This window comes from Scyliorhinus torazame, chromosome 15, assembly GCF_047496885.1.
Source record: "Scyliorhinus torazame isolate Kashiwa2021f chromosome 15, sScyTor2.1, whole genome shotgun sequence".
Lineage (NCBI taxonomy): Eukaryota > Metazoa > Chordata > Chondrichthyes > Carcharhiniformes > Scyliorhinidae > Scyliorhinus > Scyliorhinus torazame.
In genome coordinates this window covers 74853157-74925245 of record NC_092721.1, presented here as the reverse complement: position 1 = coordinate 74925245, position 72089 = coordinate 74853157, and the positions used below count along the sequence as shown (strand labels likewise).

General features: G+C 49.1%; 1 long non-coding RNA gene across 1 annotated transcript; it reads left to right on the top strand.

Moving 5' to 3' along the window:
- The first annotated feature begins 30713 nt into the window (after positions 1–30713).
- LOC140391405 (uncharacterized) lies at positions 30714–57115 on the top strand. Its single transcript, XR_011935048.1, has 2 exons — positions 30714–31032; positions 56549–57115. It is a non-coding gene; the product is annotated as an uncharacterized lncRNA (long non-coding RNA).
- The last annotated feature ends 14974 nt before the right edge of the window (positions 57116–72089 follow it).

Here is a 72089-nt window from a genome sequence, read left to right as displayed (position 1 = left end):
GGGGTGTCATGTACGTTGAGCGCAAGTGTGTGTGTGAGGGGTGGTCTTACCTCAGCCCCAGGTGAGTCTGCCCCCTTCCTACTGGGCCGCCATCAACATCCCCCCGGGCAGAGGACGGGACCGTACGCTGCAGTGTCACAGCCGCATGCAGGGATGGTCCGGGTGGATGGTGGTACTGTGGCCATGGGTCAGACATAGTCCAACGATGTGGAGCCAGGAGCTCATCGCAGGGCGGGTTGTCATCATCCTCCATGGCCTGCAATAGACACGCGTCCACCGGCAACTGTGTGAGCCCGGCCGTTGTGCCGCAGGTGGATCGGCAATGGGGGGGGTGGTGTGCATGCGGGTGGGGTGGGTGGGGTTGGGGAGGGGGGTGAGGGTGCTGGGTGGGTGGATGGGTGGGGGGTGTGGGTGGTCAGCTGTTGCCATGGTGTGCGGTCTATGGCCATACTACCTGATTCCCACGCCCATCTAGTCAGTGAAGCGGGCGGCTATCAGCCTGTCCCGTGCCCGCTGGGCCAGCCGGTAACGGTGGACAGCCACCCGCCTGTGTCTAGCCCGTCTGCCCTAACCATTGCCCCCATCCCCCTCATCTGGGGAGGACTGCGCCTCTTCCTGCTTCTCCACCACTCCGCCCTCCTCTGCCTGCAGCATATCGCTCCTCTGCTGGGCTATGTTGTGCAGGGCGCAGCACACCACAATGATGCGGCCGACCCTATCTGACCGATACTGGAGGGCGTCCCCAGAGAGGTCCAGGCACCTGAAACGCATCTTCAGCACGCCAAAGCACCTCTCGATCACTCCCCTTGTCGCTACATGGGCATCATTGTAGCGGTTCTCCGCCTCATTGCGTGGCCCCCGTACAGGCGTCATCAGCCACGATCGCAATGGGTAGCCCCTGTCGCCCAGCAACCAGCCCCTCAGCCGGGGATGGCGTCCCTCGTACATGCCGGTGATGGATGACCGCGACAACACGTATGGGTCATGTACACTGCCCGGGTAACGGGCGCAGACGTGCAGGATCATCATGTGGTGGTCGCAGACCACCTGTACGTTCATCGAATAGGCCCCCTTCCTATTGGTGAACACGGCCCTGTTATCTGCAGGTGGCCGCACGGCGACGTACATCCCATCAATCGCGCCCTGGACCATGGGGAACCCGGCCACGGCAGAGAAGCCCACGGCCCGGGCATCTTGGCTGGCCCGGTCCACAGGGAAGCAGATGTAGCGGTGCGCCATGGCATATAGGGCGTCTGTCACTGCCCCGATGCACCGATGTCTGCGATATGCCGGACAGGTCCCCACACGGTGCCTGGAATGACCCCGTTGCATAAATGTTCAGGGCCACCGTCACCTTGACGGACACGGGGAGAGGGTGTCCACCGCCAGTGCCACGCGGTGACAGGTGTGCCAGCAGGTGGCAGATGTGTGCCACGGTTTCCCGCCTCATCCGGAGTCTCCTCCTGCATTCCCGGTCCGTGAGGTCCTGGAAAGACTGCCGGGGCCGGTACACACGGGGCGCCCTCGGGTGCCTCCGTTGTCGTGGGGCCGCGAAGTCCTCCTCCTCCTCCTCGTCCTGTCAGTCAGGTGTCCCTCCAGCCTGGGCGCCTCTGCGGCAGCCTGCGCCGCCTCTCTGGCATGCTCCTCCTCCTCCTCCTCCTCATCCAGGGCAACATAGACACGGCGGCCAACATCGCTGGATGATCGGAAAACATGACGGCCTGGTTGGGGGGGTGGGGTGGGGGGAACGAGGACATGTCATCATTGCCCATACCCCCTCCTCCCCACAGCCAGGTGGCATGGACCGCATGGGTCTAACTGTTGGAGGCTGGCACCTGGCCAGGTGGGCCAACTCACTTGCCCTCGCACCCCCCCCCCTCCCCGGCACAGACCCCCCATCCCCCTCCCCGGCATGGACCCCCCATCCCCCTCCCCGGCACGGACCCCATCCTCCTCCCCGGCACGGACCCCCCCATCCCCCTCCCCGGCACGGACCCCATCCTCCTCCTCCCCGGCACAGACCCCGTCCCCCCATCCCCCTCCCCGGCACGGACCCCCCCATCCCCCTCCACGGCACGGACCCCATCCTCCTCCTCCCCAGCATGGACCCCCCCATCCCCCCTCCCCGGCACGGACCCCATCCTCCTCCCCGGCACAGACCCCGTCCCCCCATCCCCCTCCCCGACACGGACCCCCCCATCCCCCTCCCTGACACGGACCCCATCCTCCTCCTCCCCGGCACGGACCCCCCCTTCCCCCCTCCCCGGCACGGACCCCATCCTCCTCCCCGGCATGGGCCCCGTCCCCCCATCCCCCTCCCCGGCACGGACCCCCCCATCCCCCTCCCCAGCACGGACCCCATCCCCCTCCCCGGCACGAACCCCGTCCCCCCATCCCCCTCCCCGGCACGGACCCCGTCCCCCCATCCCCCTCCCCGGCACGGACCCCGTCCCCCCATCCCCCTCCCCGGCACGGACCCCATTCTCCTCCCCGGCACGGTCCCCCCATCCCCCTCCCCGGCACTGAACCCCCTCCCGGCACTCCCCCGGAGTCCAGCCCACTCTAACCACCCCCACCCCCGCCGCACACACACACACACAACCCTAGACACACCTCTCCCCACACATTCAAACTGCGGCCACGCCATCGCCTGCCCAGCGGCCAACCCCCCAGGCCGTCACTCACCTCCACGCTGGTCGGCGTGAACCTGGAGCACAGGTTGGCGCCGATTAAAAGGAGGTTTGATTTACGTCGACATGAACGGTCATCACGTCGACGGGACTTCGGCCCATCCGGACGGGAGAATATCGGCAGGCCCAAAATCGGCTGCCTTGCGCCCACCCGTGCCATTCTCCGACGTCTGCGGCGCCATTAACGCCCCGCCGACTTTTCTCCCTTCGGAGACTTCGGCGGGCGGCGGGGGCGGGATTCACAGCGGCCAGCGGCCATTCTCCGACCCGCTGGGGGGTCGGAGAATGACTCCCTTGAAGCGCATCTTGAGGACACTGGTGCACTGCTCAATGATGCTCTTGGTTGCTGCATGGGCATCGTTATAATGGGTCTCCATGTCAGTTCGGGACCTCCGGACAGGCACCGTTTGCCAAGACCTCAGCGCATCACACTTGTTGTCCAAGAGTCAACGCCTCAGCTGAGAGAGCACTTTGATGGTACCAGGAACCGATGAGTGCGCCATATATTTGCGTCATGCATGCTGCCTGCATATCGGGTGCAGACATACATGATGTGTAGCTGGTGGTCACACACCTTGTCTGCGTGGTTTCCTCCCACAAGCCCCGAAAGACGTGCTTGTTAAGTGAATTGGACATTCTGAATCCTCCCTCAGGGTACTCGAACAGGCGCTGGAGTGTGGCGACTCGGGGATTTTCACAGTAACTTCATTGCAGTGTTAATGTAAGCCTACTTGTGACAATAATAAAGATTATTATTATGTAATTTGGTAATACATTTGGTCAAACAATGAACCATATCATGCATTCTCATTTACTGTGCATGAAACACTCATTCCGGTGTCGCAGTGGTTAGCACTGCTGCCTCAAGCGCCAGGTTTCGATTCCGACCTTGGTTGACTGTGTGGAGTTTGCACGTTCTCCCCATGTCTGCGAGGATTTCCTCTGGGTGTTCCGGTTTGCTCCTACAGTCCAAAGATGTGCAGATTAGATGGGGTTGTGGAAATGCGATGGAGAAGTGGACTCAGATGGTGTCCTTTTTCAAAGGGACGATGCAGACTCGATGGGCTGAATGGCCTCATTCTGCACTGTAGGGATTCTATGATTCCAGTAAATGGAAGAGAGATCTTGATGCTCTGATATTCAACCATACAGTTAACTTATTTTCAAGCAGAATATTTTCGCATGGGCAGCACGGTAGCATTGTGGATAGCACAAATGCTTCACAGCTCCAGGGTCCCAGGTTCGATTCCGGCTTGGGTCACTGTCTGTGTGGGGTCTGCACATCCTCCCCGTGTGTGCGTGGGTTTCCTCCGGGTGCTCCGGTTTCCTCCCACAGTACAAAGATGTGCGGGTTAGGTGGATTGGCCATGCTAAATTGCCCATAGTGTCCAAAATTGCCCTTAGTGTAGGGTGGGGTTACTGGGTTATGGGGATAGGGTGGAGGTGTGGACCTTGGGTAGGGTGCTCTTTCCAAGAGCCGGTGCAGACTCGATGGGCCGAATGGCCTCCTTCTGCACTGTAAATTCTATGATAATTGCCTTTCTACTCCAGTTACACAACCAGGGGATATATACCAGCAAATACATTCAACCAGTAGGAACGACTTGTTATTTATGATTGTAGTTTTACTGTACAATTATTTCCACTTGTCTGTCATATGAGAGTGAACAACTGGGTTGGCTTGATTAAGTTGCAGGACTCTTAATTATCCAAATAGTCCTGACAAAAACAAAAATACCTTCCTGTGAGAAAACCGTGTAATGTCGATGCCATCTTTGGTCATCAAAGTATCCATGTTATAGAAGAGGAAGAAATGACCCAGAATGTAATGGATGGACAGCAGGAGAATTTTACTTTCCTAGATATAACCATGGCTTTTGAAGTGTAACCTTGCAAACAGATATAATGCCCGGCTGGTTCTCAGACCCGGATGGGCCAAGCGGCCTGCCCAAAACAACGGCTTCCCGCCGGCGCCATCCACACCTGGTCGCTGCCGGCGGGAACAGTGCGGTAACGCTGGGGATGCGGCCTGTGGGGGGGCGAGGGGGGTTCTTTCCCCAGGGTAGGACTCAATAGGGGTCTGGCTCGCGATCGATGCCCATCGATCGGCGGGCCGGCCTCTCTGAAGGAGGACCTCCTTTCCTCCGCGCCCCGCAAGATCTATCCGACATTTTCTTGCGGGGCGGCCTCGGAGAGGGCGGCAGCCACGCATACGCAGGGTGACGGCAGTTAGGCGTCGGATGACACGGTGCCGCTTTTATGCGGCGCCAATGCCCGGCGCGCGTTGACGACGCTGCTTTAGCGACACGCCCCCCGAGTTTCTCGCGGCCCCAATCCTAGGCCATTGTCGGGCCCTGAATCGCTCGAGACCGGGGCCGTTTTGCGCCGTCGTGAACCTCGACGGCGTTCACGACGGCGTGGGCACTTAGTCGTGGGAGCGGAGAATCGCGCCCCTTGTGTTCTTTTGAATATTGCAGCAGGGTTGCCAATATCAAAAAATGTTCTTATGATGACTGTGAAAAGAATAGGATAAAGAAATGTAATCTTACCTCATGACGCCTAGAAGTACTTTCTTGCTGCTCAATCTGGCTCAAGAAACACTCCACAAAGATGGTAGATTTCTACTTCCGCAAGTCAAGCGGCTTTTTCTGCTCGCATATATTGAACATCCTGATGCTCACAAGGATCAGCATCCTCCTCAAAGAACACCACTGCTTTACTGTCAACGAGCACTTTTGTTGACGGAAGAGTTAAATAAAAATCATGCACTCATCAGAAATCCTATAGTCCGTACAGGAATATATTGCACACCCTACTGACAACAATCTCACCTCTAAATGGCATCCCTCCTGGTTCACTGCAAACATTACTAACCACAACTTGGTAACTGACCTGAGTGATGAAGTCCCAGCTTCGAACCTTCCACGAAAAATCTGGAAAACCCTCAACCACTTGAGGACGGATTAGGGGAAATGTGGTTACTTTCTCCACAGGTGGAACGTGAGGAACAGCTCAAATTGTGACTGTAGCCATCCAAATCAGACCATTGCCAAACACTGATCCTCTGCTCTGAGAGACGTATTTCTGGCAGCCTCACTGTATCAGCTGAAGCTGTTGAATGGATTGTTAACCTCAATATCAAATTATAACTGCTTTCCAGCCAAATAAATAATAAAAAAGGGAAAGGATGCACATGTTTAGCAATAGCTGACCTCGGGCAGCACGGTGGCGCAGTGGGTTAGCACTGCGGCATCACGGTGCCGAGGTCCCAGGTTCGATCCCGGCTCTGGGTCACTGTCCGTGTGGAGTTTGCACATTCTCCCCATGTTAGCGTGGGTTTTGCTCCTACAACCCAAAAGATGTGCAGGCTAGATGGATTGGCTGTGCTAAATTGCCCCTTAATTGGAAAAAAAAATGAATTGGGTACTCTAAATTTAAAAAACAAAGGAATGGCTGACCTGAGGTTCATTAACATTGGCAAATAATTTGTTTGCCAGTGCTCATTGAAGAGATCACACACCATTTTGATGTCTAGTGCTTCAATTCGTAAAGGTACGGTGGCCCAGTGGTTACATTACTGAACAAGCAATCCATTGGCCTAAAGACAGGAGTTAAAATCCCAGCATGACAACTGGAGAAGTTAAGTTTGGCTAATTAAATTAATTTTGAATTTAAAAAATCTAATATCAATGAAGTAACCATGAAGACACCACATTTGCAAAAATCTATCGGATACACTAATTTCCTTATCCAGTCTGAATTGTATGCATCTTCAGACCCACAGCAATATGGCTAACAATTAATTGGCTTCTGCAATGGCCTAGCCAGCCATTCAGCAATATTAAACAACTAGAAAAAAAAAAATTGAACAAGATTGAAGCTCATTGGACTACCTGGCATTGACCGGAATAAAACAAAGGCACACCCTGCCCATTCAAGCTTGCCAATCTCACATCTAGGAACCTGGGCCAAAATTGGGAGAGTTATCTAGAATCTGGTCAAACAACAGCCTGACATGGTCATATTGACAGAATCATACTTTTGTGAGGGCCACGAAGAATCCAGCACGAGTTTCAAGGATACAAAGAAATAACATTTATTTACAATAACACATGTATATATAAGCAACCTCGCTTGCTGCTTACTCCTTCCTTCTGGTTCCAAACTGGCCAGCTTTATTTATACAGGGAGTCTGCTAATGATTTCTCCGACCCCCTCATTGGGGGAGCTCATACTCCCACAGGATTGTGGGATTGTCATTAGTCCCCAGCCAATGGTAAGCAGGCAGGTTATAATATCCCTCCCCCCAAAGTCCAAGGAATTCACCGAAGACCCTGGCGAAGGAGGTCACCATTTGCACGAGGCGCTGGATCGGGCGGCGTGTAACGAGACGGAGACCGGCGCTTCCGTGATGAACGGCTTAACGGTTGTACATCCACGGCCCGTGGGCCCGAGGATTTCCCCTCTGATGCGTCCTGTGTCTCCATCTCGGAGTCAGAGTCTGCTGCCTCTGTCATCTCGGCGTCTCTATTTCCACACGGTTCTGTAACGACCTGCGCAGGCTTTGAGTGAGGCACCAGAGGAAGATTGTGAGGACTACTTTCCATTGTCTCTAGTCTCTGCGGCTGTAGAAATGAGCTCCGGGGGCGGTGAATCTTTGGAAGGGATAGTCTTCTGGACCGAACGTGGTCTATATGTTTGCGCTGGAGACGACCCTGGGCTTGCACCTGGTAAGATATAGGGCCCGTTTGGCGAAACATTACGCCAGGGACCCACCGGGCACCACCAGCAAAATTGCGAACGAACATTGGGTCACCGGGCGCAAACTGCCGAATCGGCCGATGCCGCGAAAAACCCTGTCCCTGCCGTTCTTGTGTGCGGCGTACTTTTGCGCCAATGTCCGGGAAAACCATACTAAGGCGGGTGTGAAGTCTCTGGCCCATTAGGAGTTCTGCGGGAGTGACCCCAGTCACCGCATGGTGGGTGGTCCTATACGTAAGCAGAAAGCGAGCCAGTCTCGTGTCCATTGACCCGGAAGACTGCTTCTTTAAGCCTCGTTTGAATGTCTGCACTGCGCGCTCCGCCAATCCATTTGAAGCCGGGTGGTAAGGGGCAGTGCGGATATGGCATATGCCGTTCATCTTCATGAACCTTGCAAACTCCTCACTGGTGAATGGAGTGCCGTTATCCGTGACCAGCACCTCGGGGAGGCCATGCGTACTAAAAGATAAACGCATCTTCTCAATTGTTGCACAGGACGTTGTGCCTAGCATCTTATGCACCTCTAGCCATTTAGACTGGGCGTCGATTAATAAAAGGAACATGGATCCTTGAAAAGGGCCGGCGAAATCCGCATGCAAGCGCACCCAAGGCCGCCCTGGCCATTCCCAGTGATGTAGGGGCGCGGCCGGCGGAAGCTTCTGATGCTCCTGACAAATGGAGCAGTTTTGGGCCACCTTCTCAATGTCGGCGTCGAGGCCTGGCCACCAAACATAACTCCGGGCCAACATTTTCATTTTGGTCACACCTGGATGCCCATTGTGCAAGTCTCTTAGTATCAGCTCCTGTCCTTTGTCTGGGATAATCACACGCGTCCCCCACAAGAGGATGCCGTCTTCCACGCTGAATTCTGACAGCTTGGCAGAAAATGCCCGCAACTCACCTGGGAGCTGTCTATGCTGCCCACCATACAGGACTATGTGTCGAACCTTTGACAGGATTGGCTCCGTCTGGGTCCACTCACGGATCTGTGATGCCGTGACAGGCAAGGTGTCCATAAAATTTAGGGTGGCAACCACCTCACCGGTCGTGGGGGTTGACATGGGGCCAGTCGATAAAGGCAATCGGCTCAGTGCGTCGGCATTCGCTATCTGCGTTCCTGGTTTGTGCTCCAGAGAATACTCGAATGCAGCAAGCAACAAAGCCCAGCGCTGGATCCGTGCGGAAGCAATGGGCGGTATTGGCTTCTCCTCTCTGAAAAGTCCCAGCAGAGGCTTATGATCAGTCATGATAGTGAAGTGGCGGCCATACACGTACTGGTGGAAACGTTTCACCGCAAAGACCACTGCCAGGCCCTCCTTCTGGATATGCGCGTACATTTTTTCCGATGCAGTCAATGTGCGGGAGGCGAAAGCTATCGGCCGCTCAGCCCCGTTCTCCATCATGTGGGACAGGACGGCCCCAATACCATACGGGGATGCATCACATGTGACGAGCAAAGGCTTTCCAGGATCATAGTGGGTTAGTAACCCAGACGACGACAATTGTCGCTTTAACCGCCGGAAAGCGGTTTCTTGCGGCTGACCCCAAACCCAGGTGTGATTTTTCTTTCGCAGAAGGTGCAATGGGGCCAGCATAGTTGCCAGATTGGGGAGGAACTTCCTGTAATAGTTTACGAGGCCGAGAAAAGAACGAAGATGCGAAGTGTCTTTCGGGGCGGGGGCCTGTTGAATCGCGCACACCTTCTCTGCGATGGGGTGCAAACCTTCGCGGTCCACCCGATAACCCAGTTAGACTACTTCCTTTGCCTGAAATACGCACTTTGTGCGACGTAAACGGACTCCAGCCTCCGAAAAGCGTCTCAGGACAGCCTCCAGATTTTCCAAATGTTCCTGCTCCGACGTCCCTGTGATCAAAGCGTCATCTAAGTAGACAGCGACACGCGGTAAACCTCTCAAAATGTCCTCCATAACGCGTTGAAAAATAGCGCAGGCAGAGGATACTCCAAAAGGCAAACATGTATGTTCATGCAGGCCCCGGTGTGTATTAATCGTTACCTATGGTCGGGAGGCATGGTCCAGCTCCAACTGTAGGTAGGCATGACTCATATCTAATTTTGTGAACGAGAATCCACCTGCAAATTTTGCGTTGAGATCCTCTATGCGAGGCATTGGATATCAGTCGAGTCGGGAAGCCATATTCACTGTAAGTTTATAGTCGCCACACAAGCGAACTGTGGCATCTGGCTTCATTACAGGTACAATTGGTGCTGCCCACTCAGCGAAACGGACGGGCCTGATAATACCCAAAGTTTCTAAACGAGTGAGCTCCCCTTCTACCTTCTCCAGCAAAGTGTGAGGCACCGGGCGTGCCCGGAAATAGCGCGGCGTGGCTCCTGGTTCGACTTGGATACGGGCTACAGCCTTTTTATTTTCCCCAAACCGGGCTGGAATACATCTGGGTATCGTCCTAGCACCTCAGTCAACCCTCCAGAAACTGTTTGGAGGATGTGCTGCCACTGCAAGCGCAAATGGCACAACCAGTCCTGACCCAACAGGCTGGGCCCATGGCCGCGCACCACGATAAGTGGGAAACGCCCCTCCTGGTGTCCATAAACAACAGGGGTCATCGTAGTTCCTGCAATGTCCAATGGTTCCCCCGTGTAGGTGGCCAACCTGGCCTGTGAGTCAGTTAATGTAAGGGTCTGTATACTCTGCTTGATGCGATCGAATGTCCTCTGGGAGATCACGGAGACCGCTGCGCCAGTGTCCAACTCCATCTCAAGCGGGTGACCATTGACCCGTACTGTCACCTTAATGGGGGCCACACGGGGAGCTGCCACACAATGCAGCTGCAGGCAGTCGTCCTCCGTCTCCACGTCCTCAGGAGTAATCGCCGCAGGTTCATCCACGTGGAAGGTACGGCCCCTGGGCTGGTCCCAGTTTCGGTCGGAACGACGGTACCTCTGGCACCCCCAGGAACAGCATCCGCGATGGGGTCGGCGCCTACAAGTCTGACACGGACATGGCTCCTCATCCATTGGTTCTGGAGAAGGCTCCCTTCGGGGAGGAATGTCCGACGGCCACTGGTGTCGATGCGGACGTCGCCTCACCCAAGGTACCGCAAGAGTGCGGGGGGACGTTTTCGGACGGAAGGGGTTGCGCCCCAAGGCATGCACTTCCATTCCCTGTAGCTCCTGCACTCCTCGTTCTGTGCTCTCTCAGAACAATACTATTTGAATGGCCTGTTGAAAAGTCAATATTGGCTCAGCTAACAACTTTCTCTGGGTGGCCGCATTGTTAATACCACAAATCAAACGGTTGCGTAACATTTCTGACAAGGTCTCACCACAGTCACAGTACTCCGCAATCCTGCATGGCCTGGATTGAAAGTCAGCAAGGGATTCTTCTGGTGCCCTCTCAGCGGTATTAAACCGGTAACGTTGGACTATCGTGGACGGGGTTGGGTTAAAATGCTGCCCCACTAAATTCACAAGTTCATCAAACGTTTTGGTGTCCGGTGCAGCTGGGTACGTAAGGCTCCTAATCACCCCAAACATATGCGGGTCGCAGGCAGTGAGCAATATGGCCACCTGGTGCTCGTTTTCGGTGATATTGTTTGCCTGGAAATAGTAACGCATCCATTGTGCGTACTGGTTCCAGCTTTCCAGCGCAGCATCAAAAACATCCAAACGTCCGTACAGAGGCATGGTGTAATAGAAAACAACTTCCAACCTGTATCCAACAAAAATCCAGGGAGGTGGCTTCAGCAGTGCAGACAGCTATTCACTTTAACCCTCGTCGCCAGTTTTCTGAGGGCCATGAAGAATCCAGCACGAGTTTCAAGGATACAAAGAAATAACATTTATTTACAATAACATATATATACACACAGCAGCAACCTCACTTGCTGCTTACTCCTTCCTGCTAGTTCCAAACTGGCCAGCTTTATTTTACAGGGAGTCTGCTAATGAGTTCTCCGCCCCCCTCATTGGGGAAGCTCATACTCCCACAGGATTGTGGGATTGTCATTAGTCCCCAGCCAATGGTAAGCAGGCAGGTTATAACACATAACTTTAAGACAATCTCCCAGAAACCTCCATCACCACCCCTTTGTGTGCCCTGCCCCATGGGCAGGACCAACCCATGGTGGCACAGTGATCTAGAGTGAGGCTGGAGTTGTTCTAGAAGATATCATTGATCTCAGACTCCATGAGGTTAAACATTGGTCCAAGAAGCCTCCTGTTGATTATCACTTGTTGCCCTCCCTCAGCTGATGAATCAGTAATCCTCTACGTTGAACACCACTTCAAAAAAGTACTGAGGGAAACAATATTCTCTGGGTGGGAGGCTTCAACATGCATCTTCAAGACGTTCTCAGCAGTAGGACATATCTGTAGACTATGCCTGCAGTAAGGTGACAAATGAACCAACAGGAAAGAAAATAATTCTTGACCTTGTTCTCATCCTATGACCTGACGCTGATTGGTGGGAATAACCACCACAGTCTTGTAAAGAGAAATTCCTTTATTCACAATGGAGGCACTGTCCATCGTGTTGTATGACATTGCCACCAGGCCAAATGGGATAGATTGAGGACTGATCTAGTGGTTCAAAGTGGGAGTCCATCAGCAGCTGCACAATAGTATTCACCACCTCAGGGCCCAGATACCCTACTACTGCCATCAAGCCAGGGGATGGATTGTGGTTCAATGAGGACTATAGGAAATGATGTCAGGAACTGCACCAGGTACCCATAAAAATGAAGGTGCTAATATGATTAAATGACAAAGCAAGACTGCGCGCAAGGAAAACAGTGGAAGCAGCACACAAAAGACAAAGTTAACCAATCCCACAACCAACAGATCAGATTAAACCCCAGCGGTTCTGTCACATCCAGTCATGTCTAGAAGCATAGAAGGATTTATGTCACGGAAGGAGGTCTTTCAGGCCACTATGCCTGTGTTGGCTGAGCTGCCCAGTTTAATCCCACTTTCCAGTTTTGGGCCTGTCAGCCTGAAGGTTCAAATACCTCAAGTGCATATTTAAGAGTTCTTCTTAATGCAATGAGGGTTTCTGCCTCTATCACACTTTCAGGCAGTGAATTCTGGATCCCCTCCACCTTCTGTGTGAAAAAAATTACTCCTCATTCTACTCTAATCCTTCTATCAAATAAATTAAATCTGTGCCACTGGATATAAAAATATAGGAAGGTGATAAGCAATTAAACAATTAACAGGTGGAGGAGGTTATACGAACAACTTCACCCTCAATTAACTACTACTAAGGTAAGGGGAAATTGTAAACACATGCATCCACATTCATACAGATAGGAAATAAATATAAATTAAAGGTTATACGGAAGTCCTTGAATTGTGAGGAGTAGATGGTGACCAGTTGCCGCTGATGCAATTCCTTTCAGTAAAGTTGACCTTTGCTGACAAATAGTTGATCCTGCGATTCAGCTGTCCTGTAGCTCAATCGGGAGACTGTTTCCAGTTGTCATAATATACACACAGGTATATGATCGTGCACAGACAGGCAGTGATTGACACACAGGATGACCAGTGAACACACAAAACACAGCAGCCAATCACCAGACAGGACACGACCACTGTAAAGCCAGAGGGCACTAGTTTTCCTGCTCTCTTGGGATCCAGCCTCAGAGACAGTCAGAGCCCATGAGCAGCAACTAGAACATACACCATGTGGTAGTAAGATAGTCTGGTCAGGTTAGCCTCAGGTCTCCAGTCAAGTCAGCATAGTGTCAACCCACAGTTAAAGTATGTATGATAGTTAAGAGTTCAATAAAATCAAGTTGCATTTCTTCAAGTGTTGGAAGCCTGTCTCTCTCACTGCTGCAGCAAACGCAGTCCTCGCAGACCCGGCATACCCAACACATCACCAGTCACCGTATTGCCTTCAATGAATGCAGTAATTTCTAGCTGCTGTTCCTCAGCACACGCACAGAGACCATCTGGCAGGCAGGCCAAGAGAGCAAGAGAGAGACAGTCCCAAACGTATGTCAGAGGAATCTCCTCGGCAGGCCGACAGTCTAGCTTTTAACCCTCAGATTTGTATTCCACCTGGTATGTATTAGTCTGTCTCAGCCATTATAGCCAGGGACATTGAGATAAGATTGTTGTGATGTCCCTTTGTCTTCCAAAGATAATAATCAGTCTTAGAATATGTGTTCCAAGTACCTTGAATTGTCTGGAATCACAGGAAAGGTGTCCCATTGTTCCATAAAGACCTCCTGCAACCATTCCTGTCAGTGGTTAATGATTCATTCATTAGCCATCGTGGGTGTCTCATGTCCATTTCGAAAAAATATGCAGCTCAGGTCCGTTTAGAGTTTGATATTTCCGTATATGACTCCAAATTTTTCCTCTATCATCGTAACACAAGAGAGAATCTGACCACCTCCCCTTGACATTTAATGGCATTATAATTGCTGAAACTATCACCATCAACATCCTGGGTGGCCACATTGACCAGGGATTGAACCCGAACAGCTATAAATCACAATGGCCGCAAGACCAAGTTAGAGGCAGTCAATTGCATGGTAAATAACTCACTTCTGTCTCCACAAGGTTTGTCCAATATTAACAAGACAGAAATCAGAGCGTGATGGAATATTCTCCATTTGTCCAGATGAGGAATGCAGCTCCAATAACACAACTCAAGGCACGACACCAACCAAGACAAAGCAGCCTACATAATTGGCACCCCGTCTTAAATGTTCACACCCTCCACCACTGTGCATATACACCATTTACAAAATGAGGGTTCCAAATCTGTTCTGACTTATTGCATGTTCCACAATCCAGTGAATCTCAGAGGTCAGCTATTACCACCAACAATTATACCAGGAACTACAAGAAGGTTAAGATGATGAAATTGAGGATGAGTAGGAGGATGTGGTGGCAGGGTGAGTGGAGAGGGGTGGGGGAGTGGAAACCATTGGCAGAACCAGAACGTTTCAACTAGAGTTCGGAGCACTATTGCCACACAATATATCTTGCCTTACTTGTGACCTATCAAAAGGTCAACTAGCTGAACTCAATCCTTTTAACCCTCCCCATGAAGATTACAATTAAAAAGACTACCGATTATACAACTACGCAATTAATGTAATTATTTTTGCTCCACATAAGATTTAATGCAAACATGACATAACCAACAGAATTTGCAATTCTTAGACTGGTGTTTTCCCTGTGTTTTTTATATAAGTGCTCTTGCTTACTCTGGTGCTTTTATGAAGTACAACTCACACCTGAAGTAGGCAGTTTAGATGCCCCTCTGGGATGCCATTGAGTGGCTGTGGGCTGTGGACTATAGCATTGCAGCATGGGTGTCAGCAGTCTCAGCCACCTGGCTAACAGGACAACAGAGGGGAGTCAGTGGAGGAAACAAGAATGCTGTCATCCGAAGAATGTCAGGATGGTAGAATTTTGCTGGTTCATGATTCTCACATGACTACCTATTCAGACATACACCTGAGGATGTCAAGGCAACTGAGCACCTTTTAACTGAGTTTCCATTGCAGCACTTTGTCAATCCATGCAGGCCAGTTGCCCTTCCATGAAAGCTACAGTGGAAATCGTGCATTGAATGTTTACATACCTCGGGTGTCAGTGGCTCACCTATCCCTGCCTTTGAAAGACAGTGCATAATACGTGTCGCCGCCAGTTAATGGTTGCCTGGCGGGGAGCTGGCCAATGCTTCTGTGGATGGTGGGTTGTATCCCCACTGGGTCAATGGAGGCACAGGCAGGGGTGGCAAATGGGTCACCCGGAAGGAGTTCACAACCACTCATTTAAAGCAACAATGGCATGTCAGCAATTGTCTTTAGGAGAGATTCATTAACTTCTATGCTGAATTAGATTGTACTTGAATGATTACAATAGGTGAGTGAATAGCTCCAAATATGTATGAATGTTGTTACTAATGGGAAGCTTTCAGTATCTGTGGCAGGGGTGAAATTGTGCCAGAATGCAGCTGAGCCATTCCCCCGATGAACATCACGTGTTTTGGGCGATATTGAACATCAGGTTGTTAACTCTCTGCACCTTTCCACAGATGTCTGAGAGAAGAGAGCCAGGAAATGGGGAAGGGAAAATGCCAAAGATGGAACTTGGGAAGCTGGAGTAGGGAATATTCCCGGCTGAGGCCACCAAGCTTGGGAGAAAGTGTCCACAAGGGTGGGATCTCAATTGCTTGGGGAGGGGGGGGCGTGGTCAGGTATGTGCTAGAGATGGGCCCGCCGGCCCTTGAAAGATGTCAGAGGCAGCCAAAATGGCTGCCGGGTGACAGGTTGGCGAAATATTTATCTCAGAGGATTCTGAATCTCTGGAACTCTCTTCCTCAAAAGGCAGTAGAAGCATAATCTTTGAATATTTTTAAGGTAGATAGATTCTTAATTAACAAGGGGGTGTAAGGGGTAGGCAAGAATGTGGGGTTGAGATTACCATCAGATCAGCCATGATCTTATTGAATGGCAGGGCAGGGGCCGAGTGGCATACCCCTGCAGCTAATTCGTATGTTTGTATGGAATTATGTCTTATCACAATATTAAAAATTCATTTATAATTGAAAGGGTAAGCCCTAATTCCCAATGCTTTATTTCTTGGGGAACTAATGAAGAAGTACCATAACTTCTGCCCTTACATGTATTTTAATGCTGAGTATGTCTGTGAGGTACTGGCATAGCAAAGCTATGAAGTAGGCACATCAGACCGCAAACGTTTGGTTTCGGTACTCAGATTCTGGATACTGCTGACCGATTCACTGCATAATAACAGTGAGCACGGCTAAATGCACCAACATTCTCAGAGCAAGCTTTGGAGCCATTGTTTCAGACTGCATCATAGTTGAGTCCTGAAAAATAACAAGCATTTTAATAGAATTGGAAGGGAAAGGAGGAGGTGTAGAAGACACAAGCAAATTACCGAAATGGCAATCACAAAATCAGAAGCTGATGGGTGGAACAATAAAAAAATAGGAACCAGTCAACATCTGATAGGCCTACCTCTTGAAGGGCTGAAAAGCAACAGCAAAGCTAACGATGACCCCAGAGAAACTGCAAGATATCTCAGCAAGGTTTCAGAGATCAGAAAATTGCGGATGTGTTAAATGAATTCTCCTCATCTTTCTTCTTGATTGAAGACTATGGCTGAATTCCAGATTCCGTCAAACTGTCCTGGAAATGCATATCATATGTAAAGATTAGCTTTTAACTTGTTAAAATTAAAGTGGGTGATTTCCTCACAAGTAGCAATTTTTGTGTCAAATTGCTTTGCGTCAACAGCTGTCAAGAGGCTTTCTCAGCTATTTTCCTTTATTTTCTTTCCACCTTATTTTTAACTTGAATATTGCTTTCTCACTGCGTTCAACTGAACTGATTAATAAATCCTTTCATCACCTTTGAAGCGCCATTACAACCTTTACCTGCTGTCTTTTTGATCTTTCTCATATAAAGGAAAAATACCAATACAGACTCAGTCGGCCAAATGGCCTATTTACATTTTGTAGCTTTGACGTACTTCCGAACTCAGATACTCCATTTTGCAGGCGAAGGCAAGTTTCAGAAATAATCAACTGAAGAAGAAGATTCCCACAAAGGCTGTTTATTTTCAGACAATTGGAGGCCCAGTTATTGAATGTTGACATGACCACAGGCTGCTGAGTCCCTGCAGATGCAGACAACCTCCCTGGTGGACTACCTGGAGCTGCTTACAAATCATGAACGCAAGTCAAGTGAGCTTTTTTCAGTGCCTCAGGGCCTCAGTGATGCTCTTTTCTATATTCTGTTTGTTTTCTTACCAGCTCTCTGAGGTTATTTCATTCCTACAAACCTGTGGTGCTCAGATAAATTTTGTTTTGCTTTTCTTGACCATGTGCACTATAAATTCTATGAAATTCTATGTGATTCATTGGATGAACTCTTCGGTAAATAATTACATCAACTTTCAGTCAACACAACCATCTTTATTATTTATGATCTGCAAGTTCTTTCAGGTACAGAGGTTGCAAACTAAGTTGTGTCTATTGTGTCAATGTCCATTTATGCCCAGATTTCTCGCAATGCTCTTTAGCGAAGTTGGAACCTGAAAAAAATTAGCAAAACCCAAGGAAAGCACCGGACTCACACCATCATATTTTTTCCTAGGGTATGAAAATTAAAGTTTCAACTCATTTAACCATCATCTATGCACACCAGGCAGCAGCATATTTAAAACCTGAAATTGGAGAAACATTTCAATTTTGAATGCGTTTAACATTGATGCCATAAACATTCAAAGAAACAGAAAGTACAGATCAGCAGATCGCAGTGAGGTTAAATCTAAAGCAGACAAAAAAAGTCTAAAGTATTGGAATAATAAAAGAGAAAGACAATTTGTGCATGTTGTATTTACGCACGGAACTTAATTAAACCCAACATTTTAGGCCTAATATTTGCTCAATGGTCGGATTGCAACTAGCTGCAATCACAAGTATGCAGAAAGCTTTAAATTCAACTATTGGCTCTATTTCAGTAAAATGTAAAATTCATAATCTTCTCAGTCCAGTTTAATCACTATCTTCTACACTTTACTGCTAACAATGCACAATTTCACAGGTAATGACAATTATTTGGCATACATAGTATTTGTAAACGCTGCAATTTTACTCCTTGACCATTTTGTTACTGAGTACGATATGAGTCAGGGTTTTTATAGACTAATTCTTCTCACATTAGTCTGGAACCAATACTGGAGCTGATAATTAACATTGTTTTAGAAGTAAAAAGTCAAACTTCATCACCAGAAAATTCAATGATCCGAAAGCCTGTGTGCTTATTGAAATGCATGCTTAATCCATACCTGTTGCTTCCAATACAGGGTGCATACAAATGCTATTCCCTCTGCTCATTTAAATGATTGTGGTGTGCAGCTATTGCAAAGCATGGTGTAGGGAGACTGCACCATTGATTAGGGTACACAGGTCGAGTGCAAGCAAATCAAGAGTTTGAGTTTGCTGGCATTATTTAAAGGCGGCCTACACCTCTTAAAGGGAGGTGCATTTAGGCTGTAGCAGGGGATGGCAGTCACTAGAACAATGAATTTGACCTGGCAAAGACGCAGGAATGGCTCAACACAACAGAAAGTCGTCTTTTGTTTAAATTCATCTTTGCGGGATGTGGGCTTCACTGACACGGCCAGCATTTGTTTCCCATCCCTAATTTCCCTTGAGAGGTAATGGTGATTTGCCTTCTTGAACCTCTGCAGTTCATGTGGTGTAGGTGCAGCCACAGTGCTGTTAGGGAGGGAGTTCCTAGATTTTGAATCAGCAACAGTGAAGGAACAATGATATATTTCCAAGTCAGGATGGTGATTGACTTGAAGGGGAACCTCCAGGTAGTGGTGTTCCGATGTATCTGTTGCCTTAGTCCTTCTCCATGGTAGTGGTCGTGGGTTTGGAAGGTGTTGCCTCAGGCGCCTTGATAAGATCCTGTAGTGCACACATTGCTCCTACTGTGCGTCGGTGGTGAAGGAAGTGAATGTTTGTGGAAGGGGGAGCAATCAAGCAGATTGCTTTGTCCTGGATTGTGTTGAGTATTATTGGAGCTGCAGTCATCCAGGAAAGTAGGGAGTATTCCATCACAGTCCTGACTTGTGCCTTGTTGGTGGTGAACAGTCTTTGGGGAGTCAGGAGTGAATTACTTAGCACAGGAGTTCTAGCCTCTGATCTGCTCTTCTAGCCACAGTATTAATATGGCTAGTCCAGTTCCGTTTCTGGTCAATTGTAACCCCCAGAATGTGGATAGTGGCGGATTCAGTGATGGTAATGCCACTGAATGTCAAGCGATGATGGTTCGATTCTCTCTTGTTGGAGATGGTCATTGCCTGGCACTTGTGTGGCGTGAATGTTACTTGCCACTTGTCAGCCCAAACCTAGATATTGTCCAGGTCTTGCTGCATTTGCATGGAGACAGTTTCAGTATTTGAGGATTCAGGAACGGTGCTGAACATTGTGCAATCATCAGTGAACATCCCACTTCTGACCTTATGTTGGAAGGAAGGTCATTGATGAAGCAACTGAAGATGGTTGGGTCTATGACACTACCCTGAGAAACTTCTGCAGTGATGTCCCAGGACTGAGATGACTGAGCACCAAGAACCGCAACCATCTTCCATTGTGCTCGGTATGGCTGCATGGAGGGTTTTTCCCATATTCCCATTGGCTTCAGTTTTGCCAGGGCACCTTGATGCCATACTCGATGAAATGCTGCCCGATGTCATGGGCAGTCACTCTCAGCTCCCCATGGACTTCAGCTGCTTTGTCCATGTTTGAACTAAGGCTATAATGAGGTCAAGAGCTGAGTGACCCTGATGAAACCCAAACTAAGCGTCAGTGAGCAGGTTATTGCTAAGAAAGCGTCGCTTGATAGCACTGTTGATGATGACCCCAGGCATACCGAAAAATTGGGTGTCAACCCGGTGAAGCTATTACACAGGACTGCTTGCATGCCAAACAACATAAGCAGCATGTGATAGACAGAACTAAACGATCCCAAAACCAACAGATCAGATCTAAGCTCTGCATTCTTGCCACATCCAGTCGTGAATAGTGGTGGACAATTAAACAACTCACCGGAGGAGAAGGTTCCACAAATGTCCTCATCCTCAATGATAAAGGAGCCCAGCATCCCTGTGCAAAGACAAGGCTGAAGCATTCACAATAACCTTCAGCCAGAAGTGCAGAGTGGATTTGACCTCTTCCAGAGATCCCCAGCATCACAGATGCCAGTCTTCAGCCAATTCATTTCACTGCACGTGATATCAAGAAACGGCTAAAGGCACTGGATACTGCAAAGGCCATGCCCTGACAATATTCCAACAATAGTACTGAAGACTTGTCTCCAAAACTTGCTGCACCCCTGGCAAAAAAGTTCCAGTGCAGCTACAATACTGGTAATGTGGACAATTGCCCAGGTATGTCCTGTACATAAAATGCAGGACAAATCCAACCCAGCCAATTACCACCCTATCTGTCTACTCAAAATTAACACTAGATGGTGTTACTAAGTGATTATATAAAAGGCTGTGTCTCAAGGCATGCTGGGAGATGTTGTAGAATGTAGAAGGATAGTGTGAGGTTGAGGTAGAGTGGAGATTATAAATTAGAGAGATTATTGATTACTGTATCACAGATTCAGTACTATTATTTTATTACCTATTACTCAGTAAAGTGTGTGGACCAAATCAAGTTAAGTAGTGGAAAATAAATTAGTTTTGATTTAAACTTCTTAGTTTTATATTCTTTGTCAACAGTATATATCTCGGCCTCGGCCGAGTCCCGCCGGCGCCTTCCACACCTGTTCTCAGCCGGCGGGAACTTAGTGTGGAAGGGTCAGGGAGCAGCCTGTGGGGGGGAGGGGGGTTCTGACCTCGGGGGGGGGGCTCCAATGTGGCCTGGCCCGCGATCGGGGCCCACCAACTGGTGGGCCGACCTCCCTGGCTGGCGGCAACTTTTCTTCTGCGCCGGCCCCTGTAGGTTTGCGCCATGTTGTGTCGGGGCCGGCGCTTTGAAGGATGCCACTGCGCATGTGCGCATTGGCGCCGGTGACACTGCGCGGGCACGGATCCCGCGGCACCCAGTTCATGCCAGGATCAGCAGCTGGAGCGGCGTGAGCCACTCCAGTGCCATGCTGGCCACCTGTAGTGGCCAGAATTGCTGATCCTGAGGCCCTGTTGACGCCGTCGGGAAACGCAACGGCGTTTCCGACGTCGTCAACACTTAGCCTCAGGATCACAGAATCCCACCATCTATCACCATTAGGTACTTATTTAGTTTAAGGATTAACAACCATTTAAGAACATCGGCCGTTGCACCCGGCGAGGATCTCGCTGCGCCGGTCGACCGAAGGGCCTGTACTGTGCTGTACTGTTCTATGTTCTAAGTTCTATACCGGACAGCATGTGCCACAGGAGACTCCGTCTCAACAAAGAGACAGCGCGACACCTGTGCCAGTGCTCGCGGACTTGGCACCCCTTGGAGGGCAAGGACATCTGCTCCCTATGGCCGTGGCGGTCACCGCAGTTCTGAACCTCTATGCCACCGGTTCATTCCATGGCTTGAGTGGGGAAGTCTGCGGCATATCACAAACTACAGCCCACAAGCCCATCTGTGAGTTCACGGATGCTCTGTGTGCCCAGGCAGCTGACTATATTAAATTTGAGCTGGACCAAGCCCACCAGGTTTCCTGGGCTGCAGGATTCTCCGCCATCGCCCGGATGCCCCAGGTCCGGGGGAAATTGATGGTCTGCATGCCGCCTTGTGTGCACCAAGGCATCAGGGAGTGCCTTTCACTAACAGGAAAGGGTTCCACTCCATGAATGTTCAACGTGATCATCAAGGACTGAGCCATGCCTTCGATACACCCACTCAAAATGCTGACCTCGTGCTCCAGGCTTTCCACTGCAGTTGCCACCCTAGCAGTGGAAACCTCGGTCCCACGCATTGTCAGCATAATATCCTGTGCCCGTAGCCTTTTTTATTCAATAATCAGTTATGCATTCGCTAGAATGTCACAGACATCCCCTCCTGAATCTCCTCGCCATGTCCTACCATCTGTATAAACTCTGGGATAACCTTGTCCAGAGGTTCACCCTCTGACTGGAACACAGATGAGTCCTGGGATCCAGCAAACTCCGACTGTTAACTCCCTTGGATGTTTCTGCCTCCGTCTGATGTGAGTCAGCAACTGTGTGGCGCTCACCATATTGCACCCCAGATGCCTGTCCACTAATGTCGCCCACCGAGGTGTGTGACTATGCGCTGGTGAAAGATGGGGTGATGGCTGTGACGCCTCAATGGTGGTCTCCTTGGATCTCTCCTCCAAGGTGGTCTCTAGGGTGGTGGGGGGCAGAGTCTCCGGATGGCCCGTCCCCATCAGATGGAGATGTTGCGGGACAATGGGCATGCAGTCAGTGAGAAGGAAGGATAATTTTGTCTGACATGAACAAATCACTTGAGACATATCATCTGGGTGAAGGGGCAATGGATCCTCACCTCTACGGCACAGACCAACCTCGCTGTCGGTGACTGCTCTGTCCTCGGACAACTCGATTTCCAGGGCCCCGCAATATTTATATGGGAAGGACTCAGATCTCTGGTCCTCTCCCCCCATCTTGGTCCATTCCTGCTTATTATGGGCTATCTTCTCCTGCAGGGACAAAGAGAGGACTTTGTGGGCCATGCACTTGATTGATCACTGGGTCTCTAACAGGTGGCATATGTGGACATTGCAACTGACATGAAGAGGTTGTGGTGGTGGGTGCTGGGGTGTCAGCCAGGGGGATGTTGCGTATTTGAGGGGTGGCAGGCGGAACAGATGTTAGGAGAGAGGTGGTAACCTATCCTTGCAACTCAGTGGAGGGTGTTGATCTTCTTCCGACATTGAACGCTGGTCCTCCTTGCCATGCTGCCCGCACTGGCAGCTGCTGCCACTGCCTCCCAGGCAGTGTTGGTGCCGCTGCTGCTGGCCCTCTCTTCCCCTCAGGGGAACAGGATGCCCCGTTGGTCATCGACTGCGTAGAGAAGCCTGGTCTGGTCGGCATTCCCAAAGTGAGGAGCGTGTCTACACGCTGCTATGCTTGTGTGTTCACTGGGAGTGAGTGGCGAGGAAACTGTTAAAAGCAGCTCCCCCTTGTTGGCGGCAAGATGCTGAAGTGCGAGTCTGGCGAATCAGACTGCGAGATAGCCAGTAATGGCAAGAAGCTCACGTGGGCTCACTTCCAGCACTAAGTGCCATTAAATACGAGCCACAATCTCTCCACCTTGGCCGTCGCGAAATACCCTGTCAATTGTGCCCTAAATGACACTTTGAAATGTTTTTGTTAAATCTCGCCCAACATCTTTATCCATCTTATTTCTATCCCGTAATTTGTATCTTGGGCAAAAATGGTCCATTTTGAATTTACTATGTGAGTAACTTTAAATCTCAATGGCATATCTCTTCCAATGTTTAACAACTGCTTTGATGATTTATTATGTGTCTGGGGAGATATTGTAAAACAAGAGCTAGGTACCTTTAATTGTTGAAGAAGGTGCTCTCCTTGACTACCTTCAATCACCTTAAAGATTGAAGAGTAGTTTCTCACCTAAATGGCTTGAGTTTAAAAACCTTTCCACTCTTTCCGTGAACCAACGAATAAATGATGGACAGGGAAAAAGGGATCTGCTGCTCCATACCATCTGTCCTGTCCAACTACGATGTATTGTGAATTACAACATACAGAGCTCAATACAATGTCATCTGACCTCTTGGGAGAGGCAAGAGAACAGATTAAAATACAGATTTATGAGAGAAATCTAGAAAATTCCACCCTGAATCAATTAGGCAATCAACATAAGTCCAGAAGAGGGGCAGCACGGTGGTGCAGTGGTTAGCACTGCTGCCTCACAGCGCCGAGGACCTGGGTTCAGTCCCGGCCCTGGGTCACTATCCATGTGGAGTTTGCACATTCTCCCCGTGTCTGCGTGAGTCTCACTCCCACAAGCTAAAAATATGCGTCGGATCGGTAAATTGGTCACGCTAAATTGCCCCTTAATTAGAAAAAAGAATTGGGTACTCTAAATTTATTTTAAAAAAACGTAAGTGCAGGAGACCACTCTGGTCATGATTAGTGTTACGTCTCCTTGTATGAGGGAGCCATCCCAGCCAAACATTAAAGATGCGAAACTGTTCGATGTATTTTATGATTACTAAAGAGTAATCATTAGACTTAGTCTTTGGGACTGCAAGAGTTAATGTAGGACTGGAGAAAACAGAACCACTTACAGAGAGTCACATGGGAATATTTGAGTATAGCAGTGAATCGGGTAGAAGTCAGCATGAACATCGCACCTAGTCAGGACTGTATCCCGTATATATGTATATAGTTATGTGTTATCAATAAAGCTAATGTTCAATCATGCAGGCCTCTAGACCTCTTTGTAAGACAACATACAACCTTACAATATGATGACAACAGTTGAAAGACCCTTACATTCATAACAAGAAAGAAGTAAAGAAACTACAGGGTGACCTGAGAAAAGTGCTCTTAACTTTAAGATCCTGAATACACAGCTAAAAATTGTCTAAGAAGCTCCATCATAGGTCTGAAGGCTGAAGAGCAGAAGAAAGATCCACTCTGCAGCATAAAAACACTCGACCAGACCATATGGAGGTCTGCTGCGAGATCCGCTCAAAAGCAGAGTCAAAGAACCTAACCAGATCGCAGAGGGATATCTTGATTAATAAGGGGATCAGGGGTTATGGGGAAAAGGCAAGAGAATGGGGCTGAGGAACACAGCAGCCATGATCGAATGGCGGAGCAGACCCGATGGGCCGATTGGCCTTATTCTGCTCCTACATTTTATATACAGATGACCAAATTTAAAAAAAGCTAAAATAAGCTTTCAAATTCAACACAATCATCACATAGCACTGACAGTCTGATTGTTTTAACGAGCACCGCTTGAAGAGCACTGCAGACCAGATCCAGGGATGGCACCATAAAACTTGGTAACCGTGTGCAAACAAAATCAGAGCAAGAAGCGAGCTTCAATTTGATTTTCCAAGCTCAGCAAAGTAATTAGCTGGCCAAAACAATTTGTTCAAAAGACTTTCTGGTGAATCCCTGTACTTTAAATGGCACCTTAACAGCAACATGAGCCAGCCAAATCCGGACGAGCATGGGAAAAAGACAATTATAGGCGGCATGTGGCACAGTGGATAGCACTGGGACTGCGGCGCTGAGGACCCGGGTTCGAATCCCGGCCCTGGGTCACTGTCCGTGGGAGTTTGCACATTCTCCCTATGTCTGCGTGTGTTTCACCCCCACAACCCAAAGATGTGCATGTTAGGTGGATTGGCCATGCTAAATTGCCTCTTAGTTGGAAAAAAAAATTGGGTACTTTAAATTTAAAAAAAAGACAATTATCTCTGTAATGTCTTTAAAAAAAATGAAAGCTATACTTTCCTGCGTTGAAAATAGCCATGCATGACAAATCAACACTGCCAAACCAATGAAAGCAGTTGGGAGGGCCAGGCCAGGTGTAGAATTGGAGAAGAAGGTTTTTAAGATATATGATAGCATCAGGTATGAATAAGAAAACAGAGGCTGAACAGGCAAACACGCTATTATATTTAGTAGGCCTAAGAGCCAACAACATAATTGTCAGACAAGGAATAAATAATCTTCTGGTAACTTTGAAGAGGTTATAAAGTCCATTGGCATCTACGTTAACTTCAGTAACAATGACATTTTAGAATTGAGAACATTTAACAAGAGAGTTCAAGAACTCGAGGAACCCGTAGGCTCTTTCATAAATGAATTTTACAGATTGGCTGAAGGCTGTGACTACGGTGATCATAAGAGACTGGATAGTAGTGGAAGTGACTGGTGATACTCAATAGGGTGCACTTCAATCTAAAGATCTGACTTTGGAGAAAGCCATCCATGTCATCAGATAATCGGAGCTCCACCAGCAAAACTGATCCATTCTTCATGGTGAAGTTAAACTGTCGCACAGAGCAACCTCAACAGTCCAGCTCTTAAAGCAACAAAAGGGCAAGGAGACTCCAGGGCAAGGAAAGCAATACCTAAGAAAAAGGCAAGATTTGGGGCAGCACGGTAGCATTGTGGGTAGCACAATTGCTTCATAGCTCCAGGGTCCCAGGTTCAATTTCGGCTTGGGTCACTGTCTGTGTGGAGTCTGCACATCCTCCCCTTGTGTGCGTGGGTTTCCTCCGGGTGCCCCGGTTTCCTCCCAAAGTCCAAAGATGTGCAGGTTAGGTGGTTGGCCATGATAAATTGCCCTTAGTGTCCAAAATTGCCCTTAGTGTTGGGTGAGGTTACTGGGTTATGGGATAGAATGGAGGTGTTGACCTTGGCTAGGGTGCTCTTTCCAAGAGCCGGTGCAGACCCGATGGGCCGAATGGCTTCCTTCTGCACTGTAAATTCTATGATTCTATGATAATGGTGCAGACCATGTCAGCAGTGTTGCACCAAAAGGCCTCATAGGCATAAGCAATGGCCAGCAAACACTGTGCAGTGTTTTCAGTTCAGCCGGCTGGGATACTTCGGAAAGATGTGCAAGTCCAAAATATTGAGACATTCATAGATTCTTAAACCAGTCCATGAGATCGATGAACCACAATAAGAGGAAGTCCAGCAATGCATCTTGGGAGAAATTAAGGATCCCAGATTCACATTTTGGAATGCTGACATATCTGTAAACGGTCAATTCATGAACTTCAAGTTAGACACAGGAGCCGGTGTGCAGTGATGTCAGAATAGGAACTGTGGCTAACAGACCTCTGGCTACGAATGACAGACACACCACTGTATGGTCCTAGTAGAATCCAACTGCAGGTCATAAGACCATAAGACCATTAGACATAGGTGCAGAATTAGGCCACATGGCCCACCGAGTCTGCTCCACCATTCAATTATGGCTGATATTTTTCTCATCCCCATTCTCCTGCCTTTTCCCCATAACCCCTGATCCCCTTAATAATCAAGAAGTTATCTATCTCTGTCTTAAAAACACTCAGTGACTTGGCCTCCACAGCCTTCTGCGGCAAAGAGTTCCACAGATTCACTACCCTCTGAACAAACTCTCCTCATCTCTGTTTTAAAGGATCGTCCCTTTAGTCTGAGATTTTGTCCTCCGGTTCTAGTTTTTCCGACAATTGGAAACATCCTCTCCACGTCCACTCTATCCAGGCCTCGCAATATCCTATAAGTTTCAATAAGATCCCCCCCCTCATCCTTCTAAACTCCAACAAGTACAGGCCCAGAGTCCTCAACCGTTCCGCCTACGACAAGCTTTTCATTCCAGAGATCATTCTTGTGACTCTCCTATGGACCCTTTTCAATGACAGCATATCCTTCCTTAGATATGAGGCCCAAAATTGCTCAGATACTACAAATAGGTCAGACCAGAGCCTTGTACAGCCTCAGAAGTACAGCCCTCTCGACATGAATGCTAAGATTGCTTTTGCCTTCTTAACTGCAGACTGAACCAACACGTTATCCTTAAGAGAATCTTGAACAAGACTCTCAAGTCCCTTTGTGCTTCTGATTTCTCAGCATTTCCACATTTAGAAAATAGTCTATGCCTCCATTCCTCCTTCCAAAGTGCATACCCTCACACTTTTCCACATTGTATTCCGTCTGCCACTTCTTTGCCCACTCTCCTAACCTGTCCAAGTCCTTCTGCAGCCTCCTTGCTTCCTCAATACTACCCGTCCCTCTACATATCTTTGTTTCATCTGCAAACTTAGCAACAGTGCCTTCAGTTGCTTCTTCCAAATCGTTAATGTATATTGTGAAAAGTTGTGGACCCAGCACAGACCCCTGAGGCACACCACTAGTCGCCAGCTGCCATCCTGAAAAAGACCCCTTTATCCCCACTCTCTGCCTTCTGCCAGTCAGCCAATCCTCTATCCATGCCAGGATCTTACCCGTAACACCATGAGCTCTTAACTTATTTAACAGTCTCCTATGTGGCACATTGTCAAAGGCCTTCTGGAAATCTAAACAAATCATGTCCACTGATTTTCCTTTGTCTAACTTCCTTGTTACCTCCTCAAAGAACTCTAACAGATTTGTTAGACATGACCTCCCCTTGACAAAGCTGTGCTGACTCAGTCCTATTTTATCATGCACCTCCAAGTACTCCGCGATCTCATTTTTAATAACAGACTCTAAAATCTTACCAATGACCGAAGTCAGGCTAACCAGCCTATAATTTTCTGTCTTCTGCCTCCCTCCCTTCTTAAACAGTGGTGTTACATTAGCCACTTTCCAGTCCTCTGGGACCCTTCCTGCCTCCAGTGATTCCTGAAAGATCACCACCAATGCTTCCACAACCCCCTCAGCTATCTCCTTCAGAACCCTGGGGTATATTCCATCCGGTCCAGGTGATTTATTTACCTTTAGACCTTTCAGTTTCCCCAGAACATTCTCCTTAGTGATGGCCACTACAATCACCTCTGCCCCCTGATTCTCCTGGAGCTTTGGTATCCCACTGGTGTCTTCCACCATGAAAACTGATGCAAAGTAACTATTCAGTTCCTCTGCTATTTATTTGTTTCCTATTATTACTATTATAGGCATGGTTCAAGTGCCACTCCGGTATGACAACAAGAAAATAATTACAATCCTGTAAGTTGTCGCAATAAACCTTTTGCTCTCCTGAGCAGAGATGTCAAAACAGCAGAAGACATCAAAACAAGCACTACAGTCAAGAGACTCCCGAGAGGTCCAGCAGTGCTGATGATCTTGACTGGGACTTCAGATCGGAAATGTCCTCACTCTATGCAGAGGCAGTTACTCTAGCTCCTTTTCAAATGGAAGAAGATACTCTTCTTTGGTCAGATTAGCCAAACATCCTAATGAGCACCAGTACGCTTTAAACAGAAGATACAGAGACAAAGCAGCAGAAAGTTGATCACAAACTTCACCGTCAAACAGTTACTGTCACAGAACCAGAAAAGACTACAGTAATGAAGCTGGAGCTTCAAGTTCACACGTAGAATATGAACTTGATCCTGGAGCAGGAGAGAAATGACCACCAACTCACTTAGACAAAACTTAGAGAGGCACAACTACTCATGACGAAACAGAGCCCAGAATTAAAAAAACAAACTGCAGGTTCAGCTCAAGGATGAGGAACGCATCGATATAAGGCAGGTAAACCTTCAACATCCAGGAAGAACATGGCAAATCCCACCCAAAAAAAACCCAAGTCCATTCTATGAATGAACGGGGCAAACATTCCCTCCAGAAGGAGAGGGATAAGCCCGTGGTATCCGATCAAGGAAGACAGATAGTTGACAAGGAAAAATAAAACACTAAGAAGCACAAGAAGCGAACCAGATGTTGACACCCGAGCTTTTGGAACACCAAATACAATTTCAACTCCAAACCAACATCGTCAGCCTGAAGCAGTTGAGACTACTGTTCCTGCAAAATTGAAAAGAATGAGATTTGGAAGAATTGTAAAGCCTTCCGATGTCTGAATTTGTAAAGTTAGAAATGCGGAGGGAGAAGGGTAGCATGTAAATATTATTGCAAATACATTTGGGTAAAGATTTGGAAGGAGGTGCAGTATTCGGGTGTTTGGGTCTGTATGGGTTAATGGGGACTGGAGAAACAGTACCACCCCCATTACAATGTAGAAAGTTACATGGAACTGGTAGAGTGTATCAGTGAGTCTGGTAGAAGTCAGCATGAAGGAAGCACCTAGCCAACACTGTGTGGACTGGATTCTTCGTTTCCCCAGCCGCGTATTTCTCATCAGCGCGCCATTCGCTGGTGGTAGGATTCTCTACACCCGCCACTTGTCAATGGGATTTCCTATTGAGGCCACCCCACGCTGCCGGGAAACCCACAGGCGGAGGTACACTGCCAGTGGGAACAGAGAATCCCAACAGCAGGTAAGTTCCATCTTGAATCTTGTATGTAGTTCTGTGTAAGAAATAAACAGTTATTGTTCAGCCAGACAGGTCTCTCGGCCTCTTCATGGGGCAACATACAATCTTACAACAGTTACTGCTGGCATATGGGTTTTAACCACATCTATACTAATCAAATCAAAGAGTTTCCTCTTTGATTTCTGTTAAAGTTCTTCAGCGAAATTAGTTTAGGCAGTCTCGACACAGCTCTCAATGGACATAAATTGATAATATAACACTGCCTGTAATTTTGCACAACTTGACATTGACTAGGCTTCGTCGCACAAGAAGGTCATAAGGATATATGACATGGGGAAGAAACAAGTCACATGAGTGCATTAGAGAGCACTCTTCTGAGGACTGGTATTCTGACATATTACAAGGGTAATGTAAAGGGAGTACTACATCACATCTGGTCTATGTCACTTATGATTTAAGAGTTGTAAATTATTCTATGCTCACATCACTGCTGTCAGTTGCGTTCGTGAACAGAATTAAAAACAAAAAGGGGGAGAGGAGTTTACAAAAAAAAATGCAAAAGTAGCAAAACAATTATGCCTGCGATTAATCACCAAATTTGAGCAATTTTAACATTTTAATCAAAAGAGCGTGTAATCTGTATTAGTAGACTATCAGCATATGCAAACAACAGTTTCACTTCACCTAGTGTTTGACCTTTCTGGGTTTAAATTAATGTGCAGTGCAGCTTGTGTTCGCTAACTGCCAGTTGTAGAAAGCTTGCCAACATTTTGAGGCACAGTACAATGCATCAGGCACTCGGGGGGGGGGGGGGGGGGGAGGTTACAGGTGCCTGTGCACAATGACAGCAGGGCAGAGCATAAAAAGGACAGATTTGAGCTTGTGTGTGTGCCAGGAATTAGTGCCAAAAAAACTGACATTGCAGTCGGGAGTGCTGTTTCTCATCCTGGTGCTTATTAAGCACAGGGCCAATAGAAAAAGGCACACAGTGTTTCCCCTCCTGGATCCTGCAGAAACCGATTATCTCTATGAAATCTGTTTCATTTCAGGCTTTAACACTTTGAAGAGGAGGACGTCAAATGCACTGGTTGAATTCTGTTCGTACTTTGTACCCATCAAAAACAAGCCCCACCTCATTGAAATTATCCAGGTCAGTGAAATGAATAGCATGGTCATCCAGCTTGTGTTGTACAAATCAAAAGAGTAAGTACAGTTCCAGTATTTTTGGCAATGATATATTTATTGATGCAGTCAGTGTATTTGTTAATGCCAATTGGCATCACTTAGAGCCCACCCAACTTCAGCTTGGTGTTTATCAAAGGAAGTTGGATCATGTTGAAGCTGGGAATAAAAAGTCGGAATGTGATGTCAATGGCTATATTGACATTTTATGGAAGAGCCAAATGTCTGTTATTGTCTCCTTGGGTGGGATTCTCCGACTCCCCACCGGGTCGGAGAATTGCCAGGGGTTGGCGTGAATCCTGCCCCCGCCAGCAGCCAAATTCTCCGGTGCTGGGGATTCGGCGGGGGTGGGAATCGCGGCATGCCGGTGGGCGGGCCCCCCCCACCCCGGCGATTCTCCGACACGCGATGGGCTGAAGTCCCGCTCATTCTATGCAGGTCCCGCCGGCGTAAATTAGAGTTGGTCCCTTACCGGTGGGACCTGGCGGCGCGGGCGGGCTCCAGGGTCCTGGGGGGGGGGGGGCGCGGGGTGATCTGGCCCCGGGGGGTGCCCCCCACGGTGGCCTGGCCTGTGATCGGGGCCCACCGATCCGCAGGCGGGCCTGTGCCGTGGGGGCATTCTATTCCTACGAGCCGGCCGTGTAAGCCTCCACGATGGCCAACGCGTAGGTGAACCCCCCTGCGCATGCATGGGGATGACGTCAGCAGCCGCTGACGCTCCCGCGCATGCGCAGATCCGCGCCGGCCGGCGGAGTCCCTTCGGCCCCAGCTGGCGCGGCGCCAAAGGCCTTCCACGCCGGCCGGCGGGGCGCCAACCACTCAGGGGCGGGCCTAGTCCCTGAAGGTGCGGATGATTCCACACCTTTGGGGCAGCCCGACGCCGGAGTGGTTTATGCCACTCCGTCCCGCCCGGACCCCCCGCCCCGCCGGTTACAGGAGAATCCCGCCCTTTGTGTCTTTATATTTAAAACTCATTATGAGGTGCTGCGAGTTGCTATACATGAGTTTCACTGCAAAATTCACTGCCTACTTGACAAAACTTGACTTCAATTAGCTTTCCCAGAACTGTCCCATTGGCTATTTTTAATATATTGATACCTTACACGAGAACGCCATTTGCAACATTTCCAAACTGGCAATTGACACCAAAATTGGAGGTAAAGAAGGAAGTAAAGCGCCAGATATTGATTGCTTAAGCCATTGCTTTAATATGCTTCAGATGCAGCTGGTATGAATTGCTATATTACGATATGTAATATGTATATTACTCTCTTAATCTAGCCGAGTTGTTAAATGATAGCCGTAATCTTCCAGTAATGATTAAGTAATTTATTGAATAATATAAAATAATCTCATGAGTTCTTTTTACTTAATACTAAACTAGTAAAACAAATAAACAACTGTAGAATAGTAACTATTAAATAAGCTGATACAAAACTCTGATAACTAATAACTTCTTCTCTCTAGCTTTCTCACTACTGTTCCCTCGGCAATCCTGACACACACTCCTGTAGGAAAGAGCGGGAAAACATTTATACAGGTCCTGATAGTGTGACCATCTAGTATTCATTTGCCTGTACTTGCTTAACATAGTCTGATCATGTATTATTAAATACAGAGATCGCTACATGAGTAAGTGTAAAACAATTCCAATGAGAAAAAGGAAACATACAAAGAGGTTTCTCACAAATAAAACAATGGCACAGTATGTTGGTGAGGGAAGGAATTGAAAGATCCGAGTGGATAATTCCCTCACACTTCCCTCTCTGCATTAACTGGGGTTACCATTTCTTTCATACCATCCCAACTTCGATAAATATAGCTGTTATTCACTGTCGCTGGATCAAAACCCCGGGACTAATCAAGTCACAGCATTGAAGGGAATACTTACACCACGTGGACGACAACTATGCAAGAAATAACCACCCCCAATTTCTTAAAGGCAACAAGGCATAGACAGTCAAAGCTGGATTTTGCCGGCAATGACCATTTCCCAAAGTTTACCCCCAACAAGTTTTAAAATCTCCACAAGTTTCTGGATTGCTTTACTGGAGAGATAGTGGAGAGATAGAATATTTAACTGAAGAAATTGCATTAAAGAAGAAAGAACAAAGAAAATTACAGCACAGGAACAGACTCTTTGTCCCTCCAAGCTGTTATGTTCTGTGTCATGGCCGTAGTAAAAATCAACAAAGAACATCTAGTTCTTTGTCAAGTAAGATGATCTAGTAAGCCGATCAGATTTGAACACCAAGTGCGGCTGACTAAGATTCTATAAAGCTGCAGCATGACTTGCCAATTTTCAAACTCACTGCCCCACTATGAAGGCAAGCATGTCTTGTGCCTTCTTCAGTATCTTTTCCACATTCATTGCCACTTTCAGTGACCTGTGTGCCTGTACACCCAGATCCCTCTGCCTAGCAATACTCTTTTGGTTCTGTCATTTACTGTATATTTCCCATCTGTATTAGATCTTCCAAATGCATTACCTCACACTTGTCCGCATTAAACTCCATCTGCCATCTCTTCGTCCAACTCTCCAACCGATCTATATCCTGCTGTATTCTCTGACAGTCCACATCTCTATCCGCAATTCCACCAAACTTTGTGTCGTCTGCAAACTTACCAATCAAAACAGTTGCATTTTCCTCCAAATAGTTTATTTTTTAAAATAAATTTAGAGCACTCAATTCATTTTTTCCAATTAAGGGACAATTTAACATGGTCAATCCACCTACCCTGCACATTTGTGGGTTGTGTGGGCGAAACCCACGCAAACACGGGAAGATTGTGCAAACTCTACACGGACAGTGACCCGGAGCCGGGATTGAACCTGGGACCTCAGCGCCACGAGGAAGCAGTGCTATCTACTGCGCCTAAATCAGGGCAACACGGTAGCATTGTGGATAGCACAATTGCTTCACAGCTCCAGGGTCCCAGGTTTGATTCCGGCTTGGGTCAATGTCTGTGCAGAGTCTGCACATCCTCCCTGTGTGTGCGTGGGTTTCCTCCGGGTGCTCCGGTTTCCTCCCACAGTCCAAAGATGTACAGGTTAGGTGGATTGGCCATGATAAATTGCCCTTAGTGTCCAAAATTGCCCTCCTTTGTGTTGGGTGGGGTTGCTGGGTTATGGGGATAGGGTGGAGGTGTTGACCTTGGGTAGGGTGCTCTTTCCAAGACTCGATGGGCCGAATGGCCTCCTTCTGCACTGTAAATTCTATGATAATTTATATATATTACAAACAGCAAAGGTCCCAGCACTGATCCCTGAGGAACCCTACTAGTCACAACCCTCATCACTTCCTCGAAAAACTCGATCAAGTTAGTTAGACACGACCTTCCCTTCACAAAACCATGTTACCTCTCGCTAATACATCCACATATTTCCAAGTGAGAGTAAATCCTGTCTCGAAGAATCCTCTCCAATAATTTCCCTACTATTGACGTAAGACTCACCGGCCTGTAATTACCTGGATTATCCTTGCTACCCTTCTTAAACAAAGGGACAACATTGGCTATTCTCCAATCCCCTGGGACCTCCGCTGTGGCCAGTGAGAATACAAACATTTCTCTCAAGGCCCCAGCAATTTCCTGCCTTGCTCTCTCAGTATTCTGGGGTATTTCCCATCAGGCTCTGGGGACTTGTCTACCTTAATTTTTTCAAGACACCTAATACCTCATCCTATTTGATCCCAACATAACTCAAACTATTTACACACTTATCATCCACCAAGTCCTTCTCTTTGGTGACGCAAAGTATTCATGTAATACCTCGCCCATTTTCTCTGGCTCCACGCATAGATTCTCTCCCCTGTCTTTGAAAGGGTCAACCCTCTCCCTGGCTACCCTCTTGCTCTTTCTATATGTATGAAAAGCTTTGGGATTTTCCTTAATCCTGCTTGCCAATGTCTTTTTGTGACCCCTTTTAGCCCCCCTGAATTCTTGCTTCAGTTTCTTTCTACTTTCCTTGTATTCCACTCCTGCTTCGTCTGTTCCCAGCATCGTAGCCTTGACAAATGCTTCCTTTTTCTTTTTGACTAGGCTCACAATATCTCTCGTTATCCAAGGATCCCGAAACTTGCCATACTTATCCTTCAACCTCACAGGAATGTGCCGGTCCTGAATTCCTATCAACTTATATTTGAAAGCCTCCCACATGCCAGATGTTGATTTGCCCTCAAACATCTGTCACCAATCTACATACTTCAGTTCCTGCCGAATGGGCAGCACGATGGCACAGTGGGTAGCACTGTTGCTTCACAGCTCCAGAGTCCCAGGTTCGATTCCTGGCTTGGTCACTGTCTTTGTAGAGACTGCACGTTCTCCCTGCATCTATGTGGGTTTCCTCCGGGTGCTCCGGTTTCCTCCCACAAGTCCCGAAAGGCGTGCTGTTCGGTAATTTGGACATTCTGAATTCTCCCTCTGTGTACCCAAACAGGTACCGGAATGTGGCGACTAGGGGCTTTTCGCAGTAACTTCATTGCAGTGTTAATGTAAACCTACTTGTGACAATAAAGATTATATTTAAAAAAATATTGTTGTAATTAGCCTTCCCCCAATTTAGCACCTTCATCTGCGGACGACACTTATCTTTATCCATCAGTACCTTAAAGCTTACTGAATTGTGGTCACTGTTCCCGAACTGCTCCCCGACTGAAATGTCGACCACCTGGTCAGGTTCATTCCCCAATAGAAGGCCCAGCGCGGCCCCTTCTCTAGTTGGACTAACCACATACTGTTTCAAGAAGCGCTCCATGATGCTCCATACAAACTCTGCCCCATTCACGCCCCTCGCACTAAGTGAGGCCCAGTCAATATAGGGGAAGTTAAAATCACCCACCACAACAACCCTGTTAATTTTACACCTTGCCAAAATCTGCCTACATATCTGTTCCTCCTGCTGGCTGTTGAGAGGCTGTAGTAAACCCCCAACATTGTGACTACACCCTTCCTACTCCTGAGCTCTACCGATATTGCCTTGCTGCATGAGCTCTCCGAGGTGTCCTCCCGCAGTACAGCTGTGATATTCTCCTTAACCAGTAGTGCAACTCCCCCACCTCTTTTACATCCCCCTCTATCCCACCTGAAACATTTGTATCCTGGAATGTTAAGCTGCCAATTCTGTCCTTTCCTTAACCAAGTCTCTGTAATGGCAACAACATCATAGTTCCAAATACTAACCCAAACTCCAAGTTAATTTGCTTTACCTGTTGCACTTCTCGCATTGAAACAAATGCACTTCAATCCACCAGACCCTATTTGATCAGCAACCACAAAGAACAAAGAACAAAAAACAAAGAAAAGTACAGCACAGGAACAGGCCCTTCGGCCCTCCAAGCTTGCGCTGACCATGCTGTCTGTCTAAACTAAAATCTTCTACACTTCCGGGGTCCGTATCCCTCTCTTCCCATCCAATTCATGTATTTGTCAAGATGCCCCTTAAACATCACTATTGTCCCTGCTTCCACCACCTCCTCCGGTAGCGAGTTCCAGGCACTCACTACCCTCTGTGTAAAAAACCTGCTTCATACATCTCCTCTGAACCTTGCCCCTTGCACCTTAAACCTATGCCCCCTAGTAAATGACCCCACTACCCTTGGAAAAAGTCTCTGACTATCCACTCTGTCTATGCCCCTCATAATTTTGTAGACCTCTATCAGGTCGCCCCTCAACCTCCTTCGTTCCAGTGAGAACAAACCAAGTTTATTCAACCTCTCCTCATAGCTAATGCCCTCCATACCAGGCAACATTCTGGTAAATCTCTTCTGCACCCACTCTAAAGACTCCACATCCTTCTGGTAGTGTGGCGATGAGAATTGAACACTATACTCCAAGTGTGGCCTAACTAATGTTCTATACAGCTGCAACATGACTGGCCAATTTTTATACTCAATGCCCCGGCCAATGAAGGCAAGCATGCCGTATGCCTTCTTGATTACCTTCTCCACCTGTGTTGCCCCTTTCAGTGACCTGTGGACCTGTACACCTAGACCTCTCTGACTTTCAATACTCTTGAGGGTTCTACCATTCACTGTATATTCCCTACCTGTATTAGACCTTCAAAAATGCATTACCTCTGCCTGCTCTTCCTCTGAGTCTTACTGGCCCGATTCTCTAGTTACCCGTCAGTTAATTCACCTTTGCTTTGGTTCCACCCGCCTGCCAAACTAGTTTAAACCTCCTGGCCAGAATATTTATGCTCCTCCAGATGCAAGCCGTCCTTCTTGTACAGGTCCCACCTGCCCTGAAAGAGACCCAATGGTCCAGATATCTGAAATCCTCCCTCCTACACCAGTATTTTAGCCACGTGTTGAGCTGTACTATCTTCCTATTTCTAGCATCACTGGCACAGGGAATAATCCTGAGATTACAACCCTTGAGGCTTTTTAACTTTCTACCTAACTCTCTAAACTGCTGCTGCAGGACCTCATCACTCTTCCTCCCTATGTCATTAGCACCAGTATGTACCACAACTTCTGCTGTTCACCATCTCCCTTCAGAATGCTTTCTGCCAATTCAGAGACATCCTGGACCCTGGCAGCAAGGATGCAACATACCATCCTGGAGTCTCTTTCACATCCACAGACGTGCCTGTCTGTACCCCTAACCACAGAGTCCCCTTGGGCAGCACGGTAGCATAGTGGAGGCAGCACGGTAGCATAGTGGGGGCAGCGCGGTAGCATAGTGGGGGCAGCACGGTAGCATAGTGGTTAGCACAATTTCTTCACAGCTCCAGGGTCCCAGGTTCGATTCCCGGCTTGGGTCACTGTCTGTGCGGAGTCTGCATGTTCTCCCTGTGTGTGCGTGGGTTTCCTCTGGGTGCTCCGGTTTCCTCCCACAGTCCAAAGATGTGCAGGTTAGGTGGATTGGCCATGCTAAATTGCCCTTAGTGTCCAAAATTGCCCTGAGTGTTGGGTGGGGTTACTGGATTATGGGGATAGGGTGGAGGTGTGGGCTTGGGTAGGGTGCTCTTTCCAAGAGTTAGTGCAGACTTGATGGGCCGAATGGCCTCCTTCTGCACTGTAAATTCTGTGATTCTATGAATAACTATTGCTTTTGTGCTATTTGGCCCTCCCCACTTAACAACAGAGCCAGCCATGGTGCTACTGCTCTGGCTGCTGCTGCTGTTTTACCCTGATAAGCCACCACCCCCACAACAGTATCCTAAACGATATACTTGTGAAAGAGGGGATGACCACAGGGGATTCCTGCACTGACTATTATTGCCGTATAAAGTACTAGTATAGTATAGGACCGCTGTGTACAGCTACAGTCACAAATAGAAAGGCTAAAGAGGGCAAGATGCTGGTTCAAGGAACATCAATTCTGAGAAAGGTTAGGAAATTTGGTTAGACCTTTTTATAAACCAGGAGAGTTCCAGCTGAGCTTATTAAGTGCTTGACATTATGAAGGGAAATGTTAAAACTTGTGCACTGAATTGTTCATTACAACGAACTGTCAAATGCCCGGTTGTACAAATTAATAATTGAGAAGGTAGAATTAAGAAGGAAAGTTGAGGAGAATTCTTTACACTCAAAGGCTAAAGCCGCTGAATTTTGAGGCCTCCTGTAATGACATTAGTTGGACCCCAGTGCTATTTAAATATTGAACTGCGCATGCTGTGGATAGTATCTGCTGGCAGCCTGGTTGAGGAGGAACTGACAGGAAATTTCAGTATATTCTTGTGAGCTTGGGCTTGCTCCTCTGGGATACTAAGAAAATCATCTGCTGTCACTTTGATTCCCCCACCCTTGAGGTCAGGAGTACTTTTTCATAAAGCCATCTTGGCCTCTTGACTTTGCAGTGAGCTGGAGCCAGTGGATGCTGAGTTTCTGCCTTTAGCTTATAATGCTGTCAGGCAGCTCGATGGCATGTGCGACTGGCCAGTTGCCTGAAAGAGATAAAATTTAATCTATACAGCTATGTGAACATTAGGGAAGTCACTTGATGCAGACTATGGACGTGTTGACGCCGGAATAGAATTGCATGAGGCTTGCGTTCCCGTTGGGGGAGCCAGTTCCAGAGCAATTCAGGACATGGTAATGACCCAGCACTCTGCCCACGTGAATCTGGAACAATTCTCATTGCCACCAACGTTGGATTTGCTGGGGCCGGAATTGGCACTGGGGAGCTTGACATGGTGGAGCTGCTTATAAACACACTCTCATTCCTGCAAAAAGATGGCCCAGAGAAGAGCAGTGCCAAGGTTCGCAGAGGGAGAGCTTGACCAGATGCTCGATGAGATGGAGGTGAGGCAAGACCTCTTCCCTAGGGTGGGCGGGAGGTTGTCACCCGCCGATGTCAACCGGGCCTGGGCAGAGGTGGCAGAGGCGGCGAGTGCTTTGGGCCTCACCAAGCGAACTGACTATGTAGTTCCACAAAATGTTGAATGACATCCTTTGGTCAGCTCAGGGGAGTTACCACCTCTGTGCCCCTGGCATAATTCCCGTTCAACACCCCCCCCCCCCCAGGAGGTCCCTGCACACCCCAGAGGACCAGTCCTGGGGATGACACCAACTTCTTGGCATTGCACTCACCTGCACCCTTCACCATTCCAGAGGCTGCGATGGTCTCTTTGGTCCCTGTCCTGTTTCCCCAGTGGGGTCTACTGTGAGGGTCCTCATTGGGTGGGCCAAGTGTTATTCCATCATCAGGGAAGCACCTGGTTGCGGTGAAGAGGGTAACGGTATGTCCCAATTGCCTCCATGCTGAGAGGCTTGTGTGTGGGCGTGTCCTACATATGGGGGTGAGGCAGGGAAGCATGTGTCTGCTTGGAGCATGGCTGCAGTATGATGTGGGCCCTGGATGTGACACACAGTTTGTGATAACTTGTTCTGGCAGGATGGATGGCAATGGGAGCGCAATGGGCAGGCATTGCCTGTGGACGCTGGTGGTCCGGCAGAGTGGACTAGCCGATAGTGTCACTGGTGAGGCCACTGTACTAGAGGACCAATGTGCCAGGGAGGGTGCCAAAGGCCACGGTGCATGTGTCCTTTGTTTGGAGTGAGCTCAGCTGTTCCGCATCGTCCCCTGCAGTGGGGCAGCACTTCTGATGAGTGCACTGAGAAGTGCCAGCACTAAGTGAGATTGGCCACGCCCATCACGTTGATGGGTCAGCTCGGGTCTGAGGGTTTCCAGAAGGGCAGTCTGGGTGGACTCCCAAATGACCAGAGGCTCTGTGAACAGTTACAGGACAGAGTGAGCAGTCAGTAGAGTGAGCAGCCAGAGGTCTGCAACTTGTACCAAATGGGTGTAAAACAAGTACTGCAGAAATGGTGGTCCAAGCCAGACCACCCCAATTCTGATGGAGGCACCCCTAATCCAAAGAGCTGTCACCAAGTCGTTCCCCGCTACCCCACCCCACCCCCGCACCCCGCACCAGTCCTGACAGCCAAACCCACTAAGTGCTACAGTTTTTACAGGTTTTAAAACTTTTCTTACCTTCTCAATTTGTGTTTCATTTGTGGGCGGTACGATGGCACAGTGGTTAACACTGCTGCCTCACAGTTCCAGGGACCCGGGTTCAATTCTGACCTTGGGTGACTGTCTGTGTGGAGTTTTCACTTTCTCATGTATTTCCTCCGGGTGCTCCGGTTTCCTCCCACGGTCCATGTTCAATTGCCCAAGGGTTCGGGAGGGTTACTGGGTTAGGGGGATAGGATTGTGCTCAAGTAGGGTGCTCTTTCCAAGGGCCGTTGCAGGCTCAATTGGCCGAATGGCCACCTTCTGAACTGTAGGGATTGTATGATTCTCTCTGTCTCCCTCAGCAGCCATGGCACCCAATACCCGCTTATACATACCTGTTCTGAACTGCACCAGCATCACGTCCGCTTGAGACACGGAGCATACTGGGTCCAATCTGTTATGGGCCAGGGTTTAGAGAACCCCAAAGTGTATCATGGAGTTCACCTGACCCACAACCTTTAATAGATTGTGGTATGGGGAGCACACGGCCCACTCTACAGGTGTGGTACAGCAGAAATGGAAAGGTATCTTTTAAAGCAAAACAATGTTTATTCTATGATCTCAAGTTAAACTTTTTTAAACATACAATGAACATCTGAACAACCATTAATTCAAATACAACCCCACAAAGAATACAACACGAAGTAATCCTTAAACTTTCCTTTTAATATCCATAAGACTTAAAAACAAAACATTTAACAGAAGCACATCAGGTTAAAGTCACTACTGAGAGCAGTTATTAGTTTTAAATCACAAAGGATCGATTTACAGTTTTTAGATTAAAGAGAGAGACTAATACCCCTTCTGGCTGTGACTGCAGCTATCCAGCTCTGAAAACAAAACTAAAACACACCCTGCAGCAAACAGCCTAAAGGGAAAGTAAAAAAGCTGACAGACTGCCCAACTCCACCCACTCTCTGGCATCACTGCAGTAGTAAACACCCATTTCTTAAAGGTACTCTCGCTACTGATATTTATATACATACCCATTTATAAACACCCATTTCTTAAAGGCACTCTCACATGACACCTACACCAAGAAAAAAAAATAAACCATCAACTTCAAGATGGTTTCATTTTTCACCTTTTCACTATCCTTTAAGAAATTCACACAGTAAATATATTTTTTGTTTAAAAAAACAACAACACACGCAAACAGGTATAATAATATAGTCCATTTTTTTTTCTTCTTCCTCCAACTGGAATCCTTCTCGATTGACAGTCCCTTTGAACAAAAAGGTCTCTGCATGATCCATCCATTTCTCTATGCCCGGCATTTCTCTTTAAAGTCAGATACTTTAGTTCGAGCTGATCACAGAGTCCCTTGTAATTCTCCAACACCTGAGCATTGGTGATCACAGCTTTCAGGCAGCCAAATGCCTGTTGAAAGTCCGTTGTCCACTGGAAGTTTTGACGTATCTTCAGCAAGTCCATCAGTGGAGCAACCACGCTACAAAAATATTTCACCAATGTCTGATCAAATCCACTCATGCCAAGAAATCGCATTATTTCCCTTTGTCTCGAGGGTATCGGAAACTCCTCAAGGAAAGTGACTTGGGCTTTTCCAAATTCTCTTTTGGCGAGGTTTATCACCAAACCCACCTCCTGAAGTGGGTCGAATAACTCCATCAGATGTTTTAAATGTTCTTTCCATGTCTGGCTGAAAATTACCAGATCGTCAATGTATACTGCACAATTGGGTAATCCTGAAATGACTTTGTTAGTTAACCGTTGAAATGTGGCTGGGGCATTTTTCATGCCAAATGGCATAACTTTGAATTGGTATATACCATCTGGAGTCACAAAAGCTGAAATCTCCTTTGCCCTTTCGGATAAAGGTACCTGCCAGTAACCTTTAAGTAAATCCAGTTTGGAACTAAAAGCTGATTGTCCCACTTTCTCAATGCAATCCTCCAAACGTGGGATAGGATCAGAGTCCGTTCTTGTAAATGCGTTAATCTTTCTATAGTCCACACACAACCATTGGGTACCGTCTGGTTTAGGTACCATCACTATGGGTGAGCTCCATTGGCTGAAACCCACTAAAATTGTGCCATTTTTAAGCATACTCTCAATTTCTTTGTTAACCTGCGCCAATTTTAAAGGGTTAAGTCTGTATGAATGTTGTTTGATTGGAACAGCATTTCCCACATCTACATCATGTATAGCCATTTTAGTACTTCCCAATTTATCTCTACAAACTTATCCATGTGATATCAATAACTCAGGTCAGTTTGTTTTTCCTCTGGAAGGTTAATCAACAATTTATCCCAATTTTTAAGACCATCCTTATTTTCCAATTTAATTTGAGGTATGTCAAATTCACAGTCATTTGGATTTGGTTCGTCACTTTGAGTTAGAAACATTAAAACCTCCTCCTTTTTCTCTCCTTCCCTTTCAAAGTACCTTTTAAGCATATTCACATGACACACTCGGTGAGTCTTCCTTCTATCTGGTGTTTGTACCACATAATTCACCTCACTTAATTTCCTTTCAATCTGATAAGGTCCACAAAACCTAGCTTTTAAAGTCTCACCTACCACTGGTAACAACACTAAAACATATGTCCACTGGCAAAACTACAAACTTTGGATTTCTTGTCCGCTAGACGTTTCATCACATTTTGTGCAACTTTTAAATGTTGTCTAGCCAATTCACCTGCTCTATTTAATCGTTCCCTACAATTTGACACGTAATCCAACAATTTTTGATTTCTCATTCACCAATTGTTCCTTAAATCAATTTAAGTGGTCCTTTTACCTCATGACCAAAAATTAGTTCAAAAGGACTTAATTTGGTTGACTCATTAGGTGCATCCCTAATTAGAACAGTATGAATGGAATTCCTTTATCCCAATCCTCTGGACAATCTTGACAATAAGCCCTCAACATTGTCTTTAATGTCTGATGCCACCTTTATAACGCTCCCTGCCATCCTGGATGGTACGCAGTTGATTTAAATTGTTTTATTCCAAAGCTATCCATATCGTCATTAATTAACCTTGAGGTAAAATTTGATCCTTGATCCGATTGTATTTCTGTGGGTAGTCCATATCTAGTAAAGAATTTTAGTAACTCCTCCACAATCTTTTTAGCTGTAATATTACTCCTGGAATGGCCTCTCAAAGCCTAGTAGACACATCCATTACAGTCAAAAGATACTGATTCCCACTTTTTGTTTCAGTAAGCGGTCCTACATAATCGATTAGGACCCTTGTAAAAGGTTTCTCAAATGCTGGAATGGGTATTAAGGGTGCCGGTTTTATCACTGCTTGGGGTTTCCCTATCACTTGACATGTGTGGCGTGATTGACAAAATTTAACTACATCTTTATGTAGTCCAGGCCAATCGAAATGTTTCTGCATTTTAGCTTGAGTTTTCCCTATTCCCAAATGACCTCCCACTGGTACCTCATGTGCAACTCGCAACACCTCCTTTCTATACCCTCCCGGCAATACAACTTGATGAACTTATGCCCACTTTTCAGCCGCCTGCATATGTAAAGGTCTCCATTTTTGCATCAAAGCATCACTTTTACGGTAATAACACTCTTGTATACACTCAGATTCCTCTTCCGTGTATACTTTCTGATACATCCATTTTATTTCTACATCTTACTGTTGTAACTCCGCCAATTTTCCTGAACTAAAAATATCTGCCTCATCCTCCACCTGTTCTTGTTCTTTTTCAACCATTTGATCAAAAATCGTTTCTGATAATTGCACTTCAACTTTATCTTCACTATTGGATTTCTCCTTTTGTCTTAACCTGTGACTTTGCAACCTTGTTTCTACACAATCCGGAAAAGTCACAGGATATTCATCCTTCAACATTTCAGTTGTCTGATTTTCCACTGGCGTATCTACCTCAGTAGGCACTCCCACTTGCGATCCAGCTATATCATTCACCAAGATAAACTGTATTCCTGGAAGATAGTTTCTCTATTACTCCTACGACGACTTCACCACTCTTCACTGGACTTTCCAACCTTACCTTGGAAAATGGAACTCTACTCCTCTCACCCTGAATTCCACATATTACCACCTTTTTCTGGCAATATTCTTCCCAAACGACATAACTCCTCATCTCTTACCATTAAAGATTGACTAACTCCCGTATCTCTTACAATTTTGACTTCTTTACCTGCTCCTCCTGATACACATGAGCAAACCTTAGCCACACAAGTAAATTCTTTAAAGAGATCTGGCACATTCTTATCAATCACCTCTTGATCAGGCTGTACAATCTTTTGCACCTCCTTCTCTTCTCTTGGGCTTTCTGTTACCACTTTAACAAACCCCACTGTCTTATCCTGTTTGACCACATCAGCCTTCCCAGTGCTTTTCTTCAACCACCCACACTGTGACTTTACATGACCCAATTTATTACAGTGAAAACATTTGAAACTTTTTATTTCTTTTCCACTCTCCTGGATTTCTTTTTCTATCTGAGATACACTCTCCTTATTATCTCCCATCAGATCACCTTTACCTTTACCACTTGAGTATTTCTCATGTCCCCAGTTTCTATCCCTCACAGGCTGAAACTGATGTCGGAAACTAAGCTTTGATTTATGAACTAATTCATAATAATTTGCCATTTTTGCTGCTAATCTCGCAGTTTTAACCCTCTGCACTTCTACATGAGTTCTCACTACATCAGGAATTGAATTTTTAAACTCCTCCAAAAGTATGATTTCTCTGAGAGCTTCATACATTTGGTCTATTTTCAAAGCCCTTATCCACCTATCAAAATTACTCTGTTTGATCCTTTCAAACTCCATGTATGTTTGACCAGGTTCTTTTGACCAATTTCTAAACATTTGTCTGTAGGCTTTTGGCACTAGTTCAGATGCACCCAAGATGGATTTTTTCACCTCCTCATATGACTCAGATACCTCCTCTGATAGTGATGCAAACACTTCACTCACCCTACCTACCAGCTTTGTTTGAATCAGTAATACCCACATGCCCTGTGGCCATTCCATTTGTTTAGCTACCTTCTCAAATGAAATGAAAAAGGCTTCTACCTCCTTCTCGTCAAACCTTGGCAATGCTTGGACATATTTAAATAGATCCCCACCAAGCCTTCGATTATGACAATCTTTCTCACTATCCTCATCACTATCATCCAACTGTACATTTCCCTTTACGCCTGCCAATTTTAACTGACTGTCATGTTTCATGGCCATTTTCTGAAGTTCAAACTCTCTCTCTTTATCTTTTTCTCTGATCTGTATCTCCCTTTCTCTTTCTTTTTCCTCTCTATGTCTTTCGTATTCAAGCTGCTTTAATTCTTTCTCATGTTCCATTTGTTTAAGTTGTAACTGAATTTTTGCCATTTCCAATGAGTCAAACCGTATCTCAGGCAACTTCAAATGCTTAGCCACAGCCATAATTACCTCATCTTTTTGATTTTTGTCAGGTAATGTTAACTGCAATGTTTTTGCCAAATCTAACAGTCTGCTTTTAGTCTCTGTCCGTAAGATACTGCGTGCGACCGTCCCCACCCCCAAAAACTTTAGAGCCTCTGAAAGAGCCATTGTCCACAACTCACTCCCTACTTAAACTAGAATACCACACCTGAAAAGCACCCTAATATGCTCACCCCTCACTGTCTTTAAGTCCACTAAGCCAATCCAATAGATAGACTTTTATCCCGCTCGAGCCCCCAATTTGTTGTGGGCCAGGGTTTATAGAACCCCAAAGTGTTTCATGGAGTTCACCTGACCCACAACTTTTAATAGATTGTGGTATGGGGAGTGCACGGCCCACTCTACAGGAGTGGTACAGCAGAAATGGAAAGATATTTTTTAAAGTTTATTCTATGAACTCAAGTTAAACTTTTTAAAACATACAATGAACATCTGAGCAACCATTAATTCAAATAGAGCCCCCAAAGAATACAACACAAAGTAATACTTAAACTTTCCTTTTAACATCCATAAGACTTAAAAAAACAAAACCTTTAATAGAAGCACATCAGGTTAAAGTCACTACTGAGAGTAGTTATTAGTTTTAAATCACAAAGGATCGATTTACAGTTTTTAGATTACAGAGAGAGAGACTAATGCCCCTTCTGGCTGTAACTGCAGCTAATCAGCTCTGAAACCAAAACTAAAACACACCCTGCAGCAAACATCCTAAAATGAAAGTAAAAAGCTGACAGACAGCCCAGCTCCACCCACTCTCTGACATCACTGCAGTAGTAAACACCCATTTCCTAAAGGTACTCTCACTACATATATTTATATGCACACCCATTTATAAACACACATTTCTTAAAGATACTCTCACATGAGAAATCCGCTAATGCCATGCAAATGTACTTAAGTGTAGATTTTGAATGCTGGCACCAGTGCGATCCCCACCATTGCCACCAGTGAGGGGCCGGAACATGGCTTTTGGTTCTGTGTCAGGCGCGAACCTTGATTTCTGCCAGCGCCCCATTCTCTGTCCAATTGGCTCGTGTTTCTGGAGCCGAAGGATGGAGAATCCAGGCCTACATTAATGTGTTCAAGTGGCAGCATTCAGAAATATGCAGTTGCCCAATGTGGGTGTAATCCCCTCACCTCTGAGTCAGAAGATCTAGGGTTCTATTCTCCACATCCCAAGTCCGAAATCGCGACCAGCACGGGGAGGAGAATCCATTTTCCAGCAAGGAATCGGGACCACCCCGAAAAGCGGCGTACCCAGGGAGTGCATGGCGCCACCTACGTCCTACCTGGGGCCATTGCCAGAGGCCCGCTCCACCATTCTCCACCCCCAACCTGCTGAACTCCCGACTAATGTGCTCCAGCTAGTCAGGATACATGCGTGGAGGCTGCGGACGCAGCCCGTGGCCATCCTGGTCAGGGGCGGGCCAATCGGAGGGCAAGGGGATCCTTACAGTTGGCCGGGAAATGTTTATGCGTGGTCTGACTCCGCCAAGGAGCACGGCGCGGCCGCTGGACACTGCCGCCGTCCGCATGCGCGCCTCCGATCCGGAAGTGCGGGTGCCTATATCTGCAGCAAAAGCTGCTACATCTACGCCGGGTCCCTGCTAGCCCCCTGCAGTGCGATGAATTAGGGATCATTTCATGCCAGTTTTTCTGGCCTAAATCTCCACCGTTTAGGACTTGAGGACAAAACCTAGACTGACAGTTCAATACAGCACTGGAGAAGGGCTGCACAGTTGGAGGTGCTGTCTGCTATAATATGAGATTGACGTCCAAAATGCCCTCACAGATAAATGTAAACGGTTCTATCGCATTGTCTGAATAAAGAGCATGCAGTTCTTCCCCCCAAAATATTTACCCTTCATCCCACACCAAAATCATGTATTTAATTATTGTTTGCAGGGCAATACTGACACAAATTGGCTACTGCCTTTCCTGAAATATAACATTGGCTATCGAGTGCTTATTGGTATTCCAAGTTCATAAAGGCACCATTCAGATGCAATTTATTTTTCTGTGAGAAATCTACAACTTACCACCTGGCTACTATACAAATTTTTGCAATTGTCCATTTTGCAAATTGAAATATTTTAATTTTCATAGACTTACACTCAAGAAATAAATCTTCCCCATGGCGAGGTGAGTAAATGCGGTGAAAAAACAGCTGGCTTAGAAGGAACAGTTTGAACCAGCATTCTTATTTCCTCATTTTACTATCATTTCCTTCTTGGCCTGTGGTAAACACCACTAGTGATATATTGTATGTTTTATGGCACTGCCCGTATATTACAGGTACGACAGTAAATCCCTGCCTGCTGGCTCCGCCCAGCAGGCAGCATATAAAAGTGTATGCTGCTTCCATTCTGGTTCCAGCTGCGGGAGGCACAACATCTTGAGCAATAAAGCCTCGATTGTTTCACCATTCTCGTCTCGTGGAAATTGACGGTACATCAATTTATTGCACAAGATTTTAAAAGATGGATCTTCTAATCAAGCCTGATCGCATGCAGCTGAGCCCTCATGCAGCCAACGTCACATCTACCTGCGACCACTGGCTAGCCTGCTTCGAAGGCTACTTCAGAGCAGCCACTGAAGAACTCTCAGACCCACAGAAGCTCCAAGACCTCTACTCACGCGTGAGCTCTGAAATTTTCCCCCTCATCCGGGATGCGCCACCGACTCAGAAGCGATGACGCTCCTAAAGGGACAATATGTTAAACCGGTGAATCAAGTGTATGCCAGGCACCTCCTGGCCACAAGACGGCAACTCCCCGGGGAGACTCTGGACGATTTCTTGCGGGCCCTACAGATCGTCGGTAGGAACTGTGACTGCCAGGCAGTTTCGGCAGTTCAACACACCAAACTATTAATTAGAGACGCTTATGTCACAGGCATGAAGTCTACGTCTGTCCGCCAGCGACTATTGGAAGGGGGTACGTTCGATCTTGCGGAGACTAGGCACTCGCTACTTCACTAGAAGTGGCCTCCTGTAACCTGAAGTCCGACACCCCCGACCGCGCGGCACCCTCGTGGAAAGCTTGGGCCCCACCAGCTGCCGATTCCAGGTCACCGCAATCCTGCGCCGCGCGGCAGCCAGCCAACTCTGGGGGGCCCAAGTGTTATTTTTGTGGACAAAGCAAACACCCAAGGCAGCGCTACCCGGTGTGGAGTGCGACCTGCAATGAGTGTGGGAAGAAAGGACACTTTGTTTCTGTTTGCCAGGCCCGGTCGGTTGCCGCTGTTTCCAGGCCTGGCATTTCTACACCCGCCACGTGCGACCCAGGGGCGCCACCATCTTCTCCTCCGCAAGCCACGTGCAGCCAGTGGGTGCCGCCATCTTTGATGCCGCCCGCCATGTGCGCCCCATGGGCGCCGCCATCTTCGGTCCCATTTTGGACCGCGACTCAAGACCCCTGCTCATCTGGCCGTTCACCGTCTACTGCTATCTCCGCCACTGCTGACCAGCCCGGGACCTCCCAGCATCTTCCGCAGCTTGAATCCATCACTCTGGATCAGTCTCGGCCCCGCAACCTCGCGACCGCTACGACGAAGGTGAAGATCAACGGGCACGAGACGACCTGCTTCTTCGACTCCGGGAGCACAGAGAGTTTCATCCAACCCACTATGGTAAGGCGCTGCTCCCTCCCGGTACACCCCATCACCCAGAAAATCTCCCTGGCCTCCGGATCCCATTCCGTTGAAATCTGGGGGTCCTGTATCGCGACCGTCACAGTCCAGGGCGTAGAGTTCAGCAACTTCAGGCTCTACATCCTCCCCCACCTCTGCGCTGCCCTGTTGCTCGGCCTGAGTTTTCAATGCCATCTCCAAAGCCTTACTTTGAAATTCGGCAGACCCCTGCCCCCCCTCAACATCTGCGGCCTCACGACCCTTAAGGTCGATCCACCTTCACTGTTTGCGAACCTCACCACAGACTGCAAACCCGTCGCCACTAGGAGCAGACGGTCCGAGGTCCAACGGCTTCTGCGGGAGGGGATCATTGAGGCCAGCTACAGCCCCTGGAGAGCTCAAGTAGTGGTAGTGAAGACTGGGGAGAAGCACAGGGTGGTCATTGACTACAGCCAGACCATCAACTGGTACACACAGGTCGACGCGTACCCTCAATCAGATTGCGCAGTATCGAATCTTCTCCACAGTTGACCTGAAGTCCGCCTACCTCCAGCTTCCCATCCGCCCGGAGGACCGCCAATACACTGCGTTCGAAGCAGATGGCTGCCTCTATCATTTCCTCAGAGTTCCCTTCGCCGTCACCAATAGGGTCTCGGTCTTCCAGCGAGAGATGGACCGAATGGTTGACCAGTACGGGCTGCGGGCCACCTTCCCGTACCTAGATAATGTCACCATCTGCGGCCACGATCAACAGGACCACGACGCAAACCTCCCAAAATTCCTCTGTAGCGCACAAAGACTCACGAGAGACGAATAGAGATGAAGTCGATGAGACTTTATTAAGCGTGACTTGTTCCCCGCAGTTCAGTAGCTGACTGGCCTGCGGGGGAGAACTCCAGGTTCTTATACTCCGCCTTCAGGGCGGAGCTAGAGGTCAACAGCCAACCAGGACCCGGGATCTGTCAGCCAATGACATGACGGCTTCACAGTCCCACATGACCCCTAATGCATACTACCACATTCACCCCTTGTTAAAAATGAACCCGGCGGGGTGGTGCTTCGTATGGTGGTAAGGGTTTACAAGGCTGGTCCTGGGAGGAAAACTTTTGCATGTACAGAGGTTTTTTTTTTGTTTTGAACTATTTACATTAAAAGGGGGAAAAGGAAAACGTTCTCGTTACAGTCCACAATATAGTAGTGTTACATTGATGCCACCAGTCGGTCGGGCGGTCTGGTCGTCCACGTCGATCGCCTCGGCCCCAGTGGTGGTGCTTGTTCCCGTGTTGTCGTCTCCGGGAGCCTTACGGTTTCTGCTTCCGCTGCACTTCTGGTCGGACCTGGGAGGAGGACCGATCCCCCCGGGAAGGGGGCGCTCGCGGGGTGCGCCGGTGGCAGGGAGGAGGTGATTGGTGTCGGGGGGGGTGCGTGTTGCTGGCGGGCGCCAGATCTCGCAGGGAGACCGTGTCCTGTCGGCCGTCGGGGTACTCCACGTAAGCGTACTGCGGGTTCGCGTGGAGGAGGCGAACCCTCTCGACCAACGGGTCCGACTTGTGCGCCTGCACATGTTTTCGGAGCAGGATGGGTCCTGGGACCGCCAGCCAGGTCGGCAGCGACGTTCCAGAGGAGGACTTCCTGGGGAAGACAAGGAGGCGCTCATGAGGCGTTTGGTTAGTGCTAGTACACAGTAGCGACCGGATGGAGTGGAGAGCGTCCGGGAGGACCTCCTGCCACCGTGAAACTGGGAGGTCCCTGGACCGTAGGGCCAGTAGGACGGTCTTCCAGACCGTGCCGTTCTCCCTCTCTACTTGCCCGTTCCCCCGGGGGATGTAGCTGGTCGTCCTGCTCGAGGCTATACCGTTGCTGAGCAGGAACTGGCGCAGCTCGTCACTCATAAAGGAGGACCCCCTGTCGCTGTGGACGTATGCGGGGCAACCGAACAGTGTGAATATGGTGTTAAGGGCTTTAATGACTGTGGCCGCTGTCATGTCAGGGCAGGGGATGGCGAAGGGGAAACGGGAGTACTCGTCCACCACGTTCAGGAAGTATATGTTGCGGTCGGTGGAGGGGAGGGGCCCTTTGAAATCCAGCCCAAGGCGTTCAAAGGGACGGGAAGGCCTGATCAGGTGCGCACCATCCGGCCTGAAAAAGTGCGGTTTGCACTCTGCGCAGATGTGGCAGTTCCTTGTGACTGTACGGACCTCCTCCACAGAGTAGGGGAGGTTGCGGGACTTTATAAAGTGGAAGAACCGAGTGACCCCCGGGTGGCAGAGGTCCTCGTGGAGGGTTTGGAGGCGGTCAATTTGTGCGTTGGCACATGTGCCGCGGGATAGGGCGTCGGACGGCTCGTTCAGCTTTCCGGGACGATACATGATCTCATAGTTGAAGGTGGAGAGTTCGATCCTCCACCTTAAGATCTTGTCGTTCTTAATTTTGCCCCGCTGTGCATTATCGAACATGAAGGCTACCGACCGTTGGTCGGTGAGGAGAGTGAATCTCCTGCCGGCCAGGTAATGCCTCCAATGTCGCACAGCTTCCACTATGGCTTGGGCTTCCTTTTCCACTGAGGAGTGGCGGATTTCTGAAGCGTGGAGGGTTCGGGAGAAAAAGGCCACGGGCCTGCCCGCTTGGTTAAGGGTGGCCGCTAGAGCTACATCGGAGGCGTCGCTCTCGACCTGGAAGGGGAGGGACTCGTCGATGGCGCGCATCGTGGCCTTTGCGATATCCGCTTTGATGCGGCTGAAGGCCTGGCGAGCCTCTGTCGACAGGGGGAAGGTAGTGGGCTGTATTAGGGGGCGGGCCTTGTCTGCGTACTGGGGGACCCACTGGGCGTAATATGAAAAAAAACCCAGGCAGCGTTTTAGGGCTTTTGAGCAGTGCGGGAGGGGAAATTCCATGAGGGGGCGCATGCGTTCGGGGTCGGGGCCTATTATCCCATTGCGCACTACATATCCCAAGATGGCTAGCCGGTTTGTGCTAAACACGCACTTGTCCTCGTTGTATGTGAGGTTCAAGGCTTTAGCGGTCTGGAGGAATTTTTGGAGGTTGGTGTCGTGGTCCTGCTGATCGTGGCCGCAGATGGTCACGTTGCCGAGGTACGGGAACGTGGCCTGCAACCCGTGTTGATCAACCATTCGGTCCATCTCTCTTTGGAAGACCGAGACCCCGTTTGTGACGCCAAATGGGACCCTTAGGAAGTGGTATAATCGCCTGTCTGCCTCGAAGGCTGTGTACTTGCTGTCACTTGGGCGGATGGGGAGCTGATGGTAGGCGGACTTGAGGTCCACGGTGGAGAAGACCTTATATTGGGCAATCCGATTGACCATGTCGGATATGCGGGGGAGAGGGTACGCATCTAGTTGTGTGTACCTGTTGATGGTCTGGCTATAGTCTATGACCATCCTTTGCTTCTCCCCTGTCTTTACTACTACCACCTGTGCTCTCCAGGGACTGTTGCTGGCCTGGATTATGCCTTCCTTCAGTAGCCGCTGGACTTCGGACCGAATGAATGTCCGGTCCTGGGCGCTGTACCGTCTGCTCCTAGTGGCGACGGGTTTGCAATCCGGGGTGAGGTTTGCAAACAAGGATGGGGGCTCAACCTTGAGGGTTGCGAGGCCGCAGATAGTGAGTGGGGGTATTGGGCCGCCGAATTGAAACGTTAGGCTCTGCAGGTTGCACTGGAAATCTAATCCCAGCAATGTGGGCGCGCAGAGTTGGGGAAGGACGTAGAGCCTGTAGTTTTTAAACTCCCTCCCTTGCACCGTTAGGGTCACTATGCCGAAGCCTTTAATCTGTATGGAGTGGGATCCTGCAGCTAGGGAAATCTTTTGCGCACTGGGACGGATGGTCAAAAAACAGCGTCTTACCGTGTCGGGGTGGATGAAGCTTTCCGTGCTCCCGGAGTCGAACAGGCATGGTGTCTCGTGCCCGTTTATCAGCACCGTTGTTGTCGTCGTCTGGAGCGTCCGGGGCCGTGCTTGGTCCAGTGTCATTGAGGCCAGACGTGATCGTAGTGTTTGAGCTTCTTCCTCGAACCCCGTGGAGCCGTCGACACTGGGGTCCGTTGTTGCCGTCCAAGATGGCGGCGGGGGTGAACAAAATGGCCGCCCCCATGCATCGCACATGGCTGGGGGGGTCACAAGATGGCAGCGGGGGTGGACAAAATGGCCGTCCCCATGCGTCGCACAGGTCTGGGGGATCCCAAGATGGCGGCGCCCCTCCTCCCTTCGTGGTGGCCGGAACCCAAAATGGCAGCGCCTGCGGGTCGCACATGGGGCGCTGGGGGGGTTGGGGAGCGTCAGAAACGCGCAGATCGCCTTGTTCTCCGAGGACAGTGGTAGTCAGGACCCAAACTGGTTGCGTCTGCGGGTCGTACATGGGGCGCTGGACAGCGGTGGCCGGGACCCAAACTGGTTGCGCCTGCGGGTCGTACATGGGGCGCTGGGGGGGTTGGGGAACGTTAGAAGCGCGCAGGAATCCTTGTTCGCCGGGGACCGCAGCAACCTCCCGGGACCGGCACACAGCCGCGAAATGGCCCTTTTTCCCGCAGCTCTTACAAGTTGCTGCGCGGGCCGGGCAGCGCTGCCGGGGGTGTTTCGCCTGGCCGCAGAAATAGCAGCGGGCTCCCCCGGGACGACTTGGCGTCTGAACCGCGCAAGCCTGTGGGGTGGGGGGGGGGGGGGTTTTGTCGCGACGGGAGTCCACGGAGCCCAAGGGGCTGCCGCGCGGTCGGGGCCGTAGGTGCGGGCGTTTCGCGCGGCCACATCTAGTGAGGCTGCAAGGGCCCGTGCGTCTGAGAGTCCTAGCGACTCTTTTTCTAAAAGTCTTTGGCGGATTTGGGAAGAGTTCATACCAGCCACAGAAGCATCACGCATCAACATGTCCGTGTGTTCCATCGCGTTTACCGGCGGGCAGCTGCAGGCCCGTCCCAAAATTAGTAGCGCGGCGTAGAAATCATCTATCGATTCTCCGGGACTTTGCCGTCTCGTTGCGAGTTGGTAGCGTGCGTAGATCTGGTTCACTGGGCGAACATAGATGCCTTTTAGTGCTGCGAACGCCGTCTGGTAATCCTCTGCGTCTTCGATGAGAGGGAAAATTTCCGGGCTTACCCTCGAGTGCAGGACCTGTAGTTTCTGGTCTTCTGTGACCCGGCCGGGGGCCGTTCTGAGGTAGGCCTCGAAACAAGTCTGCCAGTGTTTAAAAACTGCTGCTGAGTTCACTGCGTTGGGGCTGATCCTCTGGCATTCCGGGATGATCCTGAGTAAATGCAGTGAAAAAACAGCTGGCTTAGAAGGAAAGTTTGAACCAGCATTCTTATTTCCCCATTTTACTATCATTTCCTTCTCGGCTTATTCCTCTCCTGGGGAACTTTGAAGTTCTTCTAACCCTGGGGCAAAGTTTAGATGGTTCTTAATTTTCCAGTGAGCCTACGTAGAGTCACCATGATGACTTATCACCGATGTACTTACTTCACAAGTGCAGACTTCCTGATGCTAAATATACTGGGTAATAATAATACAAGGTACTTCAATGCAACTTCCACACTTTTTAGAATATTGTTGTGTCATGCCCCACATACTCATCTTTGTTAGTCTGTTGCCACCGGAGCCCAGATGATGTGATTAATTTTACATGCTTTCAGTTCATATTTCAATTCACAGAGCAGCATTCAATTTAATCTTAGCCTGAAAAACTCGGATGTCCATCCCAGTATTAGGGGTGTTTTTTCAGGTCCAAAATGGCATCCACATCGTATGCATACTCGTCTGATGTGGGCTGGGCTGGCCGCTGTTTTGGTGACATTGTTAGAGTGGGCACTGGGAACGTGTGCCGGAAATGTGCAAAGTAGGTCAATCATGACATCAGCACTCCGTGATGCTGATTTGAGGTTAGCAGTGCCATTTTCAATCTCAGTGCTGCAGCCAATGTCTGGTCTTAACCTCACACAGCTGAACATGCATTCGGCAACGGGATGGATCCGCTGAACAGCATTATTTAAAGGGATCATCAATTACTTTCAGGTTAGTTCATAGAATCCTGACTGTGCAGAAGGAGGCTATTCGGCCCATCAAGTCTGCACCGACTCTCTGAAACAGCATCCTAACCTCAGCCCAATCTCTCTTCTTATCCCTGTAACCACACCGAGGGAGAAGTTAGCATATCCAATCCACCTAACTTGCATATCTTTGAACTGTGGGAGGAAACCGGAGCACCCAGAGGAAACCCACCCAGACACAGGAAAAAATGTACAAACTCCACACAGTCGCCCGAGATTAGAATCAAACCTGGGTCCCTGGTGTTGTGAGGCAACAGCGGTAACCACTGTGCCACCCCTACTGAATGGTTTCTACTGGCTGCTTTTGAATTAGTTGAAGTGTTTGGTGTTATTTAAAGTTGGTGAAGACCACCGAGGATGGTGTGGCACACAGGCTTGGTTTTCACTTCAAGGGTTTTGTTCACAGGCCACCTGGCTTCAGTCATGGGTGTAGTAATTTCTGTCGTAGAATGTACTAGACCAAGATTCTAGCAAGGAAGAGCTGCCGGCGTATCTGGGTATCCACCTAAAAACTAGTTTATTTGCAGCATTTTCGATATGCACATAGTGAGTTACATAGTAAGCTCTTTAGTAGGGCTGGTTCAGCACACTGGGCTAAATCGCTGGCTTTTAAAGCAGACCAAGGAGGCCAGCAGCACGGTTCGATTCCCGTACCAGCCTCCCCGAACAGGCGCCGGAAAGTGGTGACTAGGGGCTTTTCACAGTAACTTCATTTGAAGCCTACTTGTGACAATAAGTGATTTTCATTTCATTTCTTCCCTCTTTAGGGCTGTCTGGCTGCTCTCTACAGTACCTTTCACACGACTTCCTGATGTCAGTGCTACATCATCATGTGCCGCCTTTGATTAGCATAGCCACTTTTTTAACACTTGATACTACAGTTTTAATTCTATTTGACTCCTAGCATGACATGGAGAACGAGTAGAGGTGTTCCGAACAGGAAGAATTGCTTGAATAGGAAGCCGGAGGAGCAGGAGGAGCACAGTTCACAGCAAAGAACAAAGAACAAAGAAAAGTACAGCACAGGAACAAACTCTTCAGCCCTCCAAGCCTGCGCTGACCATGCTGCCCATCTAAACTAAAATCTTCTACACTTCCGGGGTCCATATACCTCTATTCCCATCCTATTCATGTATTTGTCAAGATGCCTTTAAGAAAGAGAGCCTTTAAGAAATGGGTGCTTATAAATGGGTGTGTATATAAGTATCTGCAGTGAGAGTACTTTTAAGAAATGGGTGTTTATTACTGCAGTGATGTCAGAGAATGGGTGGAGCTGGGCGGTCTGTCAGCTTTTTACTTTCGTTTTAGGCTGTTTGCTTCAGGGTGTGTTTTAGTTTCGTTTTCACAGCCAGGAGGTGTATTAGAGTCTCTCTCTGCAATCTAAAGACTGTAAATTGATCCAGGTGATTTAAAACTAATAACAGTAGTGACTTCAACCTGATGTGCTTCTGATAAAAGGTGTTTGAAAGGATTACTTAGTGTTGTATTCTTTGGGGGTTGGATTTGAATTAATGGTTGCTCAGATGTTCGCTGTATGTTTTAAAAAGGTTAACTTGAGTTCATAGAATAAACATTGTTTTGCTTTAAAAAATACTTTTCCAATTCTGCTCTACCACACCTGTAGAGTGGGTCGTGTGCTCCCCATACCACAATCTAGTAAAAGTTGTGGGTCAGGTGAACTCCATGATACACTTTGGGGTTCTCTAAACCCTGGCCCATGACACACCTCCTCCGGCAGTGGGTTCCAGGCACCCACTACCCTCTGTGTAAAAAAACCTGCCTCAGTCATCTCCTCTGAACATTGCCCCTCGCACCTTAAACCTATGCCCCCTAGTAATTGACCCCTCTACTCTGGGAAAAAGTCTCTGACTATCCAGCCTGTCTCTGCCCCTCATAATTTTGTAGACCGTTTGCAGGAGGCAAAATTCACCCAGCATCTCCACTGGGCTATTTTTCCACCTCAACCTGAGGACGGAACAGTGTGTGCATGATATCTTCATTTTTGAAAAAAAGGTGTTCACTAAATCTGTCACTTCTTGCAGGCAGATGTGCAGCCTCAGAGTAGGTTGAGGGCAGCATTGCCGATGACTTTCGCAAATGAAAAACAAAAAGTGGCGGTAGCGATGAACCACTTCACATCTGGCTTCTCTCAGACTGAAGCACCGTAGAATCCGATAAATCAGCATGCATTGACCAGACAGGTACAAAACAAAGATTATCTTTATTGACAATATTATACTCTCCACTCCCCGAAGGGACTCCCTCCCTGACCTGCTTCCAGTTAAGTGGGAAACCCTGGCCCCTCATTGCCGGGGGAGTTTATATTCAGAGGAGATCATCTGGAATCTAATTATCCTGATACCGTAACCTCCTTGTCCTGTAAGAGAGAAGATAGCGAGTGTGGTTCAATGTTAGATAGCCAACAGTGAGTGAAAGCTGTGAGATGCGTGGGAGATTTAGTGTAGTGCTAAGTATGTGAGGGTGCAACAATTGAGAACCACGGAGTGTTCTCACCACCTGTTTTGTATTATGTTTGCTGTTCCTGCTAGTTAGACACTTCTCATGCCACTTCCAGCATGTTCTGCAGCCAGAATGCACCTTTCCTTGAGGAAGTGTCTTTAAGTAGTGCAAGCGAGCTTTAAGTGATACGAGCCATACTCTAACTTGAACACCATGTGAGACATGCCATTCAACAGAATATTTGGAACTGGGCTGCTTGCAGTAGTCAATTAATATAATAATATTAATAATAATAGCTTATTGTCACAAGTTGGCTTCAATTAAGTTATTGTGAAAAGCCCCTAGTCGCCACATTCCAGCGCCTGTTGGGGGAGGCCCAATTAACCGAGAAGGTAGTACAACATTTATGTGCTGCAGGAACAGGAATGAGTTAATCTCGCATTGTGATTCCTGTGCCCATATTCAGCAGTTATCGAATTTTGACCCATTACTGGATTAATTATTTCTCTGCTTGGGAAAGTGTCAAATTTATTCACCTTTGACAAGATTTGCAGGTGCGTTTTAACTTTATAAATGCAAAATAACAGGATTGACATTCTCTGGATGTCATGGGGATGTTTGCTCTTGCCACTCACTTCTGTACACAAGCCTTGCAGGATGCCCTCAAGCCACTCTAGACCTTAGTGGCCTGACTTTGAACTGCACCATATCGGCATGGATAGAAACATAAGAATTAGGAGCAGAAATAGGCAATTCAGCCTTTCAAGCCTGCTCTGCCATTTAATCAGATCATGGCTGATCTCTTCCTGGTCTCAAACCCACCTCCCTACCTGTTCCCCATAACCCTTTAACTTGTTTTTAAAATCAGAAATATATCTATCTCTTTCCTGAAACCAATTAAGGATTCAGACTCCACCGCACTAAGGGGTAGCGACTTCCACAAATTCACCACCCTCTACGAGAAGTAGTTCCTCCTCATCTCAGTTTTAAATCTACCGTCTCTCAACCGCTATCTGTTACCTCTCATTCTAGATTGCAGTAGTTCAGGCTGACTTGCAAAGACATTGGCAGTGGAGGGCACACGGATGCTTCCTTCCTGGGGGAGGGCAGCAGGTTTGTGAATCCATGAAAACCACTGCTACATTGTCCAAGCAGAGCCATAGCAACCCTTCTAACCAGATGGAACACAGATTTTTAGAATGCTCTAAAACCTTACAAACCACTTTGGGTACCGATATCTGCAACCATGATGGCAGCAGTCTGAGTCCTTATGGCAACAAGTAGAGATCTCATCACTTTAGTCAGGTTGCGTTTCCACCACAACACTGAGAGGAGAGGCGGTGGGGTAGTGGTATTGTCACTGTCCTAGTAAACCAGAAATCCAGGGTAATGCTCTGGTGTCCCAGGTTCAAATCCACCACTGCAGATTGTGAAATTTGTATTCAATGAAAAAAAATCAGGGATTAAAAGTCTAATGATGATCATAAAATCATTGCCGATTGTCGTAAAAATCTGGTTCACCAATGCCCTTTAGGGAAGGAAATCTTCTGTCCTTCGCTGGTCTGGCCCTACATGTGACCCACAGCAATGTGGTTGACTCTTAACTGCCCCTTCAAGGGCAATTAGGGATGGGCAATGAATGTTGGCACAGCCAGCAATGCCTACGTCCCATGAACAAAAATAAATAAATATAGGATGACTTCTGTCTGTACTGCAGTGGAAACTATGTCATTGTCAGATGCTGCAGCATGGCTCGGTCTACAAGTGATGCTTTAGAATTGACCACACTCACACAGGAAAGGAGAGGCTCCAAGTTCTACATGAAGCTCGATGCCAAGTTTTGGTTAGATTCCTCCATGCTTGTTAACAATGATACAAGCGGCTTCCGGTTGCGGCTATGCGGAGCTAAGCCGCACGTTCGGCAGCTCCCACTTGGAACGGACTTTTGGGCTCTTTTCAGGGCCTCCAATGGCATTTTTTTGACATTTCCCGGTGTGGGAAGAAGACTGCAACATTCCCCCGACAGTGTATGGCTTGGACCAGGAGCGGGGTGACTAAAAATGTGGTGAAGCCAAAGAAAGTGGGAGGGAAGAAGAGCAAGATGGCGGCGGGCGAGGACCAAGAAGCGTGGATGCAGTGGGTGCAGGAGCAGCAGGAGGTTATCCAGCGCTGCTTCAGGGAGCTCAAGGCTGACCTGCTGGAGCCGATGAAGGCTTCTATTGATAAGCTGCTGGAGACCCAGACGGCCCAGGGGGTGGCGATCCGCGAGGTCCAACCAAAAATCTCAGATAACGAGGACGAGATCTTGGGCCTAGCGGTAAATGTGGAGGCGCACGAGGAGCTCCACAGGAAATGGCAGGAACGGTTCGAGGAGATGGAAAATCGGTCGAGGCGGAAGAATCTGCGGATCCTGGGCCTCCCGGAGGGGCTGGAGGGGTCCGACGTGGGGGCCTATGTGGTCACCATGTAAAACTCGCTGATGGTAGCGGGGTCCTTCCAGGTGTCCCTGGAGCTGCAAGGGGCCCATAGAGTGCTGGCGAGGAGGCCCAAGGCTGGAGGAGGCGGGGCTGGGGCGGGGAAGCGCAGGTTTTCTGTTGGCATGGTCAAGGGGGAGCTGAAGTGTGTAGAGGGGGTTGGGACGGGGGTCTGCCGTCGTGGGGAATGGGCTGGGCGTGGGGCGTGGGCACGTGGCTGGCCGAGGAGGGGTTATAGCTAGTCGGCGGGGGAGGGGGTGGGTAGCCCCCTGATCCGGCTGATAACCTGGAACATAAGCGGACTGAACGGGCCGGTTAAGCGGGCCCGGGTGTTCGCGCACCTGAAGGGGCTGAAGGCGGATGTGGTCATGCTCCAGGAGACACACCTGAAGGTGGCAGACCAGGTAAGATTGAGGAAAGGGTGGGTAGGTCAGGTGTTTCATTCGGGGCTGGATGCCAAAAATTGGGGGGGTGGCGATCTTGGTGGGAAAGGGGGTGTCGTTCGAGGCGTCGAGCATTGTGACAGACAATGGCGGCAGGCACATAATGGTAAGTGGTAAGCTGCAAGGGGAGAGGGTGGTGCTGGTCAATGTGTATGCCCCTAACTGGGACAATGCAGGTTTTATGTGGCACATGTTGTGTCGGATCCCGAACTTGGAAGTGGGGGGCCTGATAATGGGGGGGGGGGGGGGGGGGGACTTTAACACGGTGTTGGATCCGGCACTGGATTGCTCCAGGCCTAGGATGGGTCGGAGGCCGGCGGCAGCTAAAGTGCTGAGGGGGTTTATGGACCAGATGGGAGGGGTGGACCCTTGGAGATTTGCAAGGCCGGGGGCTAGGGAATTTTCATTCTTCTCGCACGTTCATAAGGCCTATTCCTGGATCGACTTTTTTGTTATGAGCAGGGCGCTGATTGCGAGAGTAGAGGATACCGAGTACTCGGCGATAGCTATTTCGGATCATGCCCCGCATTGGGTAGACCTAGAGCTGGGGGAGGAGAGGGACCAGCGCCCGTTGTGGCGCTTGGAGGTGGGGCTGTTGGCGGATGAGGAAGTGAGCGAGCGGGTCCGAGGAAGCAGAGAGAGACCTGGAGGCCAACGATAACGGGGAGGTCCGAATGGGAACGGTTAGGGTGGGGGTGGTTAGGGGAGAGCTGATCTCCATTAGGGCCTACAAGAAGAGGAGAGAGCAGAGGGAGAGGGAGAGGCTGGTGGGGGAGATGGTGAGGGTAGACGGGAGGTATGCGGAGGTGCCAGAGGAGGGACTGTTGAGCGAGAGCCGTAGCCTCCAGGCCGAATTCGACCTGTTGACCACCAGGAAGGTGGAGGTGCAGTGGAGGAAGGCCCAGGGGGCGATTTATGAATATGGGGAAAAGGCAAGTCAGATGCTGGCGCATCAGCTTCGGAAGCGGGACGCAGCTAGGGAGATTGGGGGAGTTAAGGATAGAACATAAGAACATAAGAACTAGGAGCAGGAGTAGGCCATCTGGCCCCTCGAGCCTGCTCCACCATTCAATGAGATCATGGCTGATCTTTTGTGGACTCAGCTCCACTTTCCGGCCCGAACACCATAACCCTTAATCCCTTTATTCTTCAAAAAACTATCTATCTTTATCTTAAAAACATTTAATGAAGGAGCCTCTACTGCTTCACTGGGCAAGGAATTCCATAGATTCACAACCCTTTGAGTGAAGAAGTTCCTCCTAAACTCAGTCCTAAATCTACTTCCCCTTATTTTGAGGCTATGCCCCCTAGTTCTGCTTTTACCCGCCAGTGGAAACAACCTGCCCGCATCTATCCTATCTATTCCCTTCATAATGTTATATGTTTCTATAAGATCCCCCCTCATCCTTCTAAATTCCAACGAGTACAGTCCCAGTCTACTCAACCTCTCCTCGTAATCCAACCCCTTCAGCTCTGGGATTAACCTAGTGAATCTCCTCGGCACACCCTCCAGTGCCAGTACGTCCTTTCTCAAGTAAGGAGACCAAAACTGAACACAATACTCCAGGTGTGGCCTCACTAACACCTTATACAATTGCAGCATAACCTCCCTAGTCTTAAACTCCATCCCTCTAGCAATGAAGGACAAAATTCCATTTGCCTTCTTAATCACCTGTTGCACCTGAAAACCAACTTTCTGCGACTCATGCACTAGCACACCCAGGTCTCTCTGCACAGCAGCATGTTTTAATATTTTATCATTTAAATAATAATCCCTTTTGCTGTTATTCCTACCAAAATGGATAACCTCACATTTGTCAACATTGTATTCCATCTGCCAGACCCTAGCCCATTCACTTAGCCTATCCAAATCCCTCTGCAGACTTCCAGTATCCTCTGCACTTTTTGCTTTACCACTTATCTTAGTGTCGTCTGCAAACTTGGACACATTGCCCTTGGTCCCCAACTCCAAATCATCTATGTAAATTGTGAACAGTTGTGGGCCCAACACTGATCCCTGAGGGTCACCACTAGCTACTGATTGCCAACCAGAGAAACACCCATTAATCCCCACTCTTTGCTTTCTATTAATTAACCAATCCTCGATCCATGCTACTACTTTCCCCTTAATGCCATGCATCTTTATCTTATGCAACAACCTTTTGTGTGGCACCTTGTCAAAGGCTTTCTGGAAATCCAGATATACCACATCCATTGGCTCCCCGTTATCTACCGCACTGTTAATGTCCTCAAAAAATTCCACTAAATTAGTTAGGCACGACCTGCCCTTTATGAACCCATGCTGCGTCTGTCCAATGGGACAATTTCCATCCAGATGCCTCGCTATTTCATCCTTGATGACAGATTCCAGCATCTTCCCTACTACCGAAGTTAAGCTCACTGGCCTATAATTACCCACTTTCTGCCTACCTCCTTTTTTAAACAGTGGTGTCACGTTTGCTAATTTCCAATCCGCTGGGACCACCCCAGAGCCTAGTGAATTTTGGTAAATTATCACTCGTGCATAGGGGAGGGAGTGTGGTGCGGAGTGGGGTTGGCATCAATGGGGTCTTCAGGGACTTTTATGAGAAACTGTATCGGTCCGAGCCGCCACTGGAGGAGGGAGGGATGGGCCGCTTTCTGGACCAACTGAGGTTCCCGAAGGTGGAGGAAGGACTGGTGGCGGGATTAGGGGCCCCGATTGGGCTGGAGGTGCTGGCCAAAGGAATAGGGAGCATGCAGGCGGGGAAGGCACCGGAGCCGGACGGTTTCCCGGTCGAATTTTACAAGAGATATGTGGACCTATTGGACCCGTTGCTGGTTAGGACCTTCAATGAGGCAAGGGAGGGGGGGGCTTTGACCCCGACGATGTCCCGGGTGTCGTGTTGGGTGTTCCGCTATACAAACGAACCAACACGGTTGTAGATGGTACAACTCTGTTTTATTATTCTTGATAACATCTACTGTATACTTCTGGCTGTGGTTCGTACTTTACCAGTTAACCTGTGGGCCCAGTCCTTGCACTATCTTAGAGAGGCACTCAACACATGGTGTATGTCTGAGTGGCACGCTGTGAGCTCTGTGCTCTGGGCTATCTCCTGCTGGAATGAGCGGGAACTGTGGTGTTCCCCGTTTTATAGTGCATGTGCTCTCACTGGTGATTGGCTGTAATGTTGCGTGTGTGTTGATTGGTCCGTTGACCTGTCCATCAGTGTGTGTGTGTGATTGCACCATGATATGTTTATATGAATATCATAACATCCCCCTTTTCACAAGAATGTGTGCCTACATGGTAATAAATATTGGTGTGTACTGAGTGCGGCTGAGTATGTGTGTGCAATATCTACAACATGTACATGAGGCTAAACTATATACATAGGAAGGTGTCAGGTGCAACATAGCAACGAGGTTGTACCATAAACAAAACAAGTGCAATCATCAAATATCGAAAGAGAACTCCTGGAACGACAAAAAAAGAAACACATTAACATTGTTGCATAACAATTCAGTGAGTCCAATGTGCAAACAGGCTCATACGTCCAGCCTAGTAGGTGGGTGACGAATTCGGGTTGACCGCCGCAAGGGTGGGTCAGGATCCACCGGCTGAGGAATGCGCCTGGCCATGGGCGATAGAGGAATAGGCATAGTGGCAGGAAGCTCCATGAAGTCGACATCAGGGACAACAGGAGGGCGTGGCACCGGTGCATGATCACGTAGCGAGCGCGGAAGCAGCCGAAGGGCCAGCCGATTACGCCGGCGAATGGAGCCATCAGGCATGCGAACCAGGAACGAGCGGGGAGCCACGCAGCGGAGAACTTCGGCAGTTGCCGACCAGCCACCCTCTGGTAGGTGTGTGCGGACGTTGTCTCCAGGCGCCAGGGCAGGAAGATCAGTTACCCGAGTGTCATGTGCCACCTTCTGCTGAGCACGCTACTGTCGCATCCTTTGCAGTACTGGAGCATGGTCGGGTTTAGGAACATGAATGGATGGTGCAGTGGTCCTGAGGGCGCGACCCATCAACAGCTGGGCTGGTGAGAGGCCTGTGGACAGTGGGGCCGAGCGATAGGCCAGCAGGGCTGAACATAAATCAGATCCGGCATCAGCAGCCTTGCAGAGGAGCCGCTTCAAGATATGGACGCCCTTTTCCGCCTTGCCATTTGACTGGGGATGCAGAGAGCTGGACGTCACGAGTGTCAAGCCATACGAAGCGGCAAAAGAAGACCATTCTTGGCTCGCAAAACAGGGCCCATTGTCCGACATGACGGTAAGCGGAATGCCATGGCGAGCGAAGGTTTCCTTGCATGCTCTGATTGTAGCTGCTGATGTCAAGTCGTGCAGGCGTATGATCTCCGGATAATTGGGAAAATAGTCAATTATGATGACGTAGTCCCTGCCGAGCGCATGAAAAAGGTCCACACCCACCTTTGCCCAGGGGGACGTTACCAACTCATGGGGCTGAAGTGTCTCAGGGGGTTGCACCGGCTGAAACCTTTGGCAGGTGGGGCAGTTGAGCACCATGTTGGCGATGTCGTCACTGATGCTCGGCCAATACACAGCTTCTCGGGCCCGCCGCCTGCACTTTTCAACTCCGAGATGGCCTTAGTGTAATTGTTCGAGGACAAGCCTGCGCATGCTGTGTGGAATCACAATCCGGCCCAACTTTAGGAGGACACCGTCAATGACGGCCAAGTCGTCCCGGACATTGTAGAATTGTGGGCACTGTCCTTTGAGCCACCCTACCGTCATGTGGCGCATCACACATTGTTGAAGGGGGTCAGCCGCAGTCTCCCGGCGAATACGGGCCAGACTTGCATCATTAGCTGGCAGATTGGCTGATGTGAAGGCCACATGCACTTCGACCTGACAGACGAACCCTCCCGATTCGGGCGGTGTGCTCACTGCTCTGGACAGGGCATCCGCGATGATGAGGTCCTTTCCCGGGGTGTAGACTAGTTGGAAGTCGTACCTCCGGAGTTTGAGCAGAATGCGCTGGAGGCGAGGGGTCATCTCATTAAGGTCCTTTTGTATGATGCCGACCGGGGGGCAATGGTCGCTTTCCACGGTGAACTGAGGGAGACCATACACGTAGTTGTGGACTTTATCTATGCCGGTTAACAAACCCAGGCACTCCTTCTCAATCTGCGCATAACGTTGTTCTGTGGGGGTCATGACCCGTGAGGCATAGGTGACCGGAGCCCATAATGCAGTGTCGTCCCGTTGCAGGAGTGCCGCCCCAATGCCGGACTGGCTGGCATAAGTCGAGATCTTTATATCTCGAGTAGTGTCAAAGAACGGCAATACTGGGGCTGTGGTGAGCTTGATCTTGAGCTCCTCCCATTCCTTCTGGTGTGCGGTCCGCCACTGGAACTCCGTAGTCTTCTTCACTAGGTGGCGAAGAGCCGTTGTGTGGGAGGCAAGGTTGGGAATGAACTTCCGCAGGAAGTTGACCATCCCAAGAAAGTGTAGCACTGTCTTCTTGTCTGACGACTGCGGCATGGCTGCAATAGCTGCCACTTTGTCGGCATCCGGACGCACCCCTGACCGGGATATGTGGTCCCCCAGAAACTTTAGCTCAGTTTGGCCAAAAGAACACTTGACTCGGTTGAGGGGCAGGCCGTGTTCTCGTATCCGAGCAAAGACGCGCTGGAGACGACTGATGTGCTCCTGTGGTGTGGTGGACCAGATGATGACGTCGTGAACATAGACGCGCACCCCTTCGATGCCCTCCATCATCTGTTCCATGATCCGATGAAACACCTTGGATGCCGAGATGATGCAAACGGCATCCTATTGTAGCAGTACCTGCCAAAGGGAGTGTTGAAGGTGCCCAGCTTCCTGCTGGACTGATCCAGCTGAATCTGCCAAAAACCTTTTGAGGCATCAAGCTTTGTAAAAATTCTAGCCCGGGCCATTTCGCTAGTGATCTCTTCCCGTTTGGGTATGGGGTAGTGTTCCCTCATGATATTCTTGTTCAGGTCTTTCGGGTCGATGCAGATCTGGAGTTCGCCAGAGGGCTTTTTAACGCACACCATGGAGCTGACCCATGGCGTGGGCTCCGTGACCCGGGAAAGCACTCCGTGGTCCTGGAGATCCTGCAGTTGCTGCTTGAGGCGGTCCTTGAGTGGTGCTGGAACTCTACGAGGTGCGTGAATGACCGGGGTGGCATCCGGTTTGAGCCGCATTCTGTAAGTGTAGGGCAGTGTGCCCATGCCCTCGAAAGCCTCCTGGTTGTGGGCGAGTAGCGAGTGGAGCTGTGCCCTAAATTCTGCATCCGGGAAATCGGACGTGCCTTCTGGAGACAGAGTGTGTACCCGTTGAACGAGGTGGAGAACCTTGCATGCCTGTGCGCCTAGCAGGGAGTCCTTCGAGGATCCAACTATCTCAAAAGACAGTGTTGCTCCGTGTGAATTGTGTATAACCTCGAGCTAGCAAGATCCCATGGCCGGGATAACATTTCCGTTGTAATCGACCAACTGACAGCAGGATGGCCGAATCGGTGGTTTGACCTTCAAAGCGTAGAAGGCTGACCATGCAATGAGATTGGCGGATGCACCAGTGTCTAAACGGAATGTGATTGGTGATCGGTTGACCGTTAGGGTGGCACACCATTCATCACCCGAATTGACGCTGTGCACTGACATCGGCTGGTGGGTCCTGCTTGGAGACATCCGATTTCTGTCAATTACCGTAACGCGGAAGGCTTCCCGGTCGTCGATAACCGGTTTGTACGTCGTCAGGGTATGACTCGGTGTATGGAGGCTGAATGGCCCGCACATCCCTGCGAGGCTGGCGGAATTGGGGAGCGTTGGCAGGTTGAGCTGCTCGACAGCAGGTAGCGTAGTGGCCCATCTTGCCGCAGCGGAGGCATTGTCAATTACTCGGTGCATATTGCCGTTTTAAATGTGCGGAACCACAGTTGCCGCACGTCGTGACATCATGGCGTTCATTGCGCCACCGCGCATGCGCAGTTCGGCCCTGCGTAGAGCGCGCCTGCACGTCACATCCCTCTGCGTCGACGTCTCTTTTGGCGCGTACAAGCGTGGGAGGCCGTGGAAAGCATGCGAAATGGCCGCCCTCGTCCGGGCTGCGGGCCGGGAGTAACTCGATGGAGTGGACCCGCTCGGCCTCGTGTGATCCGTGTCATGCCGATTCGGCAGCCTGGAATTGGGAGTACCGGCTGGTCACGTTTTTGTGGAGGCCGCAGTTCGATGGCGGTGGCTAGGGCGAGGCTCTTTATTTTGAGGAGCTGCTGGTGTGGGGTGCCCGAGGAGACCCCAAAAACGATCTGGTCCCGAATCATGGAATCGGAGGTGGCCTCATAGCCGCAGGACTGCGCGAGGATACGGAGGTGTGACAAAAAGGATTGAAAAGGCTCATCCTTACCCTGCAGGTGCTACTGGAAGAGGTACCTCTCGAAGATCTCATTCACTTCGACGCTGAAGTGTTGGTCAAGTTTTAGAAGGACCGTCTTGTACTTCGTCTTGTCCTTGCCGTCCGCGAATGCCAAGGAGTTGTAGATGTGGATGGCGTGTTGCCCTGCCGTGGAGAGGAGGAGGGCGATCTTCCTGGTGTCCAATGCATTCTCCCTGTCTGTGGCTTCTGGGAAGAGCTGGCAGCGCTGTTTAAACAGCTTCCAGTTGACGCCGAGGTTTCCAGCGATTTGGAGCGGCTGCGGCAGGCTGATGGTGTCCATGGCGCAGGATGGCGGATCGCTGAAGATGTGCAGGTAGGTCTCACAGTTGCTGGGTTCCAATCCTGGTACTATGTCGCGTTGGGTGTTCCGCTATACAAACGAACCAAGGCAGTTGTCGATGGTACAACTCTGTTTTATTATTCTTGATAACATCTACTGTATACTTCTGGCTGTGGTTCGTACTTTTCCAGTTAACCTGTGGACCCAGCCCTTGCACTATCTTAGAGAGGCACTCAGCACATGGTGTATGTCTGAGTGGCACGCTGTGAGCTCTGAGCTATCTCCTGCTGGAATGAGCGGGAACGGTGGTGTTCCCCGTTTTATAGTGCGTGTGCTCTCACTGGTGGTTGGCTGTGATGTTGCGTGTGTGTTGATTGGTCTGTTGATCTGTCCATCAGTGTGCGTGTGTTTGCACCATGATATGTTGATATGAATGTCATGACACCGGCCACTGATCTCCTTGATCCTGAAGCGGGACAAGGATCCCCTGCAGTGTGGGTCTTACAGGCCGATTTTGTTGTTAAATGTAGATGCCAACGTGCTGGCGAAGGTCTTAGCCAAGAGGATTGAGGATTGTGTGCCGCAGGTCATCCACGATGACCAGACGGGGTTCGTGAAGGGGAGGCAGTTGAACGCGAATGTGCGGAGGCTCCTGAACGTTATTATGATGCCAGCGAGGGAGGGGGAGGCGGAGATAGTGGCGCCGATGGACACTGAGAAGGCCTTCGTTAGGGTAGAGTGGAGGTACTTCTGGGAGGTGCTGAAGAGGTTCGGGTTTGGGGAGGGGTTCGTCAGGTGGGTTAGGCTGTTGTACGAGGTCCAGATGGCGAGTGTGGCCACGAACAAGAGGAGGTCTGAGCACTTTCACTTGCATGGAGGGACGAGGCAGGGGTCCCCCCTGTCACCCCTGCTCTTCGCACTGGCGATTGAACCCCTGGCTATGGCACTGAGGGAGTTGAGGAACTGGAGGGGGCTGGTGCGGGGTGGGGAGGAGCATAGGGTGTCGCTCTATGCGGACGACTTGCTACTATATGTGGCGGACCCAGTGGGGGGAATGCCGGAGGTAATGAGGATCCTCAGGGAGTTCGGGGATTTCTCAGGGTACAAGCTCAACATGGGGAAGAGCGAGTTGTTCGTGGTTCACCCAGGGGACCAGGAGAGGGGGATTGGCGAGCTCCCACTAAAAAGGGCGGAGAGGAGCTTCAGGTATTTGGGGGACCAGGTGGCCAGGAGCTGGGGGGCCCTGCAGAGACTTAATTTCACGAGGCTGGTGGAGCAAATGGACGAGGGGTTTAAGAGGTGGGACGTGTTGCCGCTGTCCCTGGCGGGTAGGGTGCAGTCAGTCAAGATGACGGTGCTCCCAAGGTTTTTGTTCCTGTTCCAGTGCCTCCCCATTCTTATCCCGAAGGCCTTCTTTAGGTGGGTCAACAGGAGCATAACTGGGTTTGTGTGGGTGCGAGGAACTCCAAGGGTGAGAAGGATGTTCCTGGAGGGGCGTAGGGATGAGGGGGGGCTGGCGCTGCCCAACCTCTGCGGGTACTACTGGGCCGCCAATGCGGCGATGGTACGCAAGTGGGTGATGGAGTGGGAGGGGGCGGCATGGAAGAGGCTGGAGACGGTGTCCTGTGTGGGTACGAGTCTGGAGGCGCTGGCAACAGTGCCACTGCCACTCCCTCCAATGAACCATGAACCCGGTGGTGGGGGCTACCCTCAAAATTTGGGGGCAATGGAGGCGGCACAGGGGGGAAGTGGGGGCCTCGGTGTGGACCCCGATACGGGGGAACCACCGGTTTGTCCCAGGGACAATAGATGGAGGGTTTTCGCGGTGGTATGGGGCAGGGATAAGAAGGTTGGGGGACCTGTTTGTGGATGGGAAGTTCGCAAGACTGGGTGAGCTGGAGGAGAAGTACGGGCTCCCCCCGGGTAACACCTTTAGGTATCTACAGGTAAGGGCGTTTGCCAGACGGCAAGTAGTGGAATTCCCGCTGCTGCCACCATGCACGGTACAGGACAGGGTGCTCTCGGGGGGGGGGGGTTTGGAGAGGGGAAGATCTCAGAAACGTACCAGGTGATGCAGGAGGAGGAGGAGGCCTCGGTGGAGGAACTGAAAGGTAAGTGGGAGGAGGAGGTGGGAAAGGAGATCGAAGAGGGGACATGGGCAGACACCCTAGGGAGGGTGAACTCTTCCTCTTCGTGTGCGAGGCTCAGCCTCACACAGTTTAAGGTGCTGCACAGGCACACATGACCGGGACAAGGATGAGCCGGTTTTTTTGGGGTGAGGACAGGTGTGTTAGGTGCTCAGGGAGCCCAGCAAACCACACCCATATGTTCTGGGCATGCCCAGCGCTGGAGGAATTTTGGAAGGGCATAGTGAGGACGGTGTCAAGGGTGGTAGGATCCAGGGTCAAACCGGGCTGGGGGCTCGCAATATTTGGGGTTGCAGAGGAGCCGGAAGTACAGGAGGCGAAAGAGGCCGGTATTCTGGCCTTTGCGTCCCTGGTAGCCCGGCGAAGGATTCTCCTTCAGTGGAAAGATGCGAGGCCCCCAAGCGTGGAATCCTGGATCAACGATATGGCGGGGTTTATTAAATTGGAGAGGGTGAAATTTGCCTTAAGGGGATTGGTGCAAGGGTTTTTCAGGCGGTGGCAACCGTTCTTAGACTTCCTGGCAGAACGGTAGACAATGGTCAGCAGCAGCAGCCCGGGGGGGGGGGGTTCTATTTTATTTTTGTTTATCTATTCAGGGGGATCTGAGGGGATGTATATATTTGCTATGTTTGCTCTGTGTTTTGGCGGGTGTTAATTTATTATTTATGTATGGGGTTGGGGGGCACTGGGTTGTTTTGTTTCGTTTGGTATTTAATTCTATTCGGTTCCTTTTACATTCTGTTGTTGATATTTTGTGAAAACTTTAATAAAAATTATTTTTTAAAAAACAACAATGATACAAGCCTCTTTGACCAGCCTCCCAATGCACCAAACATTTCTGTGTCCACACCCATTAATCCTTTAACCTGTACGCCGTCTCATCAAATTCCTCAATGGTGTGCTTGTCTGCAACCTCATCCTCCAGACAACTGTCACATGTGTGTTATCCTTTTCCCATTGACCTTGCTTCAGTCTATATATGACCAGTGATCCACTCAATGCTGATCCTGCCACTCTACTTCCCTCAAAGGTAAGCCCAGTGCCAGGCTTTAAGATGATGACTGTGTCAGCTCAAGAAATGGTGATTCGTCCTCGGTAATTTTCTCTTCTTCTGGACCTTCATCCTCAGGCTCTGCTGGCTGGTCAAGTAACAATTCATGGTGTTAGAATGCATAAACTCAGAAGGGAAGGTTGGTGTGAGGGAAAGGAGGTGACTGGTATCTTTAAC